Genomic DNA, 72,089 nt, shown 5'->3' with positions numbered 1-72,089 from the left:
TTCTCTCTGTACCTCTATTTCCTTTCTTAATTTTTTTTTAAATGTATTTTGTATATTTGTCAATAAAGCTGTTCTGTATATTTGACATTCACTTCCTTCTCTGTGTGGGTTTAATGTTACTTGGAAGTGCCACTAGTATCTAGACCAAAATTAGTGGGTTATATGTTTAGGAGGAGGCAAGAAACTGAATGTGTGACCCTGGCGCAGGAAAAACTTTAGTCGCCTCTGCTTAAAGAGGCAGTACAAAACTGAACTGCCATCCATGCAAGGTCAGGTCACATTTCAGGGTAAGAAAAAAAAATTATTGAATGTGGTTTTGTCCTGATGATGAAGTCTGTGAACTTTGAAATGCATTGACTTATATACCCACAGTTCTCCACACATCGCCTTCTGGATTTCCTTTTCCATCATATGGTGTCTTTAATCGCAAAGTTAAAGGTTCATCCTCCATGGTTTTACTTAATGGAATGGGTATATAAGGATGTTTTTATGTATTGTTTATATGCCTATGACTAAGAACTTTGTTCGTAACGTGTCAGGCATTTAGGCTATGTGCACACTTTGCGGGTGACCTCTGCGGGTTCTCCCGCAGCGGATTTGATAAATCTGCAGGGCAAAACCGCTGCGGTTATCCCTGCAGATTTATTGCGGTTTGTTCCGCGGTTTCCACTACGGGTTTCCGCCTATACTATTGATGCTGCATATGCAGCAATATGCAGCATCAATAGTAATGTTAAAAATAATAAAAATTGGTTATACTCACCCTCTGACGTCCCGATCTCCTCGGCGCTGCACCCGGCGGTCCGGTTCCAAAGATGATGTGTGAGAAGGACCCTTCGTGACGTCACGGTCATGTGACCGTGACGTCACGGTCATGTGACCGCGACGTCATGGTCATGTGACCGCGACGTCACCACAGGTCCTGTTCGCACAGCAACTCTGACCGGCCGGCCGCGTGCAGCGCTGAGAGGTGACTATAACATGATTTTTTATTTTAATTCTTTTTTTTTACACACAAATATGGTTCCCAGGGCCTGGAGGAGAGTCTCCTCTCCTCCACCCCGGGTACCACCCGCACATTATCCGCTTACTTCCCGCAACGTGGGCACAGCCCCATGCGGGAAGTAAGCGGTTCAATGCATTTCTATGGGTGCAGAATCGCAGCGATTCTGCACAAAGAAGTGACATGCTGCGGAATGTAAACCGCTGTGTTTCTGCGCGGTTTTTCCCGCAGCATGTGCACAGCGGATTGCAGTTTCCATAGGTTTACATGTAAATGTAAACGCAATGGGAACTGCAGCGGACCCGCAGCAGCAAAATCGCGGCGGTTCCGCGGTAAAAACCGCAAAGTGTGAACATGGACTTAGGGGCTGTGTCCCCGCATGATGTTTTCATTCTTGACATGAGAATAAAATACTGAAGATTTATGAAGAGATGCCTTTTGCTGCAACTTTTTTCCTTTTTTGCTATTGCTACTGAGTGGTATCCAGCCCCTTGTTACTGGCACCTGTGTTCATTTGGATTCCGGTGAGGCACCCCTAATCCCTTTCCCTGCTCCCTGTATGATGTTGGACTATTCTCATATCCTCTATCCAGGTAAGACCCTAATTTGCACTACTGTGTTCCAGTTTTCTTCTAGAAGTCACATTTCAGGGCACAGCACTTTTCAGTGACCTTATGTACACTGCTCAAAAAAATAAAGTGAACACTTAACAGAATATAACTCCAAGTAAATCAAACTTCTGTGAAATCAAACTATCCACTTAGGAAGCAACACTGTTTGACAATCAATTTCACATGCTGCTGTGCAAATGGAATAGACAACAGATGGAAATTATTGTCAAGACACCCTCAATAAAGGAGTGGTTCTGTAGGTGGGGATCACAGACCACATCTCAGTACCACAATGCTTTCCAGGTGATGTTTTGGTCACTTTTGAATGATGGTTGTACTTTCACACTCGTGGTAGCATGAGACAGACTGTACAACCCACACAAGTGGCTCAGATAGTGCAGCTCATCCAGGATGGCACATCAATGCATACCTGTTTGCTTTGTCTATCAATGTAGTGTCCAGAGGCTGGAAGTGCTACCAGCAGACAGACCAGTACACCAGGAGACTTGGAGGGGGCCGTAGGTGAGCAACAAGCCAGCAGCAGGACCACTACCTTAGCCTTTATGCAAAGAGGAACAGGAGAAGCACTACCAGAGCCCTGCAAAATGACCTCCAGCAGGCCACAAATGTGCATGTGTCTGCACAAATGGTTAGAAACTGACTCCATGAAGATGGTCTGAGTGCCTGACGTCCACAGATGGGGGTTGTGCTCACAGCCCAACACTGTGCAGGACAATTAGCATTTGCTACAGAACACCAGGATTGGCAAATTCGCCACTGATGCCCTGTGCTCTTCACAGATGAAAGCAGATTCACACTGAGCACATGTGACAGAGGTGACAGAGTCTGGATACGCCATGGAGAGTGACCTACTGCCTGCAACATCCTTCAGTATAGCCAGTTTGGCAGTGGATCAGTAATAGTGTGGGGTGGCATTTCTTTGGAGGGCCGCACAGCCCTCTATTTGCTCGCCAGAGGTAGCCTGACTGCAATTAGGTACGGAGATGAGATCCTCAGACCCCTTGTGAGACCATATGCTGGTGCGGTTTGCCCTGGGTTCCTCCTAATGCAGGACAATGCCTGACCTCATGTGGCTGGAGTGTGTCAGCAGTTCCTGCAAGATGAAGGCATTGAAGCTATGGACTGGCCTGTCCATTCCCCAGACCAGAATCCGATTGAACACATCTGGGACATCATGTCTTGCACCATTCACTAATCTCATGTTGCACAACAGACTGTCCAGGAGTTGGCCGATGCTTTAGTCCAGGCCTGGGAGGAGAACCCTCAGGAGACCATCCGCTGCCTCATCAGGAGCATGCCCAGGTATAGTAGGGAGGTCATACAAGCACATGGAGGCCACACACACTACTGAGCATCATTTCCTTGTCTTGAGGCATTTCCACTGAAGTTGGATCAGCCTGTAACTTAATTTTCCACTTTGATTTTAGCTTCATTCCATCTCCAGACCTCCGTGGGATATTAGTTGCGATTTTCGTTGATCATTTTTATGTTTTTTTGTTCTCAACACATTCCACTATGCAATGAATAAAGATTTACAATTGGAATATTTCATTTAGTGATATCTAGGATGTGGGATTTTAGTGTTTCCTTTATTTTTTTGAGCAGTGTATTTGAATACAAAAGGAAAACATTAAAAATGTTGTAAATATTATTTTAGCTATTTCCATTAATTCCTAGTATGGTAGGCATATCTGTGAAGCAAAACCTGAGACAAGTGAACAAGCCTGCAAAAGAACATATTACTAAACGCACATCATATTTAACTCACGTGTACAAGACCTATTGTCTATTTCTTGTGGGCAAAACTCAGACAAAAGTTGTTTGAGAACTTGATACCAAACATGACTCATGGCTTTATTGCCAGTAAAAAATGTAAGGTAATGTATTACGTGCACACGTGAAAGATTCGTTGTAGAAAATGTCTGCAGCTCAAATGTACTAGATAAATCGTAAATCTGAATTAGCTTTTTATAAACATTTTTTTGTATGATTATCCGGTGTGTGTGTAGATGAGTGGTGGTGTGTGTGCATGCGTGCGTAGTGCTGCGGGGGAACATGCAGAGAGGTGAATGGTGCTGTGTGTGTCTGAGTGTTTGTCGGTGGAGGACAGGGTAATGATGGGGTAATGGGGAGAAGGCAATGATGGGGGTGATGGAGAGGGCAATAATGGGGGTGGTGGGGGAGGAGAAAATGATGGAGGTGGTGGAATGGGCAATGATGGAGGTGGTGGGGGAGAAATCAATGATGGAGGTGGTGGAAAGGACAATGATGGGGTGGTGGGGAGAAAGCAATGATGGAGGTGATGGAATGTGCAATGATGGTCATGGTGGAAAGGGCAATAATGGGGGTGGTGGGGGAGGAGGAAATGATAGAGATGGTGGAATGGGCAATGATCTGGGTTGTGGGAGGAGAAGACAATGATGGTGGCAGTGGAAAGGACAATGATGGGGGTGGTGGGGAAGGAGGCAATGATAGAGGTGGTGGGGAAGAAGGCAATGATGGAGGTGGTGGAAAGGGCAATAATGGTGGAAAAGGCAATGATGGGGATGTTGGGAAAGGAGGAAATGATGGATGTGGTGGAAAGGGCAATGATGGGATGGTAGGGGAGAAAGCACTGATAGAAGTGGTGAAGCGGGCAATGATGGGGTGGGGGAGAGGACAATAATGGGATGCAGGGAGGAGGACAATGAGGGGTGTGGGGGGATGGGAGGAAGGGGGTTTATAATAGATTTAGGAACTGGGGAGGTGGAGGAACACGTTATCGCTTATTATGTCTTTTATTATGTATAACCCTGTCCCTTATTGTGTACCATCCTCTTTAGTTATATATGGTGCCGTCCCTTATTATATAGCTTTCTCTGCTGTTATGTACAGTGCTGTCTCTTACATAGTGTATTCTTGTTATTGTTGTTATTCACAGCACAGATATAAAATGACTGCTGATGGAGCAGCCTGTGACCAGACAACCAGTCCATCAGCTTCTCAATTAGAAAATAAGCTTTCCTATGCTCCATCAGTATCGTCATTGCATTATACATCTACAGAGAAAAAAGCAGAGATGATTACCTGCTGAAGCCTCCAAATAAATGCACTAGCAGGGTGCATCGGACCCAATTAATGATGGCAAAAACAAGTCGGACCAAGATGGCTCTGTAAACTGTTGGCCTCTATTCACACAGCATGCTTTTTGTAGCACTGGGCGGCCCGCCTGTATGTGCATTACTAATAGGCTGTTAAACCAGATGCTCTGCATTGCCTGTGTGAACAATGCCACATACAGACTATTATCGCTTATCTTTCTGTGCACTAATGCCAAACAGCCAACACTGGATTGAAAGTGGTTGTTTCATCAGTATTTTTTGCACCTGTGTTTTTGCCATCATTAATCGGGTCCGATGCGCCCTGCTAGTGCATTTATCTGGAGACTTCAGCAGGTAATCATCTCTGCTTTTTTCTCTGTGATTTTTTTCAATTTTTGGAGGATTTTTAAGTCCTCTTTTTGTGTCTGTGAGCATTATACATCTAACAAGACAGGACAGTATGTAATAAAAAACATGGGTCTATATAATCCAGTATGTAAGGGCGCTGTACATAACAAGAGAGGGTACTATATAATAAAGGATGGCAATATACATAATAAAGGAGACTATGCGATATATATACATGTATGTGAGTTCTACATTATATATAGTAGCTTGTCACCATAAAAGGAGGGGGGCCCATAAACATTTCTTGCACAGGGGCCCCAAGCTGTCAGTGTCTGCTCCTGCACAGAGCGATATATTTTCAGATTGATCTGAGCGCATCTGAAGGTGTGACGACTTGTATAAACAGCAAGGGGAGGAAAGGCGCAGCCAGGGACAAATTCAGTTCAACAAAATTACAACGTGGGATATGGCAGTCTGCATCACGTTTAGCAAAATAATTTTTTTTAATGTGCATGAGGTCTGTAGAAAGCCTTACTACACCGTCACAAAATGACAAGGTGGGATAGGGGGTGCTGAATCACATTTGTAACAGACATTTCTTAATCCCTTATCCCCAGAGGTATTTTCATTTTTGCGTTTTCGTTTTTCACTCCCCTTCTTCACAGAGCCATAGCATTTTTATTTTTCCGTTAATATAGCCGTGTGAGGGCTTGCTGTACGAGTTGTAATTTTGGATGACACCATTGATTTTACCATGTCATGCATTAGAAAATGGGAAAAAATTTCCAAGTGCAGTGAAATTGCAAAAAAAGTGCAATCCCACACTTGTTTTTTGTTTGACTTTTTTGCTGGGTTCACTAAATGCTAAAACTTCCCTGCCTTTACGATTCTCCAGGTCATTACGAGTTCACAGACACCAAACATGTCTAGGTTCTTTTTTATCTAAGTGGTGAAAAAAAATTCCAAACTTTGTTAAAAAAATTGCGCCATTTTCCAATACCCATAGCATCTCCATTTTTCATGATCTGGTGTTGGGTGAGGGCTTATTTTTTGTGCACCAAGCTGGCATTTTTAATGATACCATTTTGGCACAGATACGATCTTTTGATCAACCGTTATTGCATTTTAATGCACTGTCGTGGAGACCAAAAAAACGTAATTCTGGCATTTTTACTTTTTTTCTTGCTACGCCATTTAACGATTAGGTTAATCCTTTTTTTACTGATAGATCGGGCAATTCTGAACTCGGCAATACCAAATATGTGTATATTTGATTTTTTTTATTGTTTTATTTTGAATAGGGTGAAAAGGGGGTGATTTGAACTTTTATATATATATATATATATTATTAAAACTTTTTTTTTTACTTTTGGCATGCCTCAATATTCTGCATGGGAGTCTAGAAGATTAAATAACCCAATCGGCTCAGCTGCATATTGACGATGATCAGTTCAACTATAAGTAGCTGAATTGCTCACTTGCTATGAGTACCGACCACTGGGCAGTGCTCACAGCAAGCTGGCAGTGACTACCATAGAGGTCTCCAGGAGACCTCTGGTTGTCATACCAACCCACTGGTGACCCACGATCATGTGATGGGGGTCACCGGTGGACATACACTCACCGGCCACTTTATTAGGTACACCATGCTAGTAATGGGTTGGACCCCCTTTTGCCTTCAGAACTGCCTCAATTCGTGGCATAGATTCAACAAGGTGCTGGAAGCATTCCTCAGAGATTTTGGTCCATATTGACATGATGGCATCACACAGTTTCCGCAGATTTGTCGGCTGCACATCCCAAAGATGCTCCATACAAGGCAGGATGGATCCATGCTTTCATGTTGTTTACGCCAAATTCTGACCCTACCATCCGAATGTCGCAGCAGAAATCGAGACTCATCAGACCAAGCAACGTTTTTCCAATCTTCTACTGTCCAATTTCGATGAGCTTGTACAAATTGTAGCCTCAGTTTCCTGTTCTTAGCTGAAAGGAGTGGTACCCGGTGTGGTCTTCTGCTGCTGTAGCCCATCTGCCTCAAAGTTCGATGCACTGTGCGTTCAGAGATACTCTTAGGCCTACCTTGGTTGTAACGGGTGGCGATTTGAGTCACTGTTGCCTTTCTATCAGCTCGAACCAGTCTGCCCATTCTCCTCTGACCTCTGGCATCAACAAGGCATTTCCGCCCACAGAACTGCCGCTCACTGGATTTTTTTTCTTTTTCGGACCATTCTCTGTAAACCCTAGAGATGGTTGTGCGTGAAAATCCCAGTAGATCAGCAGTTTCTGAAATACTCAGACCAGCCCTTCTGGCACCAACAACCATGCCACGTTCAAAGGCACTCAAATCACCTTTCTTCCCCATACTGATGCTCGGTTTGAACTGCAGGAGATTGTCTTGACCATGTCTACATGCCTAAATGCACTGAGTTGCCGCCATGTGATTGGCTGATTAGAAATTAAGTGTTAACAAGAAGTTGGACAGGTGTACCTAATAAAGTGGCCGGTGAGTGTATTTCCGGCACAGTAGCCGGAAGCACTTGTTAAATGCCGCTGTCAGGGTTTGGCAGCGCCATTTAACGTGTTAATAACTGCTGGTGGATCGCAATTCCACCCACGGCTGTTCCGCACATGTCAGGTGTTCAAAACAGCTGACAAGTGCTGGGAAAGATGTGGGCTCACCCCCGGAGCCCGAGCCAAAGGGAGGGAGTTGACGTCAGTGTAAATATACACCCAATGACTGAAAGGTGTTAATTTGCATGAGCTTTGCAGACAGCTGAATTTCACCACCACTAAATAACAAGGTGAGATATGAAATAGTTAATCATGTTAGCGACAGATAAAAAAATATTTTTTTACTGTGCAACAGCTCTACACACAGAACAAATTCACCGCCACAAAATTTCAATGTGGGATATGGTGGGCTGCATCACGTTTAGCAACAGAATTTTCTTTTTAATGTGCATGAGGTCTGTAGACAGCCTATTTACACCGTCACAAAATGACAAGGTGGAATATGGCGTGTTGAATTACAGTACAGACCAAAAGTTTGGACACACCTTCTCATTTCAAGATTTTTCTGTATTTTCATGACTATGCAAATTGTACATTCACACTGAAGGCATCAAAACTATGAATTATCACATGTGGAATTATATACTTAACAAGAAAGTGTGAAACAACTGAAATTATGTCTTATATTCTAGGTTCTTCAAAGTAGCCACCTTTTGCTTTGATTACTGTTTTGCACATTCTTGGCATTCCCTTGATGAGCTTCAAGAGGTAGTCACCGGGAATGGTTTTCACTTCACAGGTGTGCCCTGTCAGGTTTAATAATTGGGATTTCTTGCTTTATAAATGGGGTTGGGATCATCAGTTGTGTTGTGCAGAAGTCTGGTGGATACATAGCTGATAGTCCTACTGAATAGACTGTTAGAATTTGTATTATAGCAAGACAAAAGCAGCTAAGTAAAGAAAAAAGAATGGCCATCATTACTTTAAGAAATGAAGGTCAGTCAGTTTGAAAAATTGGGAAAAGCTTGAAAGTGTCCCCAAGTGCAGTGGCAAAAAACATCAAGTGCTACAAAGAAACTGGCTCACATCAGAACCGTCCCAGGAAAGGAAGACCAAGAGTCACCTCTGCTTTTGAGGATAAGTTTATCCGAGTCACCAGCCTCAGAAATCGCAGGTTAACAGCAGCTCAGATTAGAGACCAGGTCAATGCCACACAGAGTTCTAGCAGCAGACACATCTCTACTAGTGTTGAGCATTCCGATACTGCAAGTATCGGGTATCGGCCGATACTTGCTGTATCGGAATTCCGATACCGAGATCCGATATTTTTGTGGTATCGGGTATCGGTATCGAAACAACATTAATGTAAAAATGTGTAAAAGAAAGAATTAAAATAAAAAATATTGCTATACTCACCTCTCCGACGCAGCCTGCACCTTACCGAGGGAAGCGGCAGCGTTCTTTGTTTAAAATGCGCGCTTTTCTTTCCTTTACTGAAGTCCCGGCTTGTGATTAGTCGCGTGCCGACCATGTGGCCGGGACGCAACCAATCACAGCAAGCCGTGACGTAATTTCAGGTCCTTCAGGATTTTAAAATTACGTTCCGGCGTTGTGATTGGTTGCGTCGCAGTCACATGGGCAACGCAACCAATCACAGCAAGCCGTGACGTAATTTCAGGTCCTTAAGGATTTTAAAATTACGTCCCAGCTTTGTGATTGGTTGCGTCGCAGTCACATGGGAGACGCAACCAATCACAAGCCGTGACGTCACGGGAGGCTGGACACGCGCGCATTTTAAAATGGGCGCGTGTCCAGCCTCCCGTGACGTCCCGGCTTGTGATTGGTTGCGTCGCGGTCAACCAATCACAAGCCGGGAGGCTGGACACGCGCGCATTTTAAAATTTTAAAATGCGCGCGTGTCCAGCCTCCCGTGACGTCACGGCTTGTGATTGGTTGCGTCTCCCATGTGACTGCGACGCAACCAATCACAAAGCCGGGACGTAATTTTAAAATCCTTAAGGACCTGAAATTACGTCACGGCTTGCTGTGATTGGTTGCGTTGCCCATGTGACTGCGACGCAACCAATCACAACGCCGGAACGTAATTTTAAAATCCTGAAGGACCTGAAATTACGTCACGGCTTGCTGTGATTGGTTGCGTCCCGGCCACATGGTCGGCACGCGACCAATCACAAGCCGGGACTTCAGTAAAGGAAAGAAAAGCGCGCATTTTAAACAAAGAACGCTGCCGCTTCCCTCGGTAAGGTGCAGGCTGCGTCTGAGAGGTGAGTATAGCAATATTTTTTATTTTAATTCTTTCTTTTACACATTAATATGGTTCCCAGGGCCTGAAGGAGAGTTTCCTCTCCTTCAGACCCTGGGAACCATCAGGAATACCGTCCGATACATGAGTCCCATTGACTTGTATTGGTATCGGGTATCGGTATCGGATTGGATCCGATACTTTGCCGGTATCGGCCGATACTTTCCGATACCGATACTTTCAAGTATCGGACGGTATCGCTCAACACTAATCTCTACAGCAACTGTTGAGAGGAGACTTTGTGCAGCAGGCCTTCATGGTAAAATAGCTGCTAGGAAACCACTGCTAAGGACAGGCAACAAGCAGAAGAGACTTGTTTGGGGTAAAGAACACAAGGAATGGACATTAGACCAGTGGAAATCTGTGCTTTGGTCTGATGAGTCCAAATTTGAGATCTTTGGTTCTAACCACCGTGTCTTTGTGCGACGCAGAAAAGGTGAACGGATGGACTCTACATGCCTGGTTCCCACCGTGAAGCACGGAGGAGGAGGTGTGATGGTGTGGGGGTGCTTTGCTGGTGACACTGTGGGGGATTTATTCAAAATTGAAGACATACTGAACCAGCATGGCTACCACAGCATCTTGCAGTGGCATGCTATTCCAGCAGAGTGAAGGCAAAAAGGGCCAACAAGTGCTAAGCATCTCTGGGAACTCCTTCAAGACTGTTGGAAGACCATTCCCGGTGACTACCTCTTGAAGCTCATCAAGAGAATGCCAAGAGTGTGCAAAGCAGTCATCAAAAGCAAAAAGTGGCTGCTTTGAAGAACCTAGAATATAAGACATAATTTCAGTTGTTTCACACTTTTTTGTTAACCCCTTCACCCCCAAGGGTGGTTTGCATGTTAATGACCAGGACAATTTTTACAATTCTGACCACTGTCCCTTTATGAGGTTATAACTCTGGAACGCTTCAACGGATCCCGGTGATTCTGACACTGTTTTCTCGTGACATATTGTACTTCATGATAGTGGTAAAATTTCTTTGACACAGGTAGTGTTTATTTGTGAAAAAAATGGAAATTTGGCAAAAATGTTGAAAATTTTGCAATTTTCCAACTTTGTATTTTTATGCAATTAAATAACAGTGATATGTCACACAAAATACTTAATAAGTAACATTTCCCACATGTCTACTTTACATCAGCACAATTTTTTTTCTGCTTTTCAGAATGCAGAGAAGCGGGATGGTAAAGCTAATTATGGCGTCATTGCCACTCACCATCTTGGTGGAGTCCTCAAAGTTTTGTAGGATGGTACATATGTCTGACATCCATGTCCACTCCTGATGTCTTATGTGTGGAGTCTGAACTGAATAACGACAGCCTTGTTAATGCTGGTAGTGAGATGGAACTGCAACACAGAACTAGAATAGAAGGGGGAAAACTGACCCTGCGCTGAGACTAGGCTGATATCCTACTATGGAGTGCACGTCCCATTCCTTGCGAATAGACGCACCGACGATCCTAGGTTAAACTCAAGTGAAGACCTATAGACAGGGGGAAGGAGGTCTCTGAAAGATTTAACCCCTTTACCCCCAAGGGTGGTTTGCACGTTAATGACCGGGACAATTTTTAAAATTCTGACCACTGTCCCTTTATGAGGTTATAACTCTGGAACGCTTCAACGGATCCCGGTGATTCTAACACTGTTTTCTCGTGACATATTGTACTTCATGATAGTGGTAAAATTTCTTCGATATAACTTGCGTTTATTTGTGAAAAAAACGGAAATTTGGCAAAAATTTTGCAATTTTCCAACTTTGAATTTTTATGCCCTTAAATCACAGAGATATGTCACACAAAATACTTAATAGGCAACATTTCCCACATGTCTACTTTATATCAGCACAATTTAGGAACTGAAAAATTTTTTTGTTAGGGAGTTATAAGGATTAAAAGTTGACCAGCAATTTCTCATTTTTACAACACCATTTTTTTTTAGGGACCACATCTCATTTGAAGTCATTTTGAGGGGTCTATATGATAGAAAATACCCAAGTGTGACACCATTCTAAAAACTGCACGCCTCAAGGTACTCAAAACCACATTCAAGAAGTTTATTAACCCTTCAGGTGTTTCACAGGAATTTTTGGAATGTTTAAATAAAAATTAACATTTAACTTTTTTTTACACAAAATTTATTTCAGCTCCAATTTGTTTTATTTTACCAAAGGTAACAGGAGAAAATGGACCCCAAAAGTTGTTGTACAATTTGTCCTGAGTACGCTGATACCCCATATGTGGGGGTAAACCACTGTTTGGGCGCATGGGAGAGCTTGGAAGGGAAGGAGCGCCGTTTGACTTTTCAATGCAAAATTGACTGGAATTGAGATGGGACGCCATGTTGCGTTTGGAGAGCCCCTGATGTGCCTAAACATTGAAACCCCCCATAAGTGACACCATTTTGGAAAGTAGACCCCCTAAGGAACTTATCTAGAGGTGTGGTGAGCTCTTTGACCCACCAAGTGCTTCACAGAAGTTTATAATGCAGAAACGTAAAAATAAAAAATCATATTTTTACACAAAAATTATTTTTTAGCCCCCAGTTTTGAATTTTCCCAAGGGTAACAGGAGTAATTGGACCCCTAAAGTTGTTCTCCAATGTGTTCCGAGTACGCTGATACCCCATATGTTGGAGTAAACCCCTGTTTGGGCACACGGGAGAGCTCGGAAGGTAAGGAGCACTGTTTTACTTTTTCAACGCAGAATTGGCTGGAATTGAGATCGGACGCCATGTCGCGTTTGGAGAGCCCCTGATGTGCCTAAACAGTGGAAACCCCCCAATTATAACTGAAACCCTAATCCAAACACACCCCTAACCCTAATCCCATCGGTAACCCTAACCACACCTCTAACCCAGACACACCCCTAACCCTAATCCCAACCCTATTCCCAACCGTAAATGTAATCCAAACCATAGCCCTAACCCTAGCCCTAACCCTAGCCCTAACCCTAATGGGAAAATGGAAATAAATAAATTTTTTAAATTTTTTTATTTTTCCCTAACTAGGCGGGTGATGAAGGGGGATTTGATTTACTTTTATAGCGGGTTTTTTAGCGGTTTTTTATGATTGGCAGCCGTCACACACTGAAAGACACTTTTTATTGCAAAAAATATTTTTTGTGTTACCACATTTTGAGAGCTATAATTTTTCCATATTTGAGTCCACAGAGTCATGTGAGGTCTTGTTTTTTGCGGGATGAGTTGACGTTTTTATTGGTAACATGATTGGGCACGGGAGATTTTTTGATCGCTTTTATTCTGATTTTTGTGAGGCAGAATGACCAAAAAACAGCTATTCATGAAATTCTTTTGGGGGAGGCGTTTATACCGTTCCGCGTTTAGTAAAATTGATAAAGCATTTTTATTCTTCGGGTCAGTACGATTACAGTGATACCTCATTTATATCATTTTTTTATGTTTTGGCGCTTTTATATTGTTCTGCCCATCTTAATGTGCAATAAGTTAATTGTCATGTTATTCAAGTTGTGGCCACTGGAGGTCATCAGTTGCCTACTTTTCATGTTGTTTGCCAACTCTTTCCCCAGAAGAGCAGTGTCTTCTGGGTAAGTTCCGCCCTCATTCTTCTTGTGGAAGACAAGCTTCAGTAGCCATTTCTCCTCAGGACTGAAGAGAGACACACGTGCTCCTGTCTCACTTACTTTCCTACCCCTGTCCTAACGGATCTCGGTACGTTTATAGAGGGTTAAATGCATCTTATGTTTGTGTTAGTATCTGAGTCTTATGCAGCTCTTATAGTCTGATGTAGTTAGGCAGATTTGTGCTCTGCAGCTTGCATGTAGATAGATGCATCTTTGTATAGAATAGGGCAATGCTGCTAGAATTACTGTGTAATGCACTCTGTATAATTCTTGCTGTAATGTCCCAGTTATTTATGTGATTGCACCTTGTATGTGCATATACTGATATGCTGTTATTCTTTACAGTTTTTCACCAGTCATCCACTATGATTATTCACTGAACATCCACTTTGTACATCAACATCATTCACTATTCGATCATCTACTATGAATACTATCCACCATTGTTGTTCAACGTTATAGTTTATGTTATCATCACCCTAATAAATAAGACTTGAGCTTCAATACAGTCTGTTTAATGGGATGTGGATGAAGGTTTAGCCATATGTTGGAATCCACACAGCATCCTATGTGGAGGAAGGCAGAACAGTGAAAAATGAGACCGCCAGTCGCAGGCGGTGATTGTAAAGCAAGAACAGATTAGCTGCCTTCAGTGAAACTGATAGCCGGTCGCAAGCTGTAGTTGATCAGACTGTACGGAACTGCTAACACCCACACTGCTCCGCATTCGGGTACCACAGCAGCCGCCATACAGCCGCAGAACTATACTGCAGCCCGCCAAGAAGAGCTACATCATTCCCGCCACGAGGAAGCTCACCGCACATAGACTCAGTTTCCCGCCAAAACACTCAGCAGTACGCAGCTAAGCGCACAATGTCTCAAAACAGCACATCCTCACTCAAGATGAGATCACGAGCAAGCTCTAGCAGGTCATCATTAGCAGGCTGGTCCTCCTTCGCCGAGAAAGAAATGCATCTAAAGCTGAGACAAGCAGAGCATGAAGCAGAAAATGCACGTTTGCGGGCAGAGCAAGAGGCAGAAAGTGCACGCCTGCAAGCCGAAACCGCACATCTGCGGGCAGAACAAGAGACAGAAACCGCACGCCTGTGGGCAGAACAAGAGGCAGAAAGTGCACGCCTGCAAGCCGAGACCACACGTTTGCGGGCAGAATAAGAGGCAGAAAGTGCGCGCCTGCAAGTGTCTCTAGAAAGACTTATGGCAGACAAAGAGACAGCAGCTGCAATAGCTAAGGCAGAGTACTTGGAAGCCATGAAGGATCCTGATCATGGGAGACGAAGCAACGTTCTTGGAACAGATCTTGAGCAGCAAGATCCAGCTCAGCGCGTTGCAGAGTACGTCCATCGACACTCCAGCATGGACAACACCCTCGACAGACTACATCGATCAGCCTACGCCGATTATCATCGATCCAACTCCGAACTTCGCTACTACAAACAAGAAGACGTTTAGCACAGAGATGTCGACCACAGCTACCGTTCCACTGAGAAGAAGGTACAGCTCCCACCTCACCTTAAAGAGACATCTTCTTCACCAGAAAGGTACTATGCAGACTGTCCGAAGCCAAGAGCGTCTCACAGGTATGGTGATGCACCACACACTAGACATGACTATAACATACCGGCTCGTACCAACACTGATCAAGCCACCATAGACTTGGCAAAGTTCTTTGCCCGCCAAGAACTGGTAACAAAAGGACTTGTAAAGTTCACTGACAAAGCCGAAAACTATAGGTCATGGCGAGTTTCGTTCCAGAACGCCATTCAGGGACTGGACCTTTCTAGTAGTGAGGAGTTAGATCTCCTGGTAAAGTGGCTTGGAACTGAATCGGTCGAGCATGCTAAAAGACTGAGAGACATTAACATAGAATACCCACACATAGGTCTACGTAAAGTGTGGGAAAGACTTGACGAATGCTATGGGTCCATAGAAGTAATAGAGAATGCTTTATTCAAGAGAATTGATGATTTCCCTAAGATAGGGCCCAAAGGTTATCAAAGGCTTAGAGAATTGAGTGATTTATTGATAGAGTTACAGGTTGCCCAGAAGGAAGGTCACTTGCCTGGATTGGCATTCTTAGACACTGCTAGGGGTGTCAATCCAATAATACAAAAACTTCCTTACTATCTTCAAGAAAGGTGGATTATACATGGTTCACGGTATAAACAAATTCATAATGTACCATTCCCTCCTTTTACTGTATTTGTTGAGTTTGTCACCCAGCAAGCCAAGATCAGAAATGACCCTAGTTTTGATTTCACTTTGTCATGTTCCACTACCCCTGGTGTCAAACCCAGTAAGACACCCGTGGCAGTCCATAAAACTAATTTTGATTCCACAGGTCCTCCTCACAAGACAACTAAGCCCCCTACGGAAGAGAGCAAACCTCAGGATGTCAGTAAGCAGTGTCCTCTACAAAGGAAACCACATCCTCTACTAAAGTGCAGAGCCTTCAAGGAGAAGACTTTAGAGGATCGCAAAGGTTTCCTCAAGGAAAACAACATCTGCTTCAAATGCTGTGCTACAACCTCTCACTTCGCCAGGAACTGTGAAGCTAGCGTGAAATGTGCAGAATGCAGCAGCACAGATCACAATACAGCCTTGCACCCCGGACCACCTCCACGAGTGTTGTCACAGGCAGAGGAGCACGATGAGAAGCAGAAGAACACCGACGAAGACACCCCTGCGGTCATCTCTAAATGTACGGAGATCTGTAAGGGACTCACAGGAGGAAGATCCTGTTCAAAAATCTGCCTTGTCCGAGTCTATCCAGCAGGCCACAGAGACAAAGCGCTCAAGATATATGCAATCCTGGATGACCAAAGAAATAGGTCTTTAGCCAGGTCCATCTTCTTTGACAACTTCAACATTGTAGGCCCCGGTTCTCCCTACTCCCTTAGGACATGTTCAGGTACCATTGAGACGGCGGGGAGGAAAGCAACCGGATACAAAGTGGAGTCCATAGATGGCCAGACCTGCCTGTCACTACCGACCATCCTGGAGTGCAACCAGATTCCTGACAACAGGTCGGAGATACCTTCACCAGAGGTGGCAACATATCACCCCCACCTGAAGCGTATAGCCCACCTGATACCTGAGTTGGAACCAGAAGCCCCAATAGCTTTACTTCTGGGGAGAGATATACTACGGGTCCACAAGACTAGAGAATACATCAACGGCTCCCGGAATGCCCCATACGCTCAGAGGCAAGACCTTGGATGGGTCATTGTAGGAGACGTCTGCCTAGGAGGAGCACACAAGCCGGTCTCAGTCAACAGTATGCTTACCAGCACACTAGAAAATGGACGTCCATCTCTCTTCCAGCCGTGTCACAATAGTCTGCTGGTAAAGGAACTACCAAGCAGCATTCCCCTACCTTGCCCTTTCTCAGTTCCTATCAACGAAGACCACGCCTGCGAAGGTGAACAAGACCACATAGGATGTACAGTCTTCCACAGGACAAAGGAAGACAACAAGGTAGCGATCTCTATAGAAGACAGGATGTTCTTAGACATCATGGATGAACAAATAGTCAAGGATACGTCAAACAGGTGTGTCGCACCTCTACCATTTCGACCTCAGAGGAGACGCCTACCCAACAACAGGGAATTGGTCTACAGCAGATTCATCTCCCTAAGACACAAGATTCAGAAGTCACCTGAGATGAGGGAACATTTCTTTACTTTCATGGGAAAGATATTCCAGAACAACCACGCAGAGATTGCACCTGCACTTCGACACTCAGAGGAGTGTTGGTACCTGCCCATCTTCGGAGTGTACCATCCTAAGAAGCCAGGTCAAATTAGAGTGGTATTCGACTCAAGCGCCAAATGCGAAGATGTGTCATTGAATGACGTCTTACTGTCGGGCCCAGACCTCAACAACAGACTTCTGGAAGTATTACTCTGTTTTCGTAGAGATTCAGTGGCATTTATGGCTGACATACAGCAGATGTTCCACTGTTTTCTCGTCAAAGAGGAACACAGAAACTACTTGAGGTTCCCTTGGTACCGTGACAACGACCCAGACAAAGACATCGCAGAGTACCGGATGCGGGTACACATCTTTGGGAACAGCCCTTCCCCAGCAGTCGCAATCTACGGCCTCCGACATTCTGCCAAAAAGGGTGAAGAAGAGTATGGCTCGGACATTAGGTCCTTCGTGGAAAAGGATTTCTACGTGGATGACTGTTTGAAGTCCACACCGACAAGTGAAGCCGCAATCAGTCTACTAAAGAGGACTCGTGACATGCTCGCTCAGTCTAACCTAAGGTTACACAAGATTTCCTCCAACAGCCGAGAGTTGATGGAAGCCTTTCCCTCTGAAGACTATTCCAGCGATCTAAAGGATTTAGACCTCAGCATTGACTCCCTTCCCATGCAGCGGAGCCTCGGATTACTGTGGGACCTGAAGACAGATGCTTTCACCTTTCAGATCAGCAAGGATGAGAAACCCTTCACGCGCAGAGGAGTTCTTTCCTTCGTGAATAGTTTATACGACCCCTTGGTATTTGTAGCTCCAGTAACCATCCAAGGAAAGCTGATGCTCAGGGACTTCACCCAAGACACTACTGATTGGGATGATCCACTTCCAGCAGAAAAGGCTGACATGTGGGCAGAGTGGAGGAAGTCTCTTGAAGCCCTGACCAACCTTCGTGTGAAATGACCGTATGCTCCTGTGCCATCCACAGAGGTCAAAACGCAAAGACTTTGTATTTTCTGTGATGCATCAGTCAAAGCGATTGCAGCAGTAGCGTACCTCAAAACCATAGACGTAAGCGGACAGTGCCATATTGGGTTCGTTATGAGCCGGACAAAATTGGCGCCACTTCGTGAACACATGATACCCAGACTGAAACTCTGTGCTGCTGTCCTTGCAGTTGAGTTGGCCGAACTGATCTCGGATGCGATGAGTCTGAAGATCAATGATGCAGAGTTCTACACTGATAGCAAGGTGGTACTGGGGTACATCTGTAACGAGACACGACGCTTCTACGTCTACGTCAGCAACCGGATACTTCGGATAAGAAGATCCACCGGCCCTAATCAGTGGCACTACGTACCTACTCATCACAATCCTGCGGACCACGCGACTAGATCCATTGCACCCAGTTATCTGAAGGACACTACATGGTTCACAGGTCCTCCCTCTTTGTACCGTTCGATGCCCCACATCAGCAGGCCTGATACTTTCGAACTAGTGGGTCCAGACACAGATGAAGAGATCCAACCTCAAGTGTGTCTGCTCTACATACAGAGACTACAAGCTGTCACCTCGAATCTCACCGGTTTAGCAGGTTCTCCACCTGGAAGTCACTTGTTCGAGCTATAGCTTGTCTATTTCATGTAACCCAGTCCTACAAGTCAACACTACCTGATAGCCCGAGACCTTGTAAAGGTTGGCATCACTGCAGGCTTGCGTTTACTGCTCCCGACCTGGAAAGAGCCAAGGTTATAATACTTTGTGTCGTACAAAGAGAAACTTATGGCAGAGAAATAGACAACCTCAACAAGGGACAACCCATTCCTGAAGTCAGTGGGCTGAGGAAGCTCGATCCGATTGTCGATCAGGATGGGCTGCTGAGAGTCGGTGGTCGTCTTCAAGAAGCTGAGGTAGAAGTTTCAGAGAAGCACCCGGTAATAATTCCTGGACGTCATCACGTAACAACCCTGCTAATTCAACATCATCATGTCTTAGTGAGACACCAAGGCCGTTTGTTTACTGAAGGAAACCTACGGGCGGCTGGACTATGGATAGTTGGAGCAAAGAGAAGAGTGAGCAAACTCATCTACGACTGTGTTACGTGTCGCAAACTCCGGGGCACATTCCAAAATCCGAAGATGGCCAATCTTCCACCCGACAGACTCAGTACTGAACCCCCCTTCACCAACGTTGGACTAGATGTATTCGGTCCTTGGTCTGTGGCTACACGACGGACTAGGAAAATACTTACAGAAGCAAAGTGTTGGGCAGTTCTATTCATGTGTCTGTCCATCAGAGCCGTTCATATCGAGGTAATCGAATCGATGGACACATCAAGTTTTATAAACGCACTTCGACGCTTCATCGCAATCAGAGGCCCTGTGAAGCATATTCGTTCTGACCGAGGTACGAATTTCATCGGAGCGGCAAGAGAACTCCAAATCCCTTCCAATCTGGACATCGCTAATGTGGAAAGGTATCTAGGCGAGCAAGGATGTACCTGGACTTTCAATCTACCACACTCTTCGCACATGGGAGGTGCGTGGGAAAGGATGATAGGGATAGCACGCAAAATACTAGACTCTATCTTCTTGCAAGCTAACACCAGACTTACACAAGAGAGTTTAACCACGTTCTTAGCAGAGGTCTCAGCCATCATGAATGCCAGGCCACTGACAGCACTTTCTAGTGATTCCGGAGATCCATCCATCCTTACTCCGGCGATGTTACTCACACAGAAAACCTGTGTCCCGAAAGCTCCACTCGGAGAATTCAATGACAAAGACCTCTACAGACGACAATGGAGGCAAGTACAAAGCATGTCCAACGTCTTCTGGGATAGATGGAGGAAACAGTATCTCTCCACTCTGCAAACCAGGACAAAGTGGCAAAAAGACTGCCCAAATATTCAATCTGGCGATGTTGTACTCGTCAAAGACAGTCAGTCACATCGGAACGAGTGGCCACTCGGCCTAGTCGTCAAGACCCTTCCCAGCAAAGATGGGAAAGTGCGGAAAGTAGAGGTCAGAGTGTGCAAGCTTGGGGAGAACAAACTGTTCCTCAGTCCCGTTACCGAGCTTGTATTATTATTTTCCCCAAAATAACCTAATTGTGGCATCTGTTGACGCCAAGCGGGGAGTGTTCTGCCCATCTTAATGTGCAATAAGTTAATTGTCATGTTATTCAAGTTGTGGCCACTGGAGGTCATCAGTTGCCTACTTTTCATGTTGTTTACCAACTCTTTCCCCAGAAGAGCAGTGTCTTCTGGGTAAGTTCCGCCCTCATTCTTCTTGTGGAAGACAAGCTTCAGTAGCCATTTCTCCTCAGGACTGAAGAGAGACACACATGCTCCAGTCTCACTTACTTTCCTACCCCTGTCCTAACGGATCTCGGTACGTTTATAGAGGGTTAAATGCATCTTATGTTTGTGTTAGTATCTGAGCCTTATGCAGCTCTTATAGTCTGATGTAGTTAGGCAGATTTGTGCTCTGCAGCTTGCATGTAGATAGATGCATCTTTGTATAGAATAGGGCAATGCTGCTAGAATTACTGTGTAATGCACTCTGTATAATTCTTGCTGTAATGTCCCAGTTATTTATGTGATTGCACCTTGTATGTGCATATACTGATATGCTGTTATTCTTTACAGTTTTTCACCAGTCATCCACTATGATTATTCACTGAACATCCACTTTGTACATCAACATCATTCACTATTCGATCATCTACTATGAATACTATCCACCATTGTTGTTCAACGTTATAGTTTATGTTATCATCACCCTAATAAATAAGACTTGAGCTTCAATACAGTCTGTTTAATGGGATGTGGATGAAGGTTTAGCCGTATGTTGGAATCCACACAGCATCCTACGTGGAGGAAGGCAGAACATATATGATAAAAACTATTTTATAGAAAAACTAATTTTTTTGGCATCGCTTTATTCTGAGGACTATAACTTTTTTATTTTTTTGCTGATGATGCTGTATGGCAGCTCATTTTTTGCGGGACAAGATGAGGTTTTCAGCGGTACCATGCTTATTTAGATCTACTTTTTGTTTGGCGGTATGAGAATAAAGCGTTGTTTTTTGCCTCGTTTCTTTTTTTTTTTTTTTTACGGTGTTCACTGAAGGGGTTAACTAGTGATACAGTTTTATAGGTGGGGTCATTACGGACGCGGCAATACTAAATATGTGTACTTTTATTGTTTGATTTTTTTTATTTAGATAAAGAAATGTATTTATGGGAATAATATTTTTTTTTTCTTTATTTAGGAATTTTTTTTGAATTTTTTTTTACACATGTGGAATTTTTTTTTTTAACTTTTTTACTTTGTCCCAGGGGGGGACATCACAGATAGCTGATCTGGCAGTTTGCACAGCACTCTGCACTCTTACAGCACTGCAGGCTTACCGAGCGCCTGCTCTGAGCAGGCACTTGGTAAGCCACCTCCCTCCCTGCAGGACCCGGATGCCGTGGCCATTTTGGATCCAGGCCTGCTGCAGGGAGGAGAGTTAAGAGACCCTCGCAGCAACACGATCACATCGCGGTGCTCCGGGGGTCTCAGGGAAGCCCGCAGGGAGCCCCCTCCTTGCGTGATGCTTCCCTGTACCGCCGGCACACCGCGATCATGTTTGATCGCGGTGTGCCGGGGGTTAATGTGCCGGGGGTGGTCCGTGACCGCTCCTGGCACATAGTGTCGGATGTCAGCTGCGATAGGCAGCTGACACCCGGCCGCGATCGGCCGCGCTCCCCCCGTGAGCTCGGCCGATCGCGCTGGACGTACTATTCCGTCCTAGGGAATTAGGGACCACCCCACATGGACGGAATAGTATGTCCAATGGCAGAAAGGGGTTAAGTATATAATTCCACATGTGTTAATTCACAGTTTTAATGCCTTCAGTGTGAATGTACAGTTTTCATAGCCACGAAAATACAGAAAAATCTTTAAATGAGAAAGTGTGTCCAAACTTTTGGTCTGTACTGTACATTTGTAACAGAAATGTTTTAATTTTTTTAATTTGCATGATCTGTGCAGACAGCTTCATTTCACTACCAAAAAATGACAAGGTGGGATATGGCATGCTGACTCCCGTTTGTATCAGAATTTAAAAAAAAAAAAAATTTGCATAAGATATGCAGACAGCTGAATTTCACTGCCACTAAATGCAAGGTGAGATATGAAGTGCTGAATCACATTAGCAACTGCCAAAATTTTTATTTTTTTTTAATGTGCAACAGCTCTACACAGAACAATTTCACCGCCAAAAAATTAGAATGTGGGATATAGCGGGCTGTATCATGTTCAGCAGCAGAAAGTTTTATTTGTTTTTAATGTTCATGAGCTCTGCAGACAGCTTAATTTCACTGCTTCAAAATGACAAGGTGGGATATGGAGCAATCGAAAAAATAGAGAACAGCATCCCATCCAGGTGTAGAAATTCCGAAGAACTTTATTCTGCCATGTCATGTAGAGCATACAACATATTGACCAGCAATAGGTCTTTATGAAGTAGAACAAACATCTCAAAAGGCTGGCTTATATCGTGTGGAAGCACAATCCGCACCAATCACAACAGAAGCTCTACAAACAAATGTTACATAGTTTACATAGAAAAATCACAAATAACGCAGCACAAATACATAAAATGTCCCTCGATAATGAAAATATATATATACATTACATGCATGTTGAATCTGCATATCAGCAGATAAATAACCCTGTTGTTTACAAAATAATATAAAGTGTGATCAGCCAATCATAAGATCGCATCCCCATTAGTGATGAGCGAGCATACTTGGTAATGCTTGTTACTCGCCCGAGCATCGCTGTACTCGCGGTACTCGGCAAGCACCGAAAATTTACAGGTTTGTTCGGCGGAAGCTCGGGTCTCCGCCATGCATGATTGCGGCTCTTTATAGAGCCAATCAATATGCAGGGATTGTCTGCCACACACTGTAATGCCGTAGCCATCTTGGTTGTGATATTACAGTGATTGGCTGGCCGCACATCGTCATCAGGTCTATAAAAGACCTGGCGCCGCCCTGCTCGTCGCATTCAACTCCTGATTCAGACAGAGTAGGGACAGGTGCTGCCGAGATAGGGTCAGATTTGGGGGTTTATCAGTTAGTGTGGGTATACCATCAGATTTGACACAAATTCAGCTAAACCAACTGTCCTTCTAAGGATTAATTATGGAGTATATAGATTGCAGTGCTAGGTAGGCAGGGGAGTGTATGTGGCTCTTTACATATCACTGCAAAGCATGCAGGTGTGGCCCCCCCAGGAGTTCGGGTACCACAGTGGTCCTGCCTTCCTCCCGGGGAGGGTAATGCCATGACTGGAGACAGGAGGGATCCCTTTTGCCAGGAATACTTTACATCCTGGTCTGGAGGAGGAGTCAGTCAGTCTGGTGCAGACAAGAGAAAGGGAAAGAGCAGAGGAGTGATTAGGAGCTTGAGGAGGGCTGTGATTGAGCCCCTCAGAGCTGAAGTGCAGAGGCCGGGCCCGGGAGCCCGAGGTTGTGGGCAACTGCAAGTCCCACAGCAGAAGCGGAGGGCAGAGAGCTGAAAGTGACCTGCCCCATTAAACCTCAGCTCATATGGTAGGCAACTTGAGCCGTTTCTTTTGGGACTCTGCATACTATGTACTGTGACTCCGAGCATCTGGAGCCCGGAGTCATAGTATACAGAGACCCAAGAGAAATGGCTCAAGTTGCCTACCATACAGGTACTGTCCCAGAACAGGAGAGAACGAGGACCTTGTTAGGACACTTCAGGCAGCAAGGGACTAATAGTCCGCGCAAAGTGGAAGGCTCCCAACCTGACCTGCCTAGGGGGTTTCCACCTGTCTTCAGGCTGCCTGGACTCCATCTACACCTGTTGCCTGTATACTGGACTGTGGCCTGCTACCATCAGTAAACCAGGTAAAGACTGCAACCCTGTGTCCTCTGTTTATTTACCGGCAACCCATCATCCTTGCCCACTCCACTGGAAGCTTTGGGGACCCCGCTTTAGCTGTGGGAAGCGTCACCATCTATGCTGCAGCAACATCACCCCAGAGGACCCCTTTAAGCAGCGTCGGTCCCCTCTGACCAAGAACCACAGGTGGCGTCATGAATACAAACTTTATTACAAAGCCCCTTAAAAGACTTTTCTCTTTTAATTGAGTGCCCAGGGCCACGGACCGGGTCGCAGCCACTGTAACATCCCCTTTAAGTGTGACCAGACTCAGTACTGAGTATCCCCATTGCCCTGGTGGGTGACTCACAGGCACTGTATGTGGGTATATAGATATCATTGCATACATCAAGAAGGTCCATATCATTACTGTCTGCTGCTGCTTATTATATGTGTAACACTCCAGGTAACTGGTTGTTACATTGGAATTGCTTTCCTCATGGGGAGAGTGATGTCATGCTTGGAACCGAGGAAGGATCCCTTTAACAGGTATTCAGCACATACAACACTATTCTGACTCCAGGCCAGAAGAGGGAGCTCTGAACCCGGATTCAGGGGAGCTTCCCTAGGTATAGACATATATATTCTGGTCTGGGGGAGGAGTTAATTAGTTTGTCAGAGATAGGGAAGGAGTGTAGTGAGACAGAGACAGTATGAGAGGAGAGCTGGAGCCGTGCCGCCACGTGAGGTGCTGCAGTTCCTGGAAGGAATGAGAACAGAGCTGTCTGTAGGAGACTGAGAGGGGAAGAGAAGCGCATGAGAGTAAAGAGCTGGAGGGAAGCTGCGACTGGGCTTCCTCCATGCTGAAACACAGAATTCCAGTAGCTGGAAGACGGAGGTTGTGGGGGTAACTTCGTGCCCCACGGCAGAAACCGGGTGACAGCAGATTGCATGTCGCCTGTCCACCATTAACACTCGAAGTCACAGTGACAGATAGAGCCCAGAGTCATCCTGAGAGATCCTGTAAAAAGGCTCGAGTTACCAGCCATGCGGGTAGTGTCCTACCACAAGAGAGACAGAGAGAACGTGAGGTCCTTGTGTGAGGCCTAAAGCAGCAAGAGACTACAACATAGCACAGAAGGGAAGGCTTCCAACTCTACCTGGTTAGGGGAATTCCAGATTCGCTTCCAAGCCAGCCGGACCATAAAAGTACCTGTGATCCGGTACCCTGGATTGTGGCTCCCTGAACTCTACAGTAAAAAGGTAAAGAAACTGCAACATTGTGTCCTCTGTTTCTTACTACATCATCTTTATCTACTACACCGGGAGCCCTGGGGACCCAGCTTCACCTATGGGAAGCCTACCATCACAGCTGCCATAACATCACCCCAGTGGAACCCTTTAAGCAGTGTCGGTCATCCCTGACCGAATACCACAGGTGGCGTCACAAACATTCTTATTCCTATAAACCCCCTTTAAAGACATTCCCTTTAATTTGGACGCACATGGGAACGGACCGGGTCACTGACGAACGGACCCGATACCGAGCACCCCTAGGTCCTGGCTGGGGCGCTCCACATACAGTATATACCTAGCCCCAGGTATCAATGGCTAGGAAGAATTTTTTGGCATCTTGATCCTGATTATTTTATTCCAAAGCAATCCAGAGCCCCCATTTTTTTTGTTTTTTTTGTTCACATATTGAGCATTGTGGTTTCTCTGTCAGACACCAGATCTCTCTGTGGGTTACAAATATGGGTACTTCACGCCTCCATTCCACTGTATATGCTGTCTTTTACCCTCATTCTTTACAGTGTTTTGGGGTAAAAAATACAGGCTACATATTGAGCACTGTGGTTTTTCTGTCAGGTGCCAGATCTATCTGTGAGCGACAAATTTGGGCATTTCACGCCTGCATTCCACTGTATTTTCTGTCTGTTACCCTCGTTCTAAGGCCATGTTCACATGTTGCGGATTTTTCCGCGGATCCACGGCGTTTTTGAAGCTGCGGATCTGCAGCAGTTTTCCATGCGATTTACAGTACCATGTAAACCTATGGAAAAAGCCAATCCACTGTGTACATGCTGCGGGAAAAAACGTGCAGAAACGGAGCGTTATTTTTTACGCAGCATGTCAATTCTTTGTGCGGATCTGCAGTGTTTCTGCACCCATTGACTTGCATTGAGTTGGGCACATCCGCAGCAAAACTGCAGATGTAAAAAAGATCTGCGGTTTATGTGCGGGTGAAGTGTGTGGGCAGAGTGTGGGCAGAGACTGTGCATGTCTGTGTGTGCGGACGGGGTCTGCGTGTGTGTGTGGGTCTGTGCGGGGCTGTCGGGGGTCTGTGTGGGGCTGCCGGGGCATCTGCCGGGGCTGTCGGGGGTCTTCCAGGGCTGTTGGAGGTCTGTGTGGGCTATTGGGGGTCTGTGTGGGGCTGTTGGGGGTCTGTGCGGGCTGTCGGGGGTCTGAGCGGGGCTGTTAAGGTTCTGTGCGGGCTGTCGGGGGTCTGTGCGGGGCTGTCAAGGGTCTGTGTGGGGCTGCTGGGACGTCTTCCGGGGCTGTCGGGGGTTTTGGGGCTGTTGGGGGTCTGTGCGGGCTGTTGGGGGTCTGTGCGGGGCTGTTGGGGGTCTGTGCGGGGCTGTCAGGGGTCTGTGTGGGGCTGCCGGGGCATCTTCCGGGGCTGTCGGGGGTCTGTGCGGGCTGTCGGGGGGCTGTGTGGGGCTGTCGGGGGGCTGTGTGGGGTTGTCGGTCTGTGCGGGGCTGTCGGGGGTTTGCCGTGTCTGTCGGGGGTGTGTGTGCAGGCATCATCCGATGGGACTACAGGTCCCATCGGGCTATGCCTCTTACAGTGACAAAGATTGACACATTAGCCAATGATGGGACAGTAGTAGTCCCATCATCCGGCTAATGTGTTGAATGTAAAAAAAAACACAAACATATAACAGTACATACGACATATAACAGAACATACAACAGTACATACAACATATAACAGTACATACAACATACAACATATAATAGTACATACAACATATAACATATAACAGAACATACAACATATAACAGTACATACAACATACAACATATAACAGTACATATAACAGAACATACAACATATAACAGAACATACAACAGTACATACAACAGTTCCTACAACATATAACAGTACATACAACATATAACAGTACATACACCATATAACAGTACATACAACAGTACATACAACATACAACAGTACATACAACATATAACAGAACATACAACTTACAACATATAATAGTACATACTACATACAACAGTACATACAACATACAACATATAACAGAACATAAAACATATAACAGTACATATAACATACAATAAATACAGTACATACAGTACATTCATACATTACATACAATACATACATATAGAAATACAGTACATACAACATAGAGTACATACTTACCTTCATCACCTTGTCACCTTGATCCCCGAAGACATTGTCACCTGTAAAAAATATTAAAATAACAAACAAACAATATACTCCCTGATCCGCAGATATTCAATTAAAACGAGTGTCCCACGACGATCTCCGTGGAGGGCAGCCACATCAGCTGATGTGACCACTCTCCAGGGGCTCCAGGATTACAATGACAGAAGGTATCCTTCCGCAATGCATTCCTCCGCCACTGTAAAAAATAGTCCCTAGTCTCACTTGTGGCACTGCTGTGTGGGAAAATTCCCACGCAGCTTTGCCATAAAGTGAGACCCTGAACTAAGGTAACCTCAGTGATGCACTGCAGGAGCCATTGTCTCCTGTCAGTGTGTCACTGAACGTCTATAGAGCAGTGACATCACCTGATGTCACTGTTCTATAGGGGAGATAGTCGTGGGACACTCGTTATTAATTGGACTGCGTCGGACAGGGAGTATGCGGTTTATTATTTTAATTTTTTGCACTCTTTCACTACTATAGGATTAGTAATGGATAGGCGTCTTATTGACACCTCTCCATTATTAACCGGGCTTAATGTCACCTAATATTAGCAAGGTGACATTAACCCCTTATTACCCCATATCCCACCGCTACAGGGGAGTGGGAAGTGAGGGGCTAAGTGCCGGAATTGGCGCTTCTTACAGATGCGCCATTTCTGGGGCAGCTGCAGGCTGGTATTTGCAGCCTGGGGGGAAACCATGGCCCCTCTCTAGGCTATGAATATCAGCCCGCAGCTGTCTGCGTAGCCTTTCTGGCTATAAAATATAGGGGGACCCCACGTAATTTTTTGGGGGGTTCCCCTATTTTAATAGTCAGTAAAGGCTACACAGACAGCTGCGGGCTGATATTCATAGCCTGGGAGGGGCCATGGGTATTAACCTCTTCCAAGGCTACAAATATTGGCCCCCGGCCGTCGGCTTTTCCCCTCTGGCGCAGAAAATTGTGCGGGAGCCCGCGCCATTTTTTTCCATTTTTTTTTAATCAAACGTTCATTAATAAACATAGGCCTTGCTATTATATATCTATGGATAAATCTATATATCTATAGATGGATAACTATGGCTATATCTATAGATATATTTATAGCTAGATCTATAGATATATAGATATATCTATCCATATATCTATCTGGCTACTTTCACACATCAGGTTTTTTGCTGTCAGGCACAATCTGGCGAGTTTTGAAAAATCGGATCCGTTTTTTTTCCGCCGGATCCGTTTTTTTCTCATAGAGTTGTATTAGTGCCGTATTGCAGCTGATGGCCACACGTTTTATCTGTTTTTTGCCGGATCTGTCAGAAAAGCTGTTTCCGGCAGACGGAGAAAGCTTACAGAAGAATGATTTTTCTGTCTGTGAAATAATGAATCCGGCCTCCGAATCCGGTTTTTTATGGATTTTTTCCATTGATTATGCCTGGCAGCAAAAACCTGATGTGTGAAAGTAGTCTAACTATTCATATATCTATCTACATCTATCCAAAGATATATCTATCTACATCTATCTATATCTATCTATCTATCTATCTATCTATCTATCTATCTATCTATCTATCTATCATCTATCTATCTATCTATCTATCTATCTATCTGTCTATCTATGTGTGTAATGGAGTGTGGGTTGGACAAATGTAAAAGAGGAGGTTGGACAAGAAATGACATCACAAATCTTTTTATTTTTGTTCAATAATGCATCTTTATTTAGCTTTCAAAAACGCATACAAAAATGCATCAAAAACGCACCTGCCTTTTCTGCCAAGAGCTGCGGATTTAGTGCAGAAAAATCCACAGGCAAATCTGCAACGTGTGCACATACCCTAAACAGTACTTTTGTTTGAAAAAAAATACAGGCCACATCTCGAGCATTGTGGTTTCTCTGTCAGATGTCAGATCTGTCTGTGGGCTACAAATTTGGGCATTTCAGGCCTACATTCCACTGTATTTGCTGTCTGCAACCCTAGTTCTAAAGAGTGTTTAATGTTAAAAAAAAATACAGGCCACAAATTGAACAGTGTGGTACCTCTGTCAGACGCCTGATCTATCTGTGGGCTAAACATTGTGGCATTTGAGGACTCCTTTGAACTGGTATTGCTGTGTCCCACCCTAGTTATTAACAACAGTTTAAAAAAAAAATTGCCTACAGCCCAGATAATTTAAACTGTGTTTTTTACGCACACTGATCACATATATGTTTGCTACAAATTCAGCCATTTGTAGTGAACGTGGAAAATATTTTAGTAGTGCATTTAAAATGGGCAAGGCACGTGGCAAGGGATGGGGAAGTAGACATGATGCTGATGGTGCACGCAGAGGCCGTGGGCAAGCTGAAAGTGGGCCACAACAAACACCCACATCTTCTCGCTTGACCTTCCTGTCCCAATTACAAGGGGACCGTAGCACACCACTATTGAACCCAAAGCAGTGTCAAAAGGTTGTTGGTTTTAGAGCGGATAATGCTTCCAGTCGCTTTGCCATCGCCACGTCTTCCACACGGTTAAATCTGAGTAGCCATGAGTCTGGACCGCATATTAATCACCCTGATCCTCCTTGCTCCCACCATGCCGAGTGCTCGGAGACAACTGATCCCACACTTGGACACTCCGACTAGCTGTTCACATTTCCATTTATAGATTTGGGACTCTTGACCGGTCTACTTGAAGCAGGGCAAGATGAGACCGCATGTAGCGATGCTCAAATATTTGAGCAGCCACGGTCACACGAAGTGGCAAAGTGTCACAAGAGGTGGACGATGATGAGACACAATTGCTAGAAAGTCAGGAGGAGGACCAGGGTGCAGATGTGGAAACGAGGTGGTGGATGATATTAGTAACTGATCCAACCTGGCAGGAGTACATGCAGAGGGAGGACATGCAGAGTGAGGACAGCAGCACACATGGGGAAGGAGGCATAGCACACCAACAGGCAGGAAGAAGCAGTATGGTGGCCGCAGACAGAAGGTGTACATCCGTTCCCCATAACACCAACATGACAGAAGTTGCCATTCCAACTTTTAGATCTTACTGAGTCTGGTTGGGGTTATCGACAGAGTCTTTAAAAAACATATAGGCCATTTCCACCACCTGTCATGCCCGCATCAGCAGGGGTAGCAAAATTACTTGACCACCACAAGCATGATCAGGCACATGGCAGCAAAGAACCCGACTTTGTGGGCCGAACCCCAGGCTCCAGGAACACTGTCTGCAGAGGACACCACTGCTTCTTCCACTGTTGTGCGTACACTCCAATCTCCTGTCCACGGTGCATGAGAAGATACCTCGTGCCCTGCACCTGCCATTGCCCACAGTCAACTACAGTTGTGGCCAAAAGTACTGACACCCCTGCAATCCTGTCAGATAATACTCAGTTTCTGCCTGAAAATGATTGCAAACACAAATTCTTTGCTATTATTATCTTCATTTAATTTGTCTTAAATGAAAAACACAAAAGAGAATGAAGCAAAAAGCAAAACATTGATCATTTCACACAAAACTCCAAAAATGGGCCAGACAAAAGTATTGGCACCCTCAACCTAATACTTGGTTGCCCAACCTTTAGCCAAAATAACTGCGACAAACCGCTTCCAGTAACCATCAACGAGTTTCTTACAATGCACTGCTGGAATTTTAGACCATTCTTCTTTGGCAAACTGCTCCAGGTCCCTGATATTTGAAGGGTGCCTTCTCCAAACTGCCATTTTTAGATCTCTCCACAGGTGTTCTATGGAATTCAGGTCTGGACTCATTGCTGGCCACCTTAGAAGTCTCCAGTGCTTTCTCTTCAACCATTTTCTAGTGCTTTTTGAAGTGTGTTTTGGGTCATTGTCCTGCTGGAAGACCCATGACCTCTGAGGGAGACCCAGCTTTCTCACACTGGACCCTACATTACGCTGCAAAATTTGTTGGTAGTCTTCAGACTTCACAATGCCATGCACCCGGTCAAGCAGTCCAGTGCCAGAGGCAGCAAAGCAACCCCAAAACATCAGGGTACCTCCACCATGTTTGACTGTAGGGACTGTGTTCTTTTCTTTGAATGCCTCTTTTTTTCTCCTGTAAACTCTACGTTGATGCCTTTGCCCAAAAAGCTCTACTTTTGTCTCATCTGACCAGAGAACATTCTTCCAAAATGTTTTAGGCTTTGTCAGGTAAGTTTTGGCAAACTCTAGCCTGGCTTTTTTATGTATTGGGGTAAGAAGTGGGGTTTTCCTGGATCTCTTACCATACAGTCCTCTTTTCATGCAGATGCCGATGGATAGTAAAGGGTTGACACTATTGTACCCTCGGACTGCAGGGCAGCTTGAACTTGTTTGGATGTTAGTCGAGGTTCTTTATCCAACATCCGCACAATCTTGCGTTGAAATCTCTTGTCGATTTTTCTTTTTCGTCCACATCTAGGGAGGTTAGCCACAGTACCATGGGCTTTAAACTTCTTGATGACACTGCGCACGGTAGACACAGGAACATTCAGGTCTTTGGAGATGGACTTGTAGCCTTCAGATTGCTCATGCTTCCTCACAATTTGGTTTCTCAAGTCCTCAGACAGTTCTTTGGTCTTCTTTCTTTTCTCCATGCTCAATGTGGTATGACACAGGACAGAGGTTGAGTCAACTTTAATCCATGTCAACTGGCTGCAAGTGTGATTTAGTTATTGCCAACACCTGTTAGGTGCCACAGGTAAGTTACAGGTGCTGCTATTTACACAAATTAGAGAAGCATCACATGATTTTTCGAACAGTGCCAATACTTTTGTCCACCCCCTTTTTTATGTTTGGTGTGGAATTATATCCAATTTGGCTTTAGGACAATTCTTTTTGTGTTTTTTCATTTAAGACAAATTAAATGAAGATAATAATACCAAAGAATTTGTGTTTGCAATCTTTTTCAGGAAGAAACTGAGTATTATCTGACAGAATTGCAGGGGTGTCAATACTTTTGGCCACAACTGTAGCACCATCATCAAGCACGTACACGTCCTTGTACCAGTGCAGCCTTCAGTTGTTCATGCCCCAGTCATTAGAATGCATGCTGAAATACGCAGCCAACGCCCCACAGGTCACAGTACTAAATTCATACATTTCTCGCCTGCTTGCGCTCGAAATGTTGTCTATTAGGCTCATCGAGATGGAAGCTTTCTGCAATCTGATGGTGGCGGCTGTCCCAAGGTATTCGGTCCCCAGCTGCCACTATTTCTCCCGGTGTGCTGTACCGGCATTATACCAGCACATGTCCCAGAACATTACCCGTGCCCTCAACAATGTTGTTACTTGGAAAGTCCATCTAACCACGGACACGTGGACAAGTGCTTGTGGGCAGGGACAGTACATCTCACTGATGGCACACTGGGTTAACATAGTGGAATCCAGGAACCAGTCAGTCCTAGGGATGGAACACGTTCTCCCGACTCCGAAGATTGCGGGCCCTACATCAATTACGGTTGACCCCACAGTCTACAGCTCCTGCACCTCCTCCTCCTCTTCAGCCTCTATCTCTGAAATGAGCACAACAGTCACAAGCTGGAAGCACTGCAGCACTGCCTCAGCCAAGAGGCAACAGGCTGTGCTGAACCTAATCTGCTTCCACCGCCCTTGCCATGCTTCAGCAGTGTTTGCAGCTTCCGGATCACTGGAGGTGGAACTCTACACTGCATAAGTTGGAAAAGATTTGTGAGCAGTTGTTGACTACCTGTTAGAATCTGTTTTGTTTTTTGACCATCCGCCATCTTGTTGTGGTTTTCTGGCTGCTGGTCTTTTTCCCCTGGTGCTGGGTTGTATTAGGTCAGGTGATTGTATCATCCTTTATTACCCAGCATCTACCTCCCATTCCTTGCTGGACAACAGTGTTAATCCGCTAGAGTTCTGGCTAGGTGCTTTGATAGCTTTCTGTGTTTGATATTGTGCAGTTCTGGGATATCTGGTTCTGCTATCCTTAGTTTCTGTTTTCAGTTGGCTTCTGCAACCATCTTTGTGTTTTCTATTACGAGGCAACCTGTTTTTATACCCAGTCCTTAACCCCTTTCTGTCATTGGACGTACTATCCCGTCGAGGTGGGGTGGGCCCGTATGACCACCGACGGGATAGTACGTCCAGCGCGATCGGCCGCGCTCACGGGGGGAGCGCGGCCGTTTGCGGCCGGGTGTCAGCTCACCATCGCAGCTGACATCCGGCACTATGTGCCAGGAGTGGTCACGGACTGCCCCCGGCACATTAACCCCTGGCACACCGCGATCAAACATGATCGCGGTGTGCCGGCGGTACAGGGAAGCATCGCCCAAGGAGGGGGCTCCCTGCGAGCTTCCCTGAGACCCTTGGAGCTACGCGATGTGATCGCATTGCTCTAGGGGTCTCTTACCTCCTCTCCCTGCAGTCCCCGAATCCAAAATGGCCGCGGGGCTGCATCTGGGTCCTGCAGGGTGTGGCTAGGTGCTTTGATAGCTTTCTGTGTTTGATATTGTGCAGTTCTGGGATATCTGGTTCTGGTTACCAAGCGGCTCAGAGCAGGCGCTTGGTAAGCCGGCAGCACTGTAAGTCAGATCGCCGATCTGACAGAGTGCTGTGCAAACTGTCAGATCAGCGATCTGTGATGTCCCCCCCTGGGACAAAGTAAAAATGTTTAAAAAAAAAAATTTCCACATGTGTAAAAAAAAAATAAAATAAATAAAAATTCCTAAATAAAGAAACAAAAAAATATTATTCCCATAAATACATTTCTTTATCTAAATAAAAAAAAAACAATAAAAGTACACATATTTAGTATCGCCGCGTCCGTAACGACCCAACCTATAAAACTGTCCCACTAGTTAACCCCTTCAGTGAACACCGTAGGGAAAAAAAAAAACGAGGCAAAAACCAACGCTTTATTATCATATCGCCGAACAAAAAGTGGAATAACAAGCGATCAAAAAGACGGATATAAATAACCATGGTACCGCTGAAAACATCATCTTGTCCCGCAAAAACGAGCCGCCATACAGCGTCATCAAAGAAAAAAGAGAAAAGTTATAGTCCTCAGAATAAAGCGATGCCAAAATAATTATTTATTCTATAAAATAGTTTTTATCGTATAAAAGCGCCAAAACATAAAAAAATGATATAAATGAGGTATCTCTGTAATCGTACTGAACCGAAGAATAAAAATGCTTTATCAATTTTACCAAACGTGGAACGGTATAAACGCCCCCCCAAAAGAAATTCATGAATAGCTGTTTTTTGTCATTCTGTCTCACAAAAATCAGAATAGAAAGCGATCAAAAACTGTCACATGTCCGAAAATGTTACCAATAAAAACATCAACTCGTCCCGCAAAATACAAGACCTCACATGACTCTGTGGACCAAAATTTGGAAAAATTATAGGTCTCAAAATGTGGAGACGCAAAAACTTTTTTGCTATAAAAAGCGTCTTTTAGTGTGTGACAGCTGCCAATCATAAAAATCGGCTATAAAAAATGCTATAAAAGTAAATCAAACTCCCCTTCATCACCCCCTTAGTTAGGGAACAATAATAAAATTAAAAAAATGTATTTATTTCCATTTTCCCATTAGGGTTAGGGTTAGGGCTAGGGTTAGGGCTAGGGTTAGTGCTAGGGTTAGGGTTAGGGCTAGGGCTAGGATTAGGGCTAGGGTTAGTGTTAGGGCTAGTTTTAGGGTTAGGGTTAGGGCTAGGGTTAGGGCTAGGATTAGGGTTAGGGTTGGGGCTAGGGTTGGAGCTAAAGTTAGAGTTAGAGTTGGGGCTAAAGTTAGGGTTAGGGTTGGGGCTAAAGTTAGGGTTAGGGTTTGGATTACATTTACGGTTGGGATTAGGGTTGGGATTAGAGTTAGGGGTGTGTCAGGGTTAGGGGTGTGGTTAGGGTTACCAATGGGATTAGGGTTAGGGGTGTGTTTGGATTAGGGTTTCAGTTAGAATTACGGAGTTTCCACTGTTTAGGCACATCAGGGGTTCTCCAAACGCAACATGGCGTCCGATCTCAATTCCAGCCAATTCTGCATTAAAAAAGTAAAACAGTGCTCCTTACCTTCCGAGCTTTCCCGTCTGCCCAAACAGGGGTTTACCCCAACATATGGGGCATCAACGTACTCGGGACAAATTGGACAACAACTTTTGGGGTCCAAGTTCTCTTGTTACCCTTGGGAAAATATAAATTTGGGGGGCTAAAAATCATTTTTGTGGGAAAAAAAGGATTTTTTATTTTCACGGCTCTGCGTTGTAAACTGTAGTGAAACACTTGGGGGTTCAAAGTTCTCACAACACATCTAGATAAGTTCCTTGGGAGGTCTAGTTTCCAATATGAGGTCACTTTTGGGGGTTTCTACTTTTTGGGTACATCAGGGGCACTGCAAATGCAACGTGATACCTGCAGACCAATCCATCTAAGTCTGCATTGCAAATGGCACTCCTTCCCTTACGAGCTCTGCCATGCGCCCAAACAGTGGTTCCCCCCACATATGGGGTGTCAGCATACTCAGGACAAATTGGAAAACAACTTTTTGGGTCCAATTTCTCCTGTTACCCTTGGGAAAAAACAAAACTAGGGGCTAAAAAATTATTTTTGTGGAAAAAAAAATTGTTTTCACGGCTCTGCGTTATAAACTGTAGTGAAACACTTGGGGGTTCAAAGTTCTCACAACACATCTAGATAAGTTCCTTGGGAGGTCTAGTTTCCAATATGTGGTCACTTATGGGGGGTTTCTACTGTTTGGGTACATCAGGGGCTCTGCAAATGCAACGTGATGCCTGCAGACCAATCCATCTAAGTCTGCATTCCAAATGGCGCTCCTTCCCTTCCGAGCTCTGCCATGCGCCCAAACGGTGGTTCCCCCCACATATGGGGTATCAGCGTACTCAGGACAAATTGGACAACAACTTTTGGGGTCCAATTTATCCTGTTACCCTTGTGAAAATACAAAACTGGGGGCTAAAAAATCATTTTTGTGAAAAAAAAAATAATTTTTATTTTCACAGCTCTGCGTTATAAACTGTAGTGAAACGCTTGGGGGTTCAAAGCTCTCAAAACACAACTAGATAAGTTCCTTAGGGGGTCTACTTTCCAAAATGGTGTCACTTGTGGGGGGGTTTAATGTTTAGGCACATCAGGGGCTCTCCAAACGCGACATCGTGTCCCATCTCAATTCCAGTCAATTTTGCATTGAAAAGTCAAATGGCGCTCCTTCCCTTCCGAGCTTTGCCATGCGCCCAAACAGTAATTTACCCCTACATATCGGGTATCAGTGTACTCAGGACAAATTGCACAATAACTTTTGGGGTCCATTTTCTTCTCTTACCCTTGGGAAAATAAAAAATTGGGGGCGAAAAAATCATTTTTGTGAAAAAATATGATTTTTTATTTTTACGACTCTGCATTATAAACTTTTGTGAAGCACTTGTTGGGTCAAAGTGCTCACCACACATCTAGATAAGTTCCTTAAGGGGTCTACTTTCCAAAATGGTGTCACTTGTGGGGGCTTTCAATGTTTAGGCACATCAGGGGCTCCCCAAACGCAACATGGCGTCCCATCTCAATTCCAGTCAATTTTGCATTGAAAAGTCAAATGGCGCTCCTTCCCTTCCGAGCTCTGTCATGCGCCCAAACAGTGGTTTACCCCCACATATGGGGTATCAGCGTACTCAGCACAAATTGAACAACAACTTTTGGAGTCCATTTTCTCCTGTTACCTTTGGTAAAATAAAACAAATTGGAGCTGAAATAAATTTTGTGTAAAAAAAAGTTAATTGTTAATTTGTATTTAAATTACGCGCGTGCGTACTCAATAGTTTCACGCCGCTCGTCTCCATGGAGACTCAGCGATACCAAATGGCGCTGCCCAGTATACAATGCGCCTGTGCACCTGAGCGCCTAGGTATAACTGGCGATTCTGATCACATAGTCGAATAAGTGCCAAATGGTGCTAGTAGTCATAGTGGTGGCGCTAGACCCAGAGAGCGCCTAAAGCAACATACCAGTTTAACCTTACAAGCCCAGCCGAGCACGGGTTCGATCCCATTCACAATAACCATATAGTGCCACACAAAAAAATAACTCAAAACCTAGTGAACAGAGGGTAAAGTAACCAAGGGCTCAAATCTCCCTAATATGATCATATATGCAGAACAAGCCTATATGGTCATAGAGTATGTATGCGCATACATTTTATTTTATTTTAAGGTGTGAGATACTCCACCCTAATAGAAGGACTGGAGAATCTCCCATCAGACCGTAGGGGAGAGTAAGTATCCAGTACACTTTAGAACTGACGCAGTTATAGTATGTAGTCATTACCAAGAGACACTGTATGGTGACTGTATTAGAACCTGGGATACGGATATTGCAGTATAAAACCATGATGAATAGCGCACAGAGTATACATATGCAGAGGGTACATAATTAACTAAGTTGGTGGACAGACCAGTAGATGGAGGGGAAAAAAAAATAAAAATTTATATATAAATGATATATATATTTTTGCACTACATTGTACAAGATGTAAATAGTTGTCCTATAGGCCTCCAGCCAACAGTGAATGTTCCATCTCCATTTCATTTCTTAGGGAAACCATACTCTCAAATCATCCTTAAAAAGGAGTCTTGTAGATAAATGTGTGCAAAAACCTGTCTTGTAGAACCTGTAATAAAAAGAAAGCAAATAAATATGTCCGCATGTGACCAGCAATAATTTTATACCTATCCCAGTTCATACCCATTGTCATCCACAAGAGCTGTATAGGTCAAGAGCCTATAATCTTTTGTAGAATCCCGTATATAAAAGTTCACCATTCAGGCCCCCTGGAACTAGACTCTTAAGCTCGTAAATCCAACGAGATTCTTTCCTTAATAACTCATCTGTCAATCTGCCCCCCTAATGTTAGGGGTGACCCCCTCTAATCCCATTACACGAAGGGTCTTATGACTACCACTATGATATTCTAAAAAATGGGTAGCCACAGTGGTCAGCTGTTTGCCCTTGTCACTGTCGCTTTTAGCCGTGGATATACTCGAGATATGTTGTTGCACCCTGCGGCGCAATTCTTGAGTAGTTTGACCAACATATATCTTGTTGCATCCACAGATTAGGGCATAGACTAAATTGCGTGTGCGACAATTGAAGTACGATCTTGATTTAACCCGAAAGGGTAGGGAGGGAACAGAGATACCTGTATCAGCCAACATTAGGGGACATATTGAACAGTCACCACATGGATATGAACCGAGTACAGCACTACCTGAGCAAGTTCTATATGTGGGCCTTCTAAAGTGGCTCCTAGATAAATGGTCTTTAAGATTTCTCGCTCTTCTAGCCACAATGCCCGGTTTGTTAGGGACAACTGCCCTCAACTCCGTATCGCTCAATAAGATCCCCCAGTTCAAATCCATCAAGCGCTGCACATCATCCCACTGATTGTTAAATCGTGTTATAAGACTCACTTGTTCCTTATTAGTTCTTTGTTGTGCTTTAAGCACCTCTTCCCTTGGTTTTTGTCTTGAGTGTTCATAGGCCCTTGAAATAACCCTCCGTGGATATCCGCGTTCGTGGAAGCGATTCGTGAGCTGTCTCGATTCACTGAGGAAATCTGCTGTGGTACTACAATTTCTTCTCACACGGAGGAACTGTCCCTTTGGGATACTATTGCGGATATGTCCCGGGTGGAAGCTGGAGTAATGCAAGACATTATTGGTGGCGGTCTTTTTCCGGAATAAGGTGGTATTAATCCGGTTATCCTTAACTGTAATTTTCAAGTCCAAGAAGTCCACCGAACTTCTAGAGAAGCAGGATGTCAATCGAATGTTACATTGGTTTGTATTCAGTTCACCAACAAACTCTTCCAATGTTCCTCATACATGGGGCATGGTATGGAGTGTTAACCTCTATTTAAGAGTGTATAACTTGATGTGTAATATCATACTGTATTATATAACGCCCATATGCTGGGAATAGTGGTTTGGTTATCTGTACATTAATGTGCATAGGCTGTTTAATGTTGTGTGCAATATTATAGCATTTATCTGGTATCTATATGGACCCTTTACCCCAGGTCATATTTTGGGGTTTTTAAATGTTTTTATGTTGTTGTGTTTGTTTCCTAAAATAAAGATGTTTTTTGTATAAATTTTAAACTGTTGTGGTGATCCCATTTCTCATGCATACACTTTGCTCTATTTTGTTCCATAGATGGTAATACAAGCACAACTGTCATACCGTCTGTTCAGCATGGATGGCCTGAGTACAGGGAGGAGGATGAGGAGGAGGACAGCATAGTCCGTCGTCCTGTTTATGAGGAAAAGGAAGTCTGGCACACATGGCTGACTTTATGTTGCGCTGCCATTCCAGTGACCCTCGCATTATGAAAATTTTCGGTGACACTCATGACTGGTTGGTGACACTTCTAGATCCATGCTGCAAAGAGAACTTTCAATCTCTTCTTCCAGAGGCAGGCAGGTCTACTAAAATGGTTCAGTACCAGGGGGTCCTTGTTGTGGAATTGCTAAAAAAATTCCCATCTGAGAACGCTGGCGGCAGATGTCATAGTTCGTTGGACATCCAAGGAGTAAAAAAGTCACAGAGAAAAAAGCAGAGATAATTACCTGCTCAGGCCTCCAAAACAAATTCACTGGCAGGGTGCAGCGGACCCTGATTAATGATAGCAGAAACACAGGTGCAACAATAACAATGAAACAACAACTTTCAATCCAGTGATGGCTGTTTGGTATTTTAGTGCACAAAAAGATAAAAGATAATAGTCTGTATGTGGCATTATTCACACAAGCAATGCAGAGTCTGGCTAACACCTTATTAGTAACGCACAGGTGGGCTGCCCAGTGCTACAAAATGCATGCTGTGTGAACAGAGGCCACAGTTTGCAGAGGCATCTTGATCCAACTGCACCCTGCAAGATAAAGTACAAAAAAAATCAATATATGCAAGGTATTGGTTAATATTGGGGCCACAATATGAGTCGCCCACCAGGGCAGTGGGGTACTCTGTACTGGGTCCAGTCGCTATTAAAGGGGATGTCACGAAGGCTGCAACCCAGTCCATGGCCCTGGGACTCACTGTAAAAGGGGAACGGTCTTTAAAGGGAATTGTGATAAAGTCTGTTGTGACACCACCTGTGGTATTCGGTCAATAGGGGGACTGACGCTGCTTTAAAGGGGTCCTCTGGGAGATGTTGTTGCAGCAATGATGGTGACACTTCCCATAGGTGAAGCGGGGTCCCCAGGGCTCCTAAGGTGTGTGGCAAGTTGGTGAATGCCGACGAATAACGGGAGGACGCAAGTTGTTAAGTCTTTACCTGGTTTACTGAAGATGTAGTATTCCACAGTCCAGGGTACCAGACATCACGCGGCCAGGGCTTTCTGGGCGGTACCTCCTGCACTTTCTCGCCAGCCATCTTTGGGGGCGGATCCGTCCTGGTGACGGGCAGGTTTTATTGGTATTACAGGCTCTATAGAGTGTGGATCCAGCTTTCGCGCCGGTTCTTGAACTCCACCCATGGCAACACATCTTCTTCCTCCTTTATCCGCCTCGTGGTGCAGCTATGGCGGCCATTAACAATTTTACACAGTCCATTATAATCCATGGCGCACAGGACCCATTCCAAAGGGTCAGTCCATCCTGTTTGTGATGCCAAAAAATGAGCTGCCCACCAGGGCAGTGGGGTACTCGGTACCGGGTCCGGTCGCTATTAAAGGGGATGTCACGGTGACTGGGACTCGGTCCATTGTCCTGGGACTCACTGTAAAAGGGGAACGGTCTTTAAAGGGAATTGTGATAAAGTTTGTCATGATGCCACCTGTGGTGTTCGGTCAATAGGGAGTCCAGGGTACCAGATACAGGTGTCCTAAGATCCATCCGGCTCAGAGGCAATGGGCGAATCTCCTTCCCAGTTGAGGTCCGTGAGCCTTTCCTCCTTGCCCTGTTGTATGAGGTCCCTGCTGCCTGAAGCTTACTGGCAAAGACCTCTTTTCCCCTGTCCTGGAACAGGCACCTGCATGACGGGCAGCTTGAGCTGTTTTATAGGGACTCTATTATGCCCCAGACTCTTCAGGTGCTGCTGCATCTCAGGTGTGGTGCAGGCTTAGTCCTCCAGTTGGCTTAGTCCTCCAGTTCTGCCAAGTGTCCTAGAGTCCCACTATAGCCTCGGGCTCCCGGTACCCGGTTTCTGCGCTGTGGCTCTGAGGGTGCCCGGTCACAGTTCTCTCTGAGCCCTGTTTGTCTCTCCTTTGCTCCTTTCCTCTGTAGCTCCACCACATTCAACCCCTCGGGTTATCTCTCCTTCCAGAGGCTGCAGCTCCATGTGGCTGCTGGGCCTCTCTGTCTGCTCTCTCAGACTTCCTTCTCCCACACTTTTCTCACTCTAACTGCCTAACTCCTCCTCCAGACCAGGACATATATCCATATTTGAGGGAAGTTCCCCTGGACTTGGAATGTGTTGTATGTGGGTGCCTTACCTGATAAAGAGAACTCCATTGCCTCCAAGCATGATATCCAAGCATGATATTGCCCTCCCCAAAAGGAAGGCAACATCACTGCAACAACCGGTTACCTGGGGTGTTGCAAATACGTAAGCTGGCAACCCACGTCAAGGGTCCTTACAGTTACCAGTCCTAACGCTATACATAAAACAAAGCTCACAGACACAAAAAGAGGACTTATAAAATCTTCCAAAAATTTAAAAAAGTCACAGAGAAAAAAGCAGAGATGATTACCTGCTCAGGCCTCCAAAACAAATGCACTGGCAGGGTGCAGCGGGCCCTGATTAATGATGGCAGAAACACAAGTGCAACAATACCGATGAAACAACCACTTTCAATCTAATGTTGGCTGTTTGGTACTTTAGTGCACAAAAATATAAAAGATAATAGTCTGTGTGTGGCATTATTTATACAAGCAAAACGGACTGAAGACATCATAGTTCGTTGGACAACCAAGAAGTACAGGCAAGAGAGACAAAACTCCAATCCAGCAGAGGCAGGGAAACACTGGCAAAGTTCTGGGAGGGTTTTCTCAGACCCGCCCATTGCCCTGGCCCAGTAACATTTTTTATGAGGCCCTCCTCCACATCTCTTTCAAGGGGCATTGTAGTGCCTCCTAATTTTTTGCAGGCCTTGCATTCACTGCATAAGCAAACACTGTGGGAGACCCACTTCCTAATAATGGTAATATTGTTTTAAGGAGGCCCACCTCTACGTCTTTTCCAAGACTTATTGGGGTGCGTGTCAATTTGGTGCAATGTAGGCCTTGCATTGATTTCCTAAGCAAACAGTATGGCAGCACCAAATGAATAATGTGAACTAGGTTTTCCTCTGGCCATCCAGTACGTGGGTTCAAAGGCTTATTGTGGTGCATGTAACTTTGGTGAAGGGCATGCCTTGCATTCAATACCTAAGCAAACAGTATGGCAGCACCAAATGAATAATGTGAACTTGATTTTCCTATGGCCATCCAGTACAAGGGTTCAAAGGCTTATTGTTGTGCACGTAACTTTGCGGCAGGGCAGGCCTTGCATTCAATGCATAGGCAAACAGTATAGGAGTACCAAATGGATAATGAGAACTTGGTTTTCTTTTGGCCATCCATTACGTGGGTTCAAAGGCTTATTGTGGTGCATGTAACCTTGCGGCAGGGCAGGCCTTGCATTCAATGCAAAAGCAAACAGCATGGGGGTACAAAATGAATAATCTGAACTTGGTTTTCCTGTGGCCATCCAGGCTTATTGGGGTGCCTGTAACTTTGGGGCAGGGCAGGCCTTGCATTCAATGCATAGGCAAACACTATGGGAGACCCACTTTCTTTTAATGGGAACATTTTTTTCAGGAGGCCCTCCTGTACGTCTCATGAAAGGGGTATTGGGGTGCGTCCTAATTTTTGGCAGCCCAGCCACTCACTGCATAGGCAATAACAGTATAGTAGACCCACTATTTAATAATGGCCCTTTAAGAATATTAATACCGCCTGATGCCCCTGTAAAAATAGGCTTTGCGACTTAAAGAGTCACTCCTTCACAAATGAAACAAGATGTGTCTGATGATGTGTCACACACTACATGGCCAGCTAGGGTTGTTAAATGTTACAATGACATTTCCCAGTGAATGCATTTGTCTTGGTTGAAAGCAATGTAAAAGTTGAAAAGCACCTCAAAAACGCTACGTATGAACATAGCCCAAGTGGTAGAGGTACAAATTATTACCCTGGAAAGGATGTTCCTTAACAAATTTCCAGGGAAAATCCATTATGGTTTTGTTTTTGTATGTTTTAGTGTGTGCCTGTAAAAGTGGCATCACACTCTGACAACATTGGTCACAGCTGTGACCTAGGAGTCAGAAATGCTTCCAGGGGTCTTCAGCATTATGTTCCCATGTCATTTGAGCACTGTTCCCATCGATTTCAGATGTTTTTAGACCCTAAAACGACCCCCAGGGGATCGCATAAAAAATGCTCGGGTTTCCCATAGACTTATATTGGGCTTGTTGTTCAGGTCGAGTACCCGAGTATTCCAATTTGCTCGACCCGAGCAACGAGCACCTGAGCATTTTAGTGCTCACCCATCACTAATCCCCATCACTATAGATACCAAAAAGCAATCAAAGGGACAAGAGGAGGGAAAAAACCAGATCAGCAGTGTATAGATTTCAATACCATTTGAGATCCAATCCGATTCATCTCTCATGTTGGCGCCAGTATAGTAATGAGTAGTGTTGAGCGATACCTTCCGATATTCAAAAGTATCGGTATCGGATTGGATCGGCCGATATCCAAAAAAATATCGGATATCGCCGATACCGATACCCGATACCAATACAAGTCAATGGGACACAAATAACGGAAGCTATCCTGGATGGTTCCCAGGGTCTGAAGGAGAGGAAACTCTCCTTCAGGCCCTGGGATCCATATTCATGTAAAAAATAAAGAATAAAAATAAAAAATATGGATATACTCACCCCTCCGACGGACCCTGGCTCGCACCGGTGCAAGCGTCTGCCTTCGTTCCTAAGAATGCAGTGAGTGAAGGACCTTCGATGACGTTGCAGTCACATGAGCGGTCACGCGACCAATCACAAGACCGCGACGTCATTGCAGGTCCTACACTCACTGCATTCTTAGGAACGGAGGCTGCCGGTTGCACCGCTGAGGTCCAGGGTCCGTCGGAGGGGTGAGTATATCCATATTTTTTATTTTTATTCTTTATTTTTCACATGAATATGGATCCCAGGGCCTGAAGGAGAGTCTCCTCTCCTCCAGACCCTGGGAACCATATGCACCGCACACTCCTGGGAACTTATAGGAACTTCCGATTTCGATTTCCGATATCACAAAAATATCGGAACTTGGTATCGGAATTCCGATACAGCGAATATCGGCCGATACCCGATATTTGCAGTATCGGAATGCTCAACACTAGTAATGAGTCCATGTTCTAACCAATCCCAATCAGACACATAGACAGAGTGTTGAAAATACGTACCCGGTAACCAACCAGAGACTGTATAACATCCTAAACAACAACAAGAGAAAGCCTACTGATAGATAATGCACACCAATAATACTAATAACATGAATAAAATACAAAACTGCTTTTATTAAACAATCCAATAACATCACAAACAATTAAAACACAATTAAAAAATTACATCATCCATAATACACAGAAGGTAGAGATCCAATAACAATATATATATATATATATATATATATATATATATATATAATATGTGAAGGTCCCCCCACACAAAACGTGCACCCACCCCAAACTACTGGCTCATGGGAGAATGCAAACCATCATGGAAGGGCCTCATGTAACGCCATATCACACCAGGTTGTATTTGCATGGAGGGTTTCCTCCTTATATAGTCCTGAGATCCAGCTGGTCCTTTAATATTCATGGGTTATTCTTAACCCTTCACCCCCTTTTTTCCCTTTTCCTTCCCCATTTCTGGCTGGCTTTGCATTTTATAATTGGGGTCATGGTTCTACACCAGTTTCACATAGCCTGTTGGCGTGTGGCTATTTAGCACGTTACATGAGGCCCTTCCATGATGGTTTGCATTCTCCCATGAGCCAGTAGTTTGGGGTGGGTGCACGTTTTGTGTGGGGGGACCTTCACATATTATATATATATATATATATATATATATATATATATATATATTGTTATTGGATCTCTACCTTCTGTGTATTATGGATGATGTAATTTTTTAATTGTGTTTTAATTGTTTGTGATGTTATTGGATTGTTTAATAAAAGCAGTTTTGTATTTTATTCATGTTATTAGTATTATTGGTGTGCATTATCTATCAGTAGGCTTTCTCTTGTTGTTGTTTGTCATAGTTTAACTACTGGTTTTGCACCCATTACTTGTTTTATTGTCATATGGCGGTGCACCCATACCTCGCTTATTCAGATACTGTATAACATCCTAGCGCAGCCGAGCATCTTGCACACAGACCTCTGATGTCACCGGGGGGTGGCCCCCCAACAAGTCATGTGACCAGACCACGTGTGCTGCATGGACTCTCTGCGCATGCAGCGCCTGGGATGGCACACAGTCAGGGGCGTGCATACGTGCATAACCATATCCATGGCAACGAGTTTATACTGGGAACAAACATACAGGTACATACAAGGACTCATTTTATATGTACATATTCAACACATAATGTGTAATATCATAATAATCTATTCCAAACAGCAAAACCGCTCTATGGCTATCGATAATAAAAAATAGAAAAATCCTTTTTCAATGGGTAATTGTACAATGTATATATAACACTATACATCATTCCAAATCCCTAAGAAGGAAAAAATAAATAATAAATATAAAAAGAAAGGAAAAAGAAAAAGAACCAGAGGGCAAGGGGAAAGATCAGCAAAGATGGAAAAATGCACGATAAAAGTACATATATAATACCCATGTATCATGAAGTCCCAAATCCAAGGTTTCATATGATCATCAAGGTTTCATATGATCATAGTCCCCAAGACCTCTGGTTGTTCCTATGCATAGTAAAGTCCACCACTGAAGAAGGGGAAATCCACTAAAAAAGAGAAAGAAAGACAAATTAGTGATGAAAACAGAAGAGTGATTAAAACCAAAAGCAGTGAAGAGAGCCACAAAAAGAGAAAAGGCGATAACCTAGGTTAAACAAGTATGTAAATTATATTCAATATTGAGTCCCCTGGGCTGTAAAGTACCCAGAGTTGAAATCCACCTTAACTCTTTTCAATATTTTCAACCTATCGCCTCCCCTCCTTTGTACATTAACACTGTCTATAACTCTGAATCTTAGCTGATTTACCGAATGTCTACTCTCAGAAAAATGTTTAGGAACTGGTAATTTAATTAAACCCGTTCTAATAGTGCTCTTGTGCTTACCAATACAGGCCTTAATCTCCATTGTTAAACCAAATCCCAAGTAAGAAATCCAAGGGACAAAGAAGAGATCCCACATACATATAAAACCAATATTTATTAAGTCACAAATGACACCATATAATAAAAACATACAAAAAGCAAAATACGCCCCCGGAAGAAGCTGGCGGCGAAACGCGCGTCGGGGTGAGGGGACGCCAGGACCATCCACTGTTCAGGTAACCTGCATACCATTCATTATTGCAAATCTTGGTTTATAATTTTTTATGCCATATTGTGCCTAGTCACAACAGACTATGCAGTCAGCATAGACACTATTGTGTGCGGTCCTGTATGTTAACTTAACACAGGATTTCTTTGTGAATACATTGGTTCAGGCTATTGGGCTGGTATGTATTAGGTTACCATATGTGGGGAATTTTCTTTGTGTATTCCTAGCATCCCCTGGACGGTATTTTGCTTTTTGTATGTTTTTATTATATGGTGTCATTTGTGACTTAATAAATATTGGTTTTATATGTATGTGGGATCTCTTCTTTGTCCCTTGGATTTCTTACTTGGGATTTGGTTTAACATTGGTTTGAAGTGCCCCATGAGGCTATAGGACTTTGGTTGATTCTTAATCTCCATTGTAGTCTCACCCACATACACCATACCACACGGGCAAACGATCATGTATACAACAAAGCTAGAAGTACAAGTGTACCTCTCTCTCAGTTTAAAATTTTTACCTGTAAGTGGGTGATAAAAAAAAATCCCCTTTCAGCATGTTACTACAACAGGCAGAGCCCAAACAAGGAAAATTTCCAAATCCGGTAGTGCACAATGTTCTTTGCGTCATGCTGCTGCAGAGCTGTATAGCGCAACCTCCACCAGGGGGAGCTAGTGAAGGAAGTGAGACTGCACACACAGAGTAGCATCACAGAGCAACAGTACAGGTACCAGGAAGTGACGATAGATTGGTCAGACAAGCCGAGTCAAAAAACAGTCAGAAGCAGAAGTACCAGAGGTTGCAGCAGTAGACGTGGTCAGGAACAAGCCAGGGGGTTCAGCAATAGTTAGAAGCGGATAAGACAAAGACAGAAGGCAGAAGCGAGTCTGAAGACAAGCCAAGTCAAAACCAGGGAATCAAACAAACTTACAAGGAAACACTGGGAAAGGGCAGACAGAGGGAGTCAACAGCCATGGGGTAAGTCAGGGATCACAGCAGGACAAATCAATATCTACCAGAGTCAGGTAGACACGCTGAAGGTAGAACTATTGCTGACACTGCCAGCAGGATGCATCAGAGCTAAACAGCAAACTTGAACCCAGAATGAGGCAAAGCAAAGTTAACCCTTGATATGATCCACCTGGGAAAAGGGCAAACAGGACAAAAACCCGGAACAGATCATGACACTTTGTAGCGAAATTTTTGAAGTACCAAAATCAGGTCTCAGTAATTTGTCCCCCAAGTTCCGACCCCATCTATAGGATAGAATCGGGAGTGAAGCAAAGTCCGGAATGGAAGGCAGGCATTGATGTAATAATGACAGATGTTTTTTTCAAAATACCTTCACTTTTCTTACTTGCTGGACAATACTTAGAGACAAAGAGAATTATCTTCACAGTCTGTCTCACAACTGTCCTGTTATGTGTTTCTTCACGTGTCAAGTTTAAAGCTTGGTCTTTATACCTCGACCCCTCACTCTTTGGATACCCCTTTCTTATAAATTTATTGCACATTTCCTCTAAACTAATATCTAGTTTCGCCTCACAGGACACTATCCTGTGTGCTCTGATCATTTGGCTCCATGGAAGAGAACTCATCGTTCTTCGTGTATGATTACTTTTAAAGTGAAGCAATCTGTTTCTAGCTGTCTTTTTAACAAATAAATCCATACATAAACTGCCATTATTTTTATACACCAAAGTGTTGAGAAATTGAAATTCACTTAACGAATAAGTTAGAGAAAACTGTAATTCCAGATGGCTATGATTCAATTCTGTCTCAAAAGCAAGGAGCTCATCAAGATTACCCTCCCAAACTAGAAAGATGTCATCAATATACTGCCACCAGGCTCAGACATCGTGCCAGAAGTTGGAAGTGCACAAATGCTCATCCTCGAATACCGCCATATAGATGTTAGTGTAAGTTGGGGCCACATTAGACCCCAAGGCAATGCCCCGTAATTGCAGGTAGTAGTCATCCCCAAAGAGGAAGTAGTTCCTCTCAATGAACTCCAGCAGAGAGCAAATTGTGCACAATCCGGAGCCATGTCCGAGCCTGATAAGGCCTCTTTCACACTAGCGTCGTATGATGCACGTTGCAATGCGTTGTTTTGGATAAAAAACGCATCCTGCAAAATTGCTTGCAGGATGCATTTTTTATCCATAGACTAACATTGGCGACGCATTGCAACGCATTGCCACACGTCGCAACCGTCGTGCGACGGTTGCGTCATGTTGCGTCAGACTGTCGGCACCAAAAAACGTTGCATGTAACGTTTTTTGGTGCGTCGTGTCCAGCATTTCTGACCGCGCATGCGCGGCCGGAACTCCACCCCCTCCTCCTCGGAGCTCACAATGGGGCAGCAGATGCGTGGAAAAACTGCATCCGCTGCCCCCGTTGTTCGGCTCTTTCACAGTATGCATCGGTACATCGCAACGTCGCATTGCGACGTGCGTCATACGACGCTAGTGTGAAAGTAGCCTAAGGTACTATCTACAGCCCCCAGTTCTTTCGCATGATCAATTGACATATACAGTGAAACAATGTCAAATTAGGCCAAAATGGTTTTCTCAGTTACCACAATGTCATCAACTTTATTTAAAAAATTATTAGTATCCTTAATATAGGAACAAGAACCACAGCAAACCCCCGTAGAACCCGATCCAAAAGATAGCAGTTCTATTAAAGAGAGAACTTCTCCCAGATATTATCGGGTATCCCTGAGGATTAAACATGTCTTTATGAATTTTAGGGAGCAGATACAGTACTGGTGTAATAGGGGTGTCGACAACCAGGTATTCAGACAGTTTGTGGTCCATGAGTCCATTGTCTTAGGAGTTATTGACCAGAAGCTGTAATTCCTTCAGGAACCGGGCAGTGGGATCACCAATTTTTCATAAACAAACCGCTCATCCAATTGGCTCATAATTTCAGCCTTATATTTACAACTGTCTATAATAGCCACCGCTCTGCCATTATCAGCCGGTTTGGTAGTAATTGCTGTATTCGCGGCCAATCCATTGAGGGATTTTCTCTCATCCGTTCACTAATTATGTCCCGTCCTATAGCAAAACTTGTTTCTCAGTTGATAAATCTTTTTCAACTAATTGGATATAGGGTTCGATAAAGTGGTTCCTATTGGGTGGCTGGGAATTACTCTTGTTGTACAGACCCACCTCCTGTAATGTAAAACCCGAGGTAGGGGCCCCCACATTATCCACATTATCCACATACTCACCTCCCTTCTCAAACAAATATAGCGTCAAACTTAAGTGCCTGAAAAAAAAGCATATAAATCCCCCTCTTAACAAGAAAAAAGAAAAAAGAAAAGAGGCTTAGCCTCAGCCAGCTCACTGACAACCACAGGTGCGTGGAACTTCGTCCTGGTAGTTCCAGCTCCTTTAAAATACAAATATTTATTTCCAAGTTAAAATTCCATCTTGTCCATAAGATCCTTGTACATAATGGACATACATGCAGCGGAAAATGGAGGACAAGCAACGCGTTTTGATCTCTCAAGATCTTTTTCACAGCTTAATTCCATATGTAACCTCCGAGACTTATATGCTGTTTCATTTACTGCTACCCATTCCTAAGTTTAACCCATTAGATTCCGCATGAATTTACTCTTACATTAAAACACCATCATTATTTAAAATAATAACATTGCTACCATTAACATTAGCAATAATGATACATCACGCAGATTCCTCGGATGCAAATTTCAGCGCATCTGACATGTCATTGAACAACATAACACCAGATAATAAAAGGAGAAACTCTAAATCATCAAAAAACGCTCGAGGCGAGGAGGAAGGAAACATAAGAAATCCGCCAGGTGTGATCACTCGTCACAAAAAGAAACAGAAGCATTAAGTGTAATAAATTTGTCCACACAGCAACTTACAACAGAAGAACTCGAAGTTCTATCACTAGGTCTTAATTTTGTGCCAGACGCACAATTTAATTTGTTTAATACCATTTTGGATATAAATAAATTTATTAGAAATTTGACTATCAAAAAACATTACTGGATAGAAGGAGAAACGAAGGAAGAAAAATCTAATAATTTAGTCATAAACGAATATGGAGGTCTGGACTATAATGAACAAATGGCGCTTTTGTGCTTGCAAGAACTATCTTCTCAAGAAAGCCAAGAAAGTAACAAAATTAACCAATCAGTAAAATTCATCACCAAAAAATCATACTTTTACCCTATCCAAACTACAGGGGAGTGTATGGATGAATTTTAAACGATACTAGAAAAGGATTTAAATAACTTGAAAGACAAAAAACATAATAACTGTGATGGAAATAATAATTTGCCAAAAAAAATTAGAGAAGCTTCACAGAAATTAAGAGAAAAGAAAAACCTAGTAATTAAAAGAAGTGACAAAGGAGGAACTATTGTTGTACTTGATGCGGAGGATTATAAAGAGAAAATGTATGACTTATTATCTGATACAGAGACATACCAAAAAATAACAAAAAGCGACATTAAGACATTTGATGAAGACGTAAGTAAAATTATACAAAAAGGTTTAAATTTGGGTGTTATAAATAAGAAACAAGCAGACTACTTATTGGTCCCGCATCCAACATTACCTATAATGTATGGACTTCCAAAGACACATAAGAGCAATGGTATACCGCCCATGAGACCAATTGTGTCAGGAGTCGGATCCATGAACGAACACTTATGCGAATGGGTCGATTCATTGCTCCAACCACTTGTTTTGAGATCGCCAGGCCACATCAAAGACTCCAGAGAAGTGTTGAGAACTTTCTCTAAAAAAACGTGGATATGCTGTGACATTGTATCATTATACACTTGTATACCTCACAATTTAGCCATAAAAGTGTTGGAATTTCATCTGAGGAAATATAGTGCTTATTCACAAGATTTGATTGATTTTCTCTTGCAGGTTGTTTTTTTCTGCTAACCCACAATGTTTTTTCGTTTGATGACACAGTATTTTTACAAAAAACTGGTTACCGATGGGGGCTAAATATTCCCCTTCTCTTGCTAATCTGACCATGGCATTCTGGGAATGTGAATACATATATTCTGTGGATAATCCTTATTCCAGTGATTTGGTCTGGTATGGCAGATACATCGACGATTTGCTCATAATTTGGGGTGGAGATGTGTCTGCCATACCGGACTTCATCAAATATATGGATACTAATGGCTACAACATTAGATTTACTTATAAGTTCGATAGAAATCAAATCTCATTCCTGGATTTGGAATTAAAAGGTGTAGTAAATCAAATCGTCAATAGTAAAACGCATAAAAAACCGATTAGTGGGAACACAATCCGGCATGCAACCAGTAGCCACCCCAAACACACTATCAGATTTATACCAGTCGGGGAGTATACCAGACTAAAAAGAAACTGTAATTGTTAAACACAGAATACCCAAAATGATCCACAGATTTATATAAATCTAGAGAATATTCTCAATAAATCAGAGTATAACCGTGGTCAGGATATGCTGTGAGGTATTACTAGTGGAAACCACTATAGTAAAAGAGTGAGTACCAAACCACCGTGGATAGGAGACCACCAGAAAATAAATGAACTTGGGAATAAATTTAAAAGAATAGGCCTTTATTTTATAAAGTTGGCAACAATTACATACAGCAAAATATATGGTATTTAAAATTAAATAAAAAGTACATATGACTTATTCGCAAGGTCAGGATTTAAAATTCAATAAGACAAACCCCAGTATAATATCTCCTTTATCACTATGTCTATCAAAAGGTGCAAAGGTTACAATATTAAGTGTTAAAAAAGGGAACCGTGAATAAAAAGTATATAATCTTAGTTTATGTGCAAAATACAATTAAGTTTTATAACGCTGTGCAAATAGTGCAAAAAAACGTGCATAATAGCAGAGGATTAAACAACCCAATAAAGTGAAAAGTCCACATGTGCCAGCCTCTATTCAGGCCAAACAATAAGTAACCATTTGCACATAGGAGATAGCACAGCAATATATAAGAAAAGGTTTTTTATATATATATACCTGGGGATAATGGATACCTGGACCGGCGTGCGCCCGACGCGCGTTTCGGATGTATCTCCTTCGTCAGGGGACGAAGGAGATACATCCAAAACGCGCGTCGGGCGCACGCCGGTCCAGGTATCCATTATCCCCCAGGTATATATATATAAAAAACCTTTTCTTATATATTGCTGTGCTATCTCCTATGTGCAAATGGTTACTTATTGTTTGGCCTGAATAGAGGCTGGCACATGTGGACTTTTCACTTTATTGGGTTGTTTAATCCTCTGCTATTATGCACTTTTTTTGCACTATTTGCACAGCGTTATAAAACTTAATTGTATTTTGCACATAATCTAAGATTATATACTTTTTATTCACGGGTCCCTTTTTTAACACTTAATATTGTAACCTTTGCACCTTTTGATAGGCATAGTGATAAAGGAGATATTATACTGGGGTTTGTCTTATTGAATTTTAAATCCTGACCTTGCGAATAAGCCATATGTACTTTTTATTTAATTTTAAATACCATATATTTTGCTGTATGTAATTGTTGCCAACTTTATAAAATAAAGGCCTATTCTTTTAAATTTATTCCCAAGTTCATTTATTTTCTGGAGGTCTCCTATCCACGGTGGTTTGGTACTCACTCTAAAAAGAAACTGTAGCAGAAAGGAAGATATGGACTTGGAATTCAGAGAATTAGAAAATAAATTGAGTGCCACAAAATATCCCAAATGGTCTTTGAAACGGGCTGCAAATATAGTGAGCAAAAAAGACAGAGAAAAAATGTTAGCACCTATGATACATGACAAAAACTTAAAAGATGATAGGAAAAAGAAACCATTTATCTGTCTTCAATATAGCCCACAATTTAATCAAATAAAAAATATCATTAACAAACGTTTACCAATCCTTTATGAGGATGGTATACTTTTGGAAATATTGGATGGGGGTATCAATGTAGTAGCTAGGAGAGCACCCACAATAGGAAATTTAGTATCTCCAGGGTTTTTTACATCTAAAACCACATCAAGGACATGGCTGGAAACCAAAGGGTTTTATAAATGCGGCACAACTTCATGCAGCACATGTGAACATGCACTTGTAAGTAAGACATTCAAAGATGAAAAAAACTCATGAATATATAACATAAAACACTTTATAAAATGTCATACTACTAATGTGGTATATAAAGTGGATTGCAGTACTTGCAGCTTATCATACATCGGCAGCACTATGAGAAAATTAAAAACCTGCATTTCAGAACACCTAAGAGACTTAATAAAACCTATTGTTAACAATCGTAACATGTCTATGGTGGCTAAACATTTTATAACACACCACGCAGGAGACATATCTACCATGAGAATACAAGGTATTGAACATATAAAAAAATCACCGCAGGGAGGGGATGTAAAAAGACGCCTCCTAACTAGAGAGGTGTTTTGGATATACAATCTTGAAACAAGATATCCAAACTGTCTGAACAGAAGGAACGAGTTGCTGTATCATTATTGCTAATGTTAGTGGTAGTACTGTTATTATTTTAAATAATGATGGTGTTTTAATGCAAGAGTAAATTCATGCGGAATCTAATGGGTTAAACTTAGGAATCCTTGACAAGTAATTGAATCAGCTGGGTAGCAGTAAATGAAACAGCATATAAGTCTCGGAGGTTACATATGGAATTAAGCTGTGAAAAAGATCTTGAGAGATCGAAACGCGTTGCTTGTCCTCCGTTTTCTGCTGCATGTATGTCCACTATGTACAAGGATCTTATGGACAAGATGGAATTTTAACTTGGAAATAAAGACTTTGTATTTTAAAGGAGCTGGAACTACCATTTTTCTTCATATGGAAATCCCCTCTTGTTCAAACAAATCAGGGGTATTGGACAGGCAAAAGGAAAGTCCTCTTGAAAGTACAGTATATCAATTTCAACATCTAATAAAACAATGGATGCTATATTTACCACCAAATCCCTGTTGTTTACATCTCCTTCCATTTCCATTCCATGTTTGGGGCCCTCATTGTGGGAATTGACGTGATGTCATAAGCAGGCGTGACTCAGCCTGTACAGACAGCATTCACTCATCAAGAGTGACTGGGCTGTGGGGGGAGCTGGGGGCTGCGATCCTGTGCTGGGGGCGGGCGGGGCTAGGCAGGAATGTACACGCTGTGATGGGATGGGCGGGCGCGGGGGGTCTGCGTGTCGGTGACGGCGCTGGGCAGTGCGGTGGGGCTGCGTCGGGATGTGCCGGCGCCGGGTAGTGCAGTGGGGCTGCGCCGGGATGTGCCGGCGCCGGGCGTTGCGATGGGGCTGCGCTGGGATGTGCCGGCACCAGGCGGTGCGGTGGGGCTGCGCCGGGATGTGCGGGCGCCTTGCGGTGATGGGGTCTGCGGGTGTGTGCGGTGGGTCTACTGGCCGTGCTTGGGTATGCTTCTGGCAGGCGGGCGGCCGGGGTGTGTAGTGCCTCTGTGTTCATTGGTGTGTGTGTGTCTCTGTGTGCAGGGCCGGCGTTAGGGGCAGGCAGACCAGGCAGCTGCTTGGGGCCTCCAGCTAGTGGCATGTCACGCAGCCGCTATGGGGCCCCTGTGAGGCAGAGGGGCCCGCCTGCCGCCAGCGCTGACTCCCCTGCCGCATTGAACTATACCGGCATCTGCTGGTACAGTTCAAAGCAATGATGGAAGAGAGAGCGTCATCTGATGCTCCCTCTCCCATCATTCCCCGCTCTGCCTCTGACACAGCATGTGCGTGTCATCGCGTACTCACTGTGTGCCAGGCAGTGCAGCGACAGCCGCCGACACAGGAGCAGGGAGTAGCGCGGGCTCAGGGAGAGGTAAGGAGCTTGTGTTTTTTTTTTTTTTTTTTTTCACTGGACTGTGCGGCCATTCTTGGGAGGAGAGAGGTGGGGAGGGAAGGGGGATGTGGGCAGTGCTGTATACTACGTTATGGGCAGTGCTGTATACTACTGTGGGCAGTGCTGTATACTACTGTGGGCAGTGCTGTATACTACTGTATGGGCAGTGCTGTATACTACTGTGGGCAGTGCTGTATACTACTGTGGGCAGTGCTGTATACTACTGTGTGGGCAGTACTGTATACTACTGTGGGCAGTACTGTATACTACTGTGTGGGCAGTGCTGTATAGTACTGTGTGGGCAGTGCTGTATACTACTGTGGGCAGTGCTGTAAACTACTGTGGGCAGTGCTGTATACTACTGTGGGCAGTGCTGTATACTACTATGTGGGCTGTGCTATACACTACTGTGTGGGCTGTGCTATACACTACTGTGTGGGCTGTGCTGTATACTACTGTGGGCAGTGCTGTATACTACTGTATGGGCAGTGCTGTATACTACTGTGGGCAGTGCTGTATACTACTGTGGGCAATGCTGTATACTACTGTGTGGGCAGTGCTGTATACCAATGTGGGCAGTGCTGAATACTACTGTGGGCAGTGCTGTATACTACTGTATGGGCAGTGCTGTATACTACTGTGGGTAGTGCTGTATACTACTGTGGGCACTGCTGTATACTACTGTGTGGGCAGTGCTGTATACTACTGTGGGCAGTGCTGCATACTACTGTGGGCAGTGCTGTATACTACTGTGTGGGCTGTGCTATACACTACTGTGTGGGCTGTGCTATACACTACTGTGTGAGCTGTGCTATACACTACTGTGTGGGCTGTGCTATACACTACTGTGTGGGCTGTGCTGGATACTACTATGTGGGCAGTGCTGTATACCACTGTGGGCAGTGCTGTATACTACTGTGTGGGCTGTGCTATACACTACTGTGTGGGCTATGCTATACACTACTGTGTGAGCTGTGCTATACACTACTGTGTGGGCTGTGCTCTACACTACTGTGTGGGCAATACTTTATACTACTGTGTGGGCTGTTCTATATAGTACTGTGTGGGCTGTGCTATATACTACTGTGTGGGCTGTGCTATATACTAAGTGGCTGTGCTATATACTACTATGTGGGCTGTGCTATATACTACTATCTGGGCTGTGCTATATACTATGGGGGTATATTATATTCTATGCGTGTCATCGCGTACTCACTGCGTGCCAGGCAGTGCGGCGACAGCCGCTGACACAGGAGCAGGGAGCAGCGTGGGCTCAGGGAGAGGTAAGGAGCTTGTGGGTTTTTTTTTACTGGACTGTGCGGCCATTCTCGGGAGGAGAGAGGCGGGGAGGGAAGGGGGATGTGGGCAGTGCTGTATACTACTTTATGGGCAGTGCTGTATACTACTGTGGGCAGTGCTGTATACTACTGTGGGCAGTGCTGTATACTACTGTATGGGCAGTGCTGTATACTACTGTGGGCAGTGCTGTATACTACTGTGGGCAGTGCTGAATACTACTGTGTGGGCAGTGCTGTATACTACTGTGGGCAGTGCTGTATACTACTGTGTGGGCAGTGCTGTATACTACTGTGTGGGCAGTGCTGTATACTACTGTGGGCAGTGCTGTATACTACTGTGTGGGCAGTGCTGTATACTACTGTGGGCAGTGCTGTATACTACTGTGTGGGCAGTGCTGTATACTACTGTGGTCAGTGCTGTATACTACTGTGTGGGCAGTGCTGTATACTACTGTGGGCAGTGCTGTATACTACTGTGTGGGCTGTGCTATACACTACGGTGTGGGCTGTGCTATACACTACTGTGTGGGCTGTGCTATACACTACTGTGTGGGCTGTGCTGTATACTACTGTGGGCAGTGCTGTATACTACTGTATGGGCAGTGCTGTATACTACAGTGGGCAGTGCTGTATACTACTGTGGGCAGTGCTGTATACTACTGTGTGGGCAGTGCTGTATACTACTGTGGGCAGTGCTGTATACTACTGTGGGCAGTGCTGTATACTACTGTGTGGCCTGTGCTATACACTACTGTGTGTGCTGTGCTATACACTACTGTGTGAGCTGTGCTATACACTACTGTGTGGGCTGTGGTATACACTACTGTGTGGGCTGTGCTGTATACTACTGTGTGGGCAGTGCTGTATACCACTGTGGGCAGTGCTGTATACTACTGTGTGGGCTGTGCTATACACTACTGTGTGGGCTGTGCTATACACTACTGTGTGGGCTGTGCTGTACACTACTGTGTGGGCTGTGCTATACACTACTTTGTGGGATGTGCTGTACACTGCTGTGTGGGCTGTGCTGTACACTACTGTGTGGGCTGTGCTCTACACTACTGTGTGGGCTGTGCTGTATACTACTGTGTGGGCAGTGCTATATACTACTCTGTGGGCTGTGCTGCATACAACTATGTGGACAGTGCTATATACTACTCTATGGGCTGTGCTGTATACTACTGTGTGGGCAGTGCTTTATACTACTGTGTGGGCTGTTCTATATACTACTGTGTGGGCTGTGCTATATACTACTGTGTGGGCTGTGCTATATTCTAAGTGGCTGTGCTATATACTACTATGTGGGCTGTGCTATATACTATGGGGGTATATTATATTCTATGGGGGAGGCTGTGTTATATACTATGTGGCTGTGTTATATATTTGGGGGGTACATTATACATTATATTCTATGGAGGAGGCAGTGTTATATACTATGGGGGGCTGCATTATATTCTGTGGGGGGCTTTATTAGATTTTATGAGGGATGATTGCATCATACTCTTTGATGGGGCTACATTATATTCTATGGGGAGGTGGGCTGTATTATATCTTGTTCGGGGCTACATTATATTCTATGGGGGGCTGTATTATATTTATATTCTATGAGGGGTGATTGCATCATACTCTATGAGGGGGCTACATTATACTATATTGGGGGCTGCATTATATTTTATGGGGAGGTTACATTATACTCTGTGGGGGGATTACATTATACTCTGGGGTGGCTGCATTATACTCTGTGGGGTGGCTGCATTATACTCTGTGGGGTGGATGCTGCATTACACTATATGTGGGCTGAATTATACTGTATCGAGGACTATGGGGAATACATTATACTATATGAAGGACTATGGGGTGCATTATACTATGGGAAGTGAATTGTACTACATGGATGACGGCGGTGCATTATACTATATGGAGCACTGTGAGGAGTGTATTATGCTATATGGAGGACTGATGAGTATATTTTAACTATGTAACTATGTAACTATATGGAGGACTATGAGGAGTGTATTATACTATATGGAGGACTATGGGAAGAGTATAATACTATATGGAGGACTATGAGGAGTGTATTACACTATATGGAGGACTATGGGGCACATTATATTATATGGAGGACTATGGGGTGTGCATTTTACAATATGGAGGACTGTGGTGCACATTATAATATATGGAGGACTATGGGGTGTATTATACTAAACAAGCAAAATGCTGCATATTCATTGGGTGATTGGATTGTTTATTCTGGAATAAAAATCATTGTCCTCAGCAGGACATCGCCGATGTAAACTGTAGATGTGCAACTGATAACATGATACTGTATGGTGATCTGTTAGTGATCTATTAGTGATCGTTCTGTCCCCTTCATCCTTTCTCAGACAGTGGAAAGAGGCCGGGAAATAAGCGTCCAACGACTTCAGTATTGTCGATCACACTCGTATAGCAGCCTGAGATCAGTGCATGTAAATACAACCGAAATGCTTTTGTATGATGTGCAATATGTTAGCATTTGGGGACCCATTTTAAACTTTGCCTAGGGCCCCACTTTGCCTAAAACTGGCCCTGTCTGTGTGCAGGCATCGTCCGATGAGACTACAATTCCCATCGGGCTCTGCCTACTAAAGTGACAGTGAGTGACACATTAGCCAATGATGGGACAGTAGTAGTCCCATCATCCAGCTAATGTGTTGAATGTAAAAAAACCCACATACATTATACACATACAGTACATACAACATACATACATAGAACACACATACAGACATACAGACATACTGACATACAACATACAGACATGCGACATGCAACATACGACATCCACCATACGACATGCGGCATGCAACATACGACATGCACCGTATGACATGCGACATGCACCATGTGACATGCGCCATGCGACATGTACCATGCGACATGCAACATGCACCATGCGACATATGACATGCACCATGCGACATGCACCATGCGACGTACGACATGCACCATGTGACATGCGACATGCGACATATGACATGCAACATGCACCATGCAACATGCACCATGCGATGTGCACCATGCGACATGCACCATGCCACATACAGTACATACATACAGTACATACATACAACATACATATAGACATACAGTACATTAAACAAGGAGCACATACTCACCATCACTTGTCACTTTGATCCCCGAAGCCAGTTTCACCTGTAAAAAATATTAAAATAGCAAACAAACACTATACTCCCTGATCCGCAGAAATCCAATTAAAACGAGTGTCCCTCGACAATCTCCCATGGAGAACAGCAGCATCAGCTGATGCGACCGCTCTCCAGGGGCTCCAGGAATACAATGATGGAAGGTATCCTTTCACAATGTATTCCCCACAATGTATTCCTACGCCCCTGTGAGAAAATAGTCCCTAGTCTCACTTCTGGCACTGCTGTGTGAGAAAGTTCCCATGCAGCAATGCCATAAAGTGTGCCAAGACTCTGAACATGTTTTACCTTTTGTGCATTACTGCCCTTTTTCAAGATGGCGTCTTTGGTCTCATGTGCACTGTGTCTCCTGCTATAAAACTCCACCCCAGCCTTCAGTCTGTGCTAGAGTATTCTGCCTTGCATCCAGCTCCTGAACTCTGATTACTCCCTGGCTATATAACTGCTCCTGTGAACCTGTGTGGTGATCCTGCTACTCTGCTCTGAGTTCCTGCTGCATACACAAGTTTCCAGTAATCCTCCTTCATCTGCTGTTCGTGTTTACTTCCATCTGCATTTGCTGGTCATGTAAGCTGTTGCTGCTTTGCAATAACCTGAGACTATTAACCAGGTCTCCCTGGTTGAGCTAAGATATGATTTGAACTGCCTAATAAGCATATCTATCTGTGCCTGAACTAAGACAAGGATTTATTCGTGTCAAGTATCCTCAAGAATAACTGTGCTTCATAGACTTTCTGCTTGATTGCATTTTCCTCTGAAGTTTCCTACAGACTGCTAAGCTGCGTTTATTATTTGCACCAAGTGTTGTGGACTTGAGTTTCTCTCTGCATCTGTTTGAATCACCGTGTGATAATATAGACTTTACCACTTATAAAACTGTGTCCTGTAGTTGTCTTGTTCCACGCAAAGAGTCTCCTGAGTTATCCCCTATAATTATTACACAGGCCCTGGGTATTACACTATACAATGTAAGTGGCAGAACGTGGCTGGCAGATATACGACAAACAGAACTGACGTAGATCCACTTAGTGGCAATTTAAATCTCCCTTTTTTGGGGGGAGACTGCAGCAAAAAACAGGCCCTGGGTATTACACTATACAATGTAAGTGGCAGAACGTGGCTGGCAGGTATACGACAAACAGAACTGACGTATATAAACTTGTTGGCAATTTAAATCTCCCTTTTTTGGGGGGAGACTGCAGCAAAAAACAGGCCCTGGGTATTACACTACACAATGTAAGTGGCAGAATGTGGCTGGCAGATATGAGACAAACAGAACTGATGTAGATCCACTTAGTGGCAATTTAAATCTCCCTTTTTGGGGCAAGACTGCAGCAAAAAACAGGCCCACTGTATTACACTACACAATGTAAGTGGCAGAACGTGGCTGGAAGATATATAAAAAAATTCAAGGACTGTACTACAATTTCAATCTCCCTACAATGATCTCAGGACAAGTATGGCATCCAGCAATAAAAAGGACTGCTGCACACAAAAGTGTGGACAAATAAACAAGATAACTGTGCAGAAAGCAACAGGATTTTTGCTTTTAAAAAAGCAGTTGGTTTGCACAGCGGCGTACAAACAGCAATGCAGCTATCAGGGAGCCTTATAAGCTACAGAGCTGATGCACAAAAAATCTAGCCTCCACTGTCCCTGCAAAAAAAAGGTGGCGTTAGACAGTGGAAATCGCTACAACACAAGCGGTTTGGGGGTTAATCTTCCCTCCCTAACGATATCCCTGCTTCTGATAAAGCTGCAGCAACCTCTCCCTATGCTGAGATCGGCAGAAGAAAGATGGCGGTCGGCGTGCACTCCCCTTTATAGCCCCTGTGATGCCGCAGAAAGCAAGCCAATCAATGTCATGCCCTTCAATAAGATGGTGGGGACCGAGACCTATGTCATCACGCTACCCACACTCTGCGTCCTGCTTCATTGGCTGAAAAATGGCGCTGAAAGCGTCATACGAAACACGACTTTGGTGCGAAGATCACTGACCTCATGGCCGATCCCACACTTGGATCGGGTCGGGTTTCACAAAACCCGACTTTGCCGAAAGTCGGCGATTTTTGAATTTGTCCGATCCGTTTCGCTCAACCCTAGTTGTAGGTCAAAGATGTTTATCACACACACACGTTCCTCAAAATTGCTGTTTGCTTAACAAAAATAGTGAAAATGCTAAGCTAAGGTAAAAAGTTTAAATTTAAAGGGAATTCATGATTAGGATTTTTTCTATGTAATTTGAAAGCAGCATAATGTAGGACTAGAGAACCTGATTCCAGTGCTGATCACTTAGTTTATTGAGTGAAATAGTTGTGATAAATTCAAAGCTTTTCTGCTGCAGATCTTGTAGTGCTCAAGAATGCTGAATCTCTTACAGCCCTGCTACATCACTAATTAGCATATTTATGTGTACACCTTGTATAGACAGAAAGCGGCTAATCAGTGGTGGGGGTGTGTTTGGACTAGGAGACAAGAGACACCTGGTCTTGTACTGATAATATCCTGCTGATAAAATACTCATTTTATTGAAACAGCAAATCCCGGTATGTGACACATCATTGGAATCAGGATTTCAACCCTTATTTCATGGTTCTCTTAGATTACATAGCAAAAACCTGTTGACTGATTCCATTTAACGGACAATAGCCAGTGAGTTTTGTGTGAAGCAGGGAAGGACATACCGCTGATGCAGCTGGTTCAGCTGCACATGTGCTCGGAGGTGGAGGGGGACTCATGCCGAAGTGGATTAACATGAGAGCAACTGGACTATCATCCAGGGATGAGGCTCTGAGAAACCCATGCCCAAATTGTCCTCATAATTACCTATTGTGGCATCACCAGCATGTCGGGCATGAAACCTTTCCTGCTGCTCTGTTGTCTGTGATAACAGGTAGCTGCACAGTCGCAGTCATCCTCAGGGGGATATTCCTGCCATCTTATCAGATATTGGAGCTGATTCCTGCGAATCCTGGAATCAATATTTTCCTCCACCACGAATTGTTCTTGCCCATCAATCACCACAGGCTGCGGAGGTGGCACAACACGTCCCTGGAAGGTATTAGGAGATACAGGCTTTAGTAAAGATACATGAAAAATTGGGTGTACCTTCATAGTCCTAGGCAGCTTCAGCCGGCAGGCTACGGAGCTCACAATACCGTTGATCTCGAAAGGGCCAATAAATTTCTGTCCAAGTTTTTGTGAAGGAACGTTTAACTTCAGATTCTTAGTTGCTACCCACACGGAATCTCCTACCTTGAACATGGGTGCAGGTTTATGGAATCTATCAGCCGATCTCTTATAACGTTTTTGAGCTGTGGTCAGGGATTCCTTCAGAACCTCCAGATTCTGTCTCATCGCAGTCAGCCTTTCCTCCACAGCCAGAACCGGAAAATTAATTGGAGACCTAGGTAAAATGTACAGATGATAACCCAGATTGGCAAAGAAAGGTGTAAATTTAGTGGAGGCGCTCTGAGAATTATTATATGAAAATTCGGCTAACGGCAACAACTCCAACCAATCATCCTGGAGATGGCTGACAAAACATCTTAGATATTGTTCCAGCATCTGGTTGGTACACTCAGTCTGACCATTTGTCTGGGGATGGTAAGCAGAAGAGAGACAGACATTAATATTGAGTGCAGAGCAAAACCCCTTCCAGAATCTTGAAGTGAACTGTACTCCACGGTCAGGGATGATCTCATCCGGAACCCCGTGCAACCGAAAGACATTCTGTATAACCAAGTTCACTGCATCTTTAGCTGAGGGGAGGCCGGTGCATGGAACAAAATGAGCTGCTTTAGTCAGGTGATCAACTACCACCATGATTGTATTCATGCCCCCTGATTTAGGCAGCTCCACAATAAAGTCCATTGATATAGACCCCCAAGGGCGGGACGGAACAGGTAATGGTTGTAGAAGACCCGTAGGTGCCACATGAGGAGTCTTGTAATGGGCACATACCTCACAAGAGAGAACATAGTCCTTGGTATCCTTCAGGCAAGTGGGCCACCAGAAGAATCGGCTCAGGAACTTTTGTGTCTTCTGTTCCCCCCTGTGACCAGTCAACTTGGAGTCATGTACCAACTTGAGGATCTGCAGACGGACGACCTCTGGGACGTAGATATGTCGATCTCTGAACCACATGCCACCCTTAAAGACAAGATTAATATCCACAGATGGGTTGGCCAGAAATATATCACCTTCATAGGCCTCCCTGCACTCCTTCCACAAGTCCTGATCGTGGATAACTCCGATGAAATTGGCATCAGATAGAATGGTCTTGGACGGGGCTCCAGGTACGGAATCCGCAGCATGGATTCGGGATAAAGCATCAGCCTTCCCATAACGAGAACCTGGACGGTACGAGATAACAAAGTTAAATTGATTTAAAAATAAGTTCCAACGAGCCTGACGAGGAGAAAGACATTTAGCGGATCTAAGGAACTCTAGATTGCGATGGTCAGTTAGCACTATGATCTGTTGAGCAGCTCCTTGCAGATGATGCCTCCATTCTTTGAAAGCCGCAATAATAGCCAGCAATTCCTTGTCTCCCACGTCGTAATTCTTCTCTGCTGAGGTTAGTCTATGGGAAAAGAAAGCACAAGGATGTAGCAGACCCTTCTCTCCAGTTCTTTGGGAGAGAATAGCCCCCAAAACATTATCAGAAGCATCCACCTCCACAATGAAAGGAAGTGTTGGATCTGGGTGTATCAACAGCGGTGCTGATGTGAAACAGATCTTAAGCCGATCAAAAGCTTCTTGAGCCTGTGATGACCACTTAAAGGGCTTTTCCTTCTTTGTCAAGGAAGTAATGGGACGGACGATATCAGAAAAATTTCGAATGAAGCGTCAGTAGAAATTTGCAAAACCAATAAAACGTTGGACCTCCTTAATGTTCTTGGGTACCGGCCAGTCAAGGATAGCCTGAATCTTACCGGATTCCATGTTCAGCCCCTGGGGAGAGATGATATAACCTAAGAACTGTATCTCAGAACGATGGAACTTGCATTTCTCCGGTTTAATATACAGATGGTTCTCTTTCAGACGTCTTAAAACAGTTTTGACATGTTCTTCATGCTCCTGTAGAGAGTCAGAAAAGATTAGTATATGGTCCAAATAGATCACTACAAACTGGTCCAACATATCTCTGAAAATGTCATTAGCAAGGTGTTGAAATGTTGCAGGGGCGTTACAAAGCCCGAAGGGCATCACAAGAGATTCAAAGTGTTCATTGTTGTGAATTTACCTTTTTGGCTCCCTCTAGTGGTTACTAGTGATTTGACTCTGGGAATGTCTGCCATCCCTTGTATGCTCACCTGGGTTGTTAGGTCAGGGGTGTTGCTATATAAGCTCCCTGGACCTTCAGTTTAATGCCTGGCAACGTTGTAATCAGAGCTAATCTGTTGTGCTCTTGTCTACTGATCCTGGTTCCTGCTAGATTAAGCTAAGTCTGCTTTCTTGCTTTTTGCTATTTGTTTTTGTTTGCATTTTTGTCCAGCTTGTACATAATCTGTATCCTAACCTTGCTGGAAGCTCTAGGGAGGCTGGAGTTCTCCCCCCGGGCCGTTAGACAGTTCGGGGGTTCTTGAATTTCCAGTGTGGATTTTTGATAGGGTTTTTGTTGACCATATAAGTTATCTTACTACATTCGGCTATTAGTAAGTGGGCCTCTCTTTGCTAAACCTAGTTCATCTCTGTGTTTGTCATTTCCTCTTACCTCACCGTTATTATTTGTGGGGGGCTTGTATCCAACTTTTGGGGTCTATTCTCTGGAGGCAAGAGAGGTCTTTGTTTTCCTCTTCTAGGGGTAGTTAGTCCTCCGGCTGGCGCGAGACATCTAGCGACCAACGTAGGCATGTTCCCCGGCTACTTCTAGTGTTGGCGTTAGGAGTAGATATATGGTCAACCCAGTTACCACTGCCCTATGAGCTGGATTTTTGTACTTCGCAGACTTACTTGTTCCTCTGAGACCCTCGCCATTGGGGTCATAACAGTTCATACCGGCATCTGAATGCTGTCTTCCACTCATCCCCAGGATGAATACGCACCAAATTATAAGCCCCACGAAGATCCAGTTTAGAGAACACCTTAGCATGGCGGACTCTTTCCAGCAATTCGGGAATCAAAGACAAGGGGTAACGGTTTCGTATGGTTACCTTATTGAGTTCTCGATAGTCAACACAGGGTCTCAGGGTCCCATCCTTCTTCTTTACAAAAAAGATAGGTGCCCCTGCTGGTGAGGAAGAAGGACATATGAAGCCTTTGGCCAGCTTTTCATCAATATACTCTTTTAAGGCTTGAAGCTCAGGTGCCGCCAAAGGGTATACGTTACCAAAAGGAATGGCTGCCCCGGGAAGCAGCTCAATGGGACAGTCATAATGCCTGTGTGGAGGAAGCTGATCTGTATTCTTCTTGTCACAGATGTCAGAGAACTCTTTATAAGCTGGAGGTAAAGAAAATACCTGTACATGTGGTTCCGTAGCCGTGGACTCAGGGACAGCTTCTGTTAACGCTGAGTTGCTCCTTGTTGGGAAAATAATCTCCTTGGTCTCCCAGTTGATAATTGGGTTCTGAGAACGCAACCAAGGAATGCCTAAAATCACAGGAAAATGAGGAGAAGAAATTAGCAAGAAAGAAAGTTGCTCCTGATGATTAGGCTCCAACAAAATTTCAAGGGGTACAGTCTCCTGATCCACAGGCCCAGACATTAAAGTTGACCCATCCACTGTTTCCATGGTAATTGGAGAGGCTCTTTGCTGAATTTTAATACCATGTTCCTTGGCAAATGTGATATCCATGAAATTGCCACCTGCACCAGAGTCAATCATAGCTGAACTGGAAATCCACTGTCCTGAACACAGGATCTTAATAGGGAGAGAACAGTGAGAGTTCTTTTCCTTCAGCTCCTTGGGGAGTGAAGTCATAGAAAGTGAATGGAATACAGCTTTTAAAGGCAGGCTACATTCAGAGATGTCAGATTCATCATGACAGTTGTCATACTCCCCTATTGCTGCTAGCACCTTGTTAGGCCATCTAGGACACTTAGGACAATTGATCAAGAAGTGGTCAGACTGGCCGCAGTAGAAACATAGACTTTCACGAAGGCGATGCTCCTGGCACTCATTGATCTCGCGCCTCTGAACGGAATCAATTTGCATGAGCACCTCCTCCACCTCCTGAGAGGTTTTACCTGCAGGCTCTTTGGAAGCAAGGGAAAAGTTAGAAACACGGTTATATGCAGCAAATTTCTCTTGCCTAAGCTCAGTAAGGCGAATGTCTGTATAAATGTCTCTAGCTCTTGTGGTGACTCAGAGCGGGCTAGTTCATCTTTTACAATACTAGACAGACCCCTTTTAAAAATAGGCAATTATGCATAACTGTCCCAATTGGTATCTACCGCCAATCTCCTAAATTCAGTGGCATACTCAATAACAGAATGTTTAGCCTGGCGTAAAGACAACAAAGCAGATTCAGCGGTTGAACGGCGATTAGGGTCATCAAACATTAATGACATAGTGGCCAAGAAATCATCCAAGTCATTTAACCGTGGGTCCCAAGACTCAATCATCGGATTCGCCCAGGCGAGCGCTCGTGAGGTCAGTAGCATTATTACACACAATACTTTGGATCTATCAGTAGGAAAACGGTCAGCATGCACATCAAAATATAGCATACATTGATTCACAAAGCCACGAAATTTGTTGCGATCACCATTAAATCTGAATGGGGGCAACTTAGGTGGGCCAGCTGGTGGCGGTTGCCCAGAGGGTAAAGTCACTTGTGCAGCTATTTGCATGCTTATGTCCTGAAAAGCCCGTCCATACTGGGACTCTATGCCAGCAAGTTTGTTTTCCTGGGCTGCCATGCGGTTGCTCAAGTCCTGCAAAGTTTGTCCAAACACTTGTTGATTGTGTTCAAAGCTTCCAAACTTCTTTTGCAGACCTTTCACATATTTCTGCAGTGATCTACCGTATTTTCCGGCGTATAAGACGACTTTTTAACCCCTCAAAATCTTTTTAAAAGTCGGGGGTCGTCTTATACGCCGGGTACAGACAAATGTGCATATGGTGGGTGGGGGGCGTGGTCCCGATGACAAAGAGAGGGGGCGTCTCACAGGAAAGTGTGAGTGGAGTAGCCCCCTGTTACCTGATTGTGGCAGCGTAGGGGTCTCTGTGCTGGGGAGCGGTGTCTCCTCATTGTGGTAGCATAGGGTTTCTGTGCTGGGAGTGGCAGCTCCTCTTCGTGCCGTGGGGGCTCTGTGCTGTGGGGCGGTGCATCTTCTTGCAGTGTCGGGGCTCCTCCGGCATCTCCTCAAGGCCCGGAGGCACCGGCAGCTCCATTGCTTCGATGCGGTGGCCTCCGGGAAAATGGCCGCTGGGGGCGGCGCATGCTCAGATTCAGATCTCGTCCCGAGATCTCGGGAGATGAGATCTGAATCTGAGCATGCGCCGCCCCCAGCGGCCATTTTCCCGGAGGCCACCGCATCGAAGCAATGGAGCTGCTGGTGCCTCTGGGCCTTGAGGAGATGCCAGAGGAGCCCCGATGCTGCAAGAAGATGCACCGCCCCACAGCACCCATGGCACGAAGAGGAGCTGCCGCTTCCAGCACAGGAACCCTATGCTACCACAATGAGGAGCCGCCGCTCCCCAGCACAGAGACCCCCATGCTGCCACAATCAGGTAATAGGGGGCTACTCCTCACACCTGTGAGACGCCCTGTTTTGAATTTGGTTTCTGGGCTCCCCCGGTGGTCACTGGTGGTACTGAACTTGTGTGCTTCATCTCCTCTGTTCACCTGTTTCCATCAGGATGTGGGAGTTTTCTATTTAACCTTGCTCCTCAGTCATTTCTATGCCGGCCAACAATGTTACCAGAAGCCTTTCTGTTGCATGTTCCTGCTCCTAGACTACTATCAGCTAAGTTGGACTTTTAGTCCTAAGGGTGTTTTGCATTTTTGTTCCAGTTCTCTGTGATTGAATATTTCTGAGGCTGGAAGCTCTTGTGAGCTGGAATTGCCACTCTGGTGTCATGAGTTGATATTAGAGTCTTAAAGTAATTTCAGGATGGTGTTTTGAAAGGGTTTTTCAGCTGACTGTGTAGTTCCCTTTTCTGTCTTCCTACTATCTAGTAAGCGGACCTCAATTTGCTAAACCTATTTTCATACTTCGTATGTCAATTTCCTCTGAAATCACCGACAATATATGTGGGGGCTACTGTCTGCCTTTTGGGGAAAATTTCTCTAGAGGTAAGTCAGGTCTGTATTTTCCTCTGCTAGGGTCAGTCAGTCCTCCGGCTGGCGCTGGGCGTCTAGGGATAAAACGTAGGCACGCTACCCGGCCACTGTTAGTTGTGCGGTAGGTTTAGCTCACAGTCAGCTCGAGTTCCCATCTTCCAAGAGCTAGTCCTTTTGTATGCTTTACTACGGTCTCTTGCCATTGAGAACCATGACAACGCCCCCTCTCTTCATCATCGGGACCACTCCCCACCCCAAAAGGCACATTAGTCACCGGCCCTATAAGACGACATACGGCATATAAGAAGACCCCCGACTTTTAAGAAGATTTCATATTTTAACTGGAAAAGTTTGGGGGTCGTCTTATACGCCCAGTCATCTTATATGCCGGAAAACACAGTAATTATGGAAAACACCTGCTCTAATTTGCTTTCTGCAGTCATTGTTCCAGCAGTCTCCTTTTTTTTTAGGCTAGAGTATCCTGTAATAATTATAGGGGATAACTCAGGAGACTCTTTGCGTGGAACAAGACAACTACAGGACACAGTTTTATAAGTGGTAAAGTCTATATTATCACACGGTGATTCAAACAGGTGCAGAGAGAAACTCAAGTCCACAACACTTGGTGCAAATAATAAACGCAGCTTAGCAGTGTATAGGAAACTTCAGAGGAAAATGCAATCAAGCAAAAAGTCTATGAAGCACAATTATTCTTGAGGATACTTGACACAAATAAATCCTTGTCTTAGTCCAGGCACAGTTAGATATGCTTATTAGGCAGTTCAAATCATATCTTAGCTCAACCAGCGAGGCCTGGTTAATAGTCTCAGGTTATTGCAAATCAGAAACAACTTACATGTCCAGCAAATGCAGATCGAAGTAAACACGAACAGCAGATGAAGGAGGATTACTGGAAACTTGTGTATGCAGCAGGAACTCAGAGCAGAGTAGCAGGATCACCACACAGGTTCACAGGAGCAGGTGTATAGCCAGGGAGTAATCACAGGTCAGAAGCTGGATGCAAGGCAGAATACTCTAGCACAGACTGATGGCTGGGGTGGAGTTTTATAGCAGGAAGACACAGTGCACATGAGACCAAAGACGCCATCTTGGAAAGGGGCAGTAATGCACAAAAGGTAAAAAATGTTCAGAGTGCTGACAGCCTGTTTTTTGCTGCAGTCTCCCCCCCAAAAAAGGGAGATTTAAAGTGCCAAAAAGTTTATATACATCAGTTCTATTTGTCGTATATCTGCCAGCCACGTTCTGCCACTTACATTGTATAGTGTAATACCTAGGGCCTGTTTTTTGCTGCAGTCTCCCACACAAAAAAGGAAGATTTAAATTGCCAACAAGTTTATATACGTCAGTTCTGTTTGTCGTATATCTGCCAGGCACAATCTGCCACTTAGATTGTATAGTGTAATACCCAGGGCCTGTTTTTTGCTGCAGTCTCCCCCCCAAAAAAGGGAGATTTAAATTGCCACTAAGTGGATCTACGTCAGTTCTGTTTGTTGTATATCTGCCAGCCACGTTCTGCCACATACATTGTATAGTGTAATACCCAGGGCCTGTTTTTTGCTGCAGTCTCCCCCCAAAAAAAGGGAGGTTTAAATTCTCAACATGTTTGGATTCACCTTCTACCTTGTTTTACAGTAGCATATAGCGGTTGTTATTTTGGTTACATTTTCCCAAAAATGAGGAAGTGTGGTGTAAGAGGCCATGGGCGGTCGTTGCCAGCTGGTAATGATGGTGGTGGTGGTTGTGGTGGAGAATCTGGTGGTAGTGGAAAAAGCAAAATAGCAGCTAAGGCTGGAGGTGTTGAGCCATCGTCATCGTCTGGCTACACAAGGCCTTGAAGGCTCCCTTATCTGGGAGTAGGAAAACCTCTTTTAAAGCCGGAGCAGAAGGAACAAGCTTTGGCTTTGATGCTGACTCAGCCTCTAGCTCTTTCGCCTCCTCTCCCGAAAGTTCCAAATTTAAAAACAGCGAGTCGTCAGTGGGGGCTCCCAGGCAGGAACAAGTCACTTCCTTGTGTCCTTCACCCAAACCAACAGTGAAGGATGTGTCAGGCGACACAACAGGTTACTCCATGGAGCTCTTTTCACATACCGTGCCTGGGTTACAAAGGGAAATTGTTAACAGCCCATTACAAGATGAATCGGACATGGAGTGCACTGATGCACAGCCACAGCTAGATTATTATGCTGTTCCATTGACTCAGATCACTACATTGCCCTCCCAGTGTACTGAGCCAGAATCTGACCCTGATGAGACTATGGTGCCCCATCCTGAACGCTATAGCACCTT

This window comes from Ranitomeya variabilis, chromosome 8 (genome assembly GCF_051348905.1).
Source record: "Ranitomeya variabilis isolate aRanVar5 chromosome 8, aRanVar5.hap1, whole genome shotgun sequence".
NCBI lineage: Eukaryota > Metazoa > Chordata > Amphibia > Anura > Dendrobatidae > Ranitomeya > Ranitomeya variabilis.
Note: the sequence above shows the minus strand (reverse complement) of the source record.